This window comes from Trichosurus vulpecula, chromosome 1, assembly GCF_011100635.1.
Source record: "Trichosurus vulpecula isolate mTriVul1 chromosome 1, mTriVul1.pri, whole genome shotgun sequence".
NCBI classification, from domain to species: Eukaryota; Metazoa; Chordata; class Mammalia; order Diprotodontia; family Phalangeridae; genus Trichosurus; species Trichosurus vulpecula.
The window spans coordinates 254606063-254678104 of NC_050573.1; the positions used below are offsets into that span (position 1 = coordinate 254606063).

The 72042-nt window shown below is 39.2% G+C and overlaps 1 protein-coding gene across 1 annotated transcript; it reads left to right on the plus strand.

Moving 5' to 3' along the window:
- Window positions 1–1904: 1904 nt before the first annotated feature.
- RNF125 (ring finger protein 125) lies at window positions 1905–38265 on the plus strand. The gene is made up of 6 exons (XM_036763209.1): window positions 1905–2233; window positions 11302–11455; window positions 18111–18202; window positions 20847–20937; window positions 31960–32067; window positions 35544–38265. The coding sequence occupies exons 1-6, from the start codon at window positions 2067–2069 to the stop codon at window positions 35628–35630; spliced, it is 699 nt and encodes a 232-aa protein (XP_036619104.1). The 5' UTR covers window positions 1905–2066; the 3' UTR covers window positions 35631–38265.
- The last annotated feature ends 33777 nt before the right edge of the window (window positions 38266–72042 follow it).

Genomic DNA, 72042 nt, shown 5'->3' on the forward strand with positions numbered 1-72042 from the left:
GGATTGTGTTCAGTTCTTGGAGCCACATTTTAAGAAGGGCAGTGAAAAACTGGAGATTAGTCCAGAGGAGGATGGCTAGGATCAAGCAAGCAAGAAGCTATGAAGGAAACAATCCTTACTGTCAAAGAGTCTATATTCTAAGGAAATGTTAGTGGGGAGAGAAAGAATAGGAAGTAGATCTCTGAGTTCATGGATCAAGGGAGCTCTAGGTAAGAGACTTCTACCAATGCACTTTCTCAAGCTGCCTAGAGCACTGATCAGGATGGCTCTGGAGGAGAAAGTGAGGTTGGTGACTTTGCACAGCCCTCCCTCACTTAAATCAAATTCACTTGCATGTGTTGGCATCGCCTCTCTGATATAATGGTCCTCTTCAAGAATAAAGGATAAACTACAGCAGCAGAAGAGCACTGACAAGTTGTGGTTTGTTCAGGGTCACTTGGCCAGGTCTTCCTAGTGTCAAAGTTCGGCTCCATACTGTTTTTCCCAATGTAGTCAAGTAATATCAAATAATATTGATGATGATAATGATAAAGAGGAGGAGGAGGAGGAGGAGGAGAAAAAGAAGAAGAAGCACTCATATAATGCTACCTATGTGTAAGGCACTGTGCTAAGTGCTTTACAAATATCACATTATGATCCTCACAACAACCCTAGGAGGTAGGTACTATCATTAACCCCATTTTACAGCTGAGGAAACTGAGGCACGGAGGTTAAGTAATTTGCCCAAGGTCACGGCTAGTGTCTGGGGCTGAGTTTGAACTCCAACATTTCTGACTCCAGGCTTAGAGTCCTAGCCACTGTGATACCTAGCAGCCTCACGTATGTATGTGTGTGTTGTCTGGAGAAAAGAAGAGTAAGGGTAAAATCAGCTAATAGCTAGGCAGCTTTTATGTAACACCCATTATGTGCCAGACACTGTGCCAATTTGACAAATATTATTTCATTTGAATTAGGCCCAATATAAGGGAAAATATCCTAATAGTTGGATTCAAAAGTGAAACAGGATGCCTTGGGAGGTAGTGGATTCTCCCATATTTTCAAATAATGTCAGGTTGTCCATTTGATAGGATGGCCTTTGAGGTTCCTTCAGACTCCAAGAAGGAGCTGCTTCTGTCCCACCCCATTAGACTCCAAGTTCCTTGAGTACATAAGGATTGTCTTATTTAAACTTGTCCATCTTCCTCATTACCAAGTACAGCACTCCTGGAGATTTTATTCAACGAAATTTATAGATCATACAAGTAGGGGTGCTGAGTAGTGAAGCTACACCCCCCACACACACACATCAGCCCTCACCCTCAAGTAAATAACATTTTGCTTTACAGTGGATGCCTTAATAGTTTTTGGTTAATGGGTTTATTAAGAACAATATTATATATGGTTTTTATAGTATAGGCCTTCTCACTTAGTTGCAGTCTATCCTTACAGATCTCATCTAGACTCTAAATTCTTAATGTTTATCACGGTTTTGAACCCTAGTTTCAGGAATATTAGAGCACCTAACTGCTAAATCGCAATTAAATTGTTTGCCTCGACCCCCTTGGCCTACCACAGTGGTTAAGGACTGTATTCCCGGGAAAGGGAAACAGCCTGAACTTTGCTTGAATAGGGTTCCTGATGTAGCGAACAGAGCAATGTCAAGGAGAAACCTGAAGGTTAAAAAAGGTTCACATCCCCGCTTTCTCTTGGTTTGAGGGAGGAAGATCTAACAGTAAGCAGCTGGTATTCCTTTGTGCAGTTTGGGTTTCAGGTTTCAAGCCTCCCGGGAGGGGAGGACACTGCAGTACTCGCCGCTGCCGCCGCTGCCGCTGCCGCCGTCTCCTCCCTATAGTCGAGGATAGCTGGGGGAAGATGATAATTTCTGACTGGCGGAGTTACTGGCGAAACTCTCCGCTTGGAAGGTTAGAAGGGGCGGGGGTTGGCTCGGGAGCGCAGGACTGTGGGGGCAGGGAGGCGGCGATCCCAGCTGGGCTGGGACTTCCTTCCTTAACCTCAGGACAACAAAACAATTGAACCAAAGGCACCCAGCTTAGCAGCAGCTGTCTGGGCGAGAGAGCAGAGAGGCGATGGGTTCCGCGCTGAGTAGTGACAGCGGCCGAACAGCCCCGGCTACCAGGGCCACCCCATCAGCCCTGCCCAGGAGGAGCGAAGTGGAGCTGCCGATCACCTCCTTTGATTGTTCGGTCTGCCTCGAAGTGCTGCATCAGCCCATACGGACCCGCTGCGGCCACGTGTAAGTGAGGGTTAGCGGCCCGGGGTGTGAGGCTCCTGTTGCCGATGCCCGCCGGGCCAGAGAGAAGCTAGGTGGAAGGAAGAAGGGGGCTATTCTAAGTCAGTGGAGAGCATTAAGAGCTTTAACTTAGTAAAGCCGCTTTCAGGGAGTAGGAGCTTCTGCTGGAGGTGTGGCACTGTAAAACTTGGACCTGTCGGGTCTCTGCTGCGGGAAAATGCCTTGTCTGAAGGTGGCACAAAGATTGGGAGAAAGAGGGAGGGACAAAATCGGCCACTTTTTGCGTCTAAGTCAGATCTGAGCACCTGGGTTGGAGGTTAGTGGGTCTGGCCAGTCCAGTCCCGCTAGACGGTGCCCCGGGACTAGCTCGGATGCTCGAGGTAGCTACGCAGCGCCGAGTCCGCGCCCGGTTCTGGGTCCACATGGAATGCCGGTGTCTTCTGGATCGACAGGGGCCACTGTCCCTGTCAAGGGCTAAGCCCAACCAGACCATGCAACTAGGAAGTGGCTGGCTGAGGCCAAGCGCAGTTCTCCAAGTAAACAGAACCGGGCAGGCGCTCTGCCTCCCTCAGCCCGGGAGACCCAGACATGTAGCGTTTTGTTGGGGCTGCGCACGTGTCCTGAAACGCCCACAGCGCTTCCTCCTCTGGCGAAAACATCGGACCGAGCAAACCCCAACCCCGCTTCCTCCTCCCTCCCACCCCCTCTTCGGCTGAAGGTAAAGTTACCGGAGTTGTAACGTCCAACTCTCTTGCGTTGCTACTTTGTTAAAGTTAGGTTGCAGTTTGACTCGGGTTTGGCAGTTTAAACAAAAGACTTCCTGCTGGGAATTAAGTCTTTTTAAATGAAGCAGCAAAGAGACTGGGAAGGTCAAGGTCTTCTAGCATTAAAGAAAAAAAAATGCTTAATAGGAAGTATGGGTGAAATGGTTTCTTTTTCAGGCTAGTTATTCAGACTGAGCTTTCTTCTATGAGTCCATTGTTCTACGTGATTTCTAATTCCTTAATGTGTAATCTAAGTGTATATATACATATGTGTGTGTGTATATATGTATATATGGCTTTAATATTTACAAAGAGCTTTACAAATATCCTCCTTTATCCTCATTACAACCCAGGGACGTTGGTGCTAACCGAGACTAGATTGATGGAGGTTAAGTGACTTGCCAAGGGTCATACAGCTGGTAAGCAAACATCTTAGGTCACTTTTGACCTGTGGTCCCAGGCCGGGCGCTCTCTCCATTGCGCCACCTAGCTACTCAGGCCGGAAATAACAGTTGCTTAGAATTTTCTTGGCCTTTAGGAGGCTGTTTAGTGTAAGGTAGACGGTTAGGTGGTCCAGTGGATAGAGTGCCTGGTCTGGAGTTCAAATTTGACTTCAAACATTTACTAGTAACCCTGGACAGGTAATCCAGGGTTAACCCTATTTCTGCCTCACTTTCCTCATCTGCAAAATGAGCTGGAGAAGGAAATGGCAAAGCACTCAAGTATCTTTGCTTAAAAAAAAAAATCCAAAAAAAAAATCCAAATGGGGTAATGGGTCAGACACCACTGAGCAACAACAGTTAGTGGCAAGCACATTTGGTTTGGAGCCAGAGAATGTGGCTTCAAATCCTGGCCCTCTGCAACCTTGGACAAATCGTTTTATCTCAAATTCTTCATCTGTGAAGTGAGGGGATTGGACTATATGACATTCTAAGGTCATTCTCTTCCAGCTCTAAACCTATGATCCCTACTAAGTGCTTAGATGCACACAGCTCAACAATTGTCCAAACTATATTACATGATTCCATCACCAAAACTCCACTATCACAGTCAATCAGAAAGCATTAATTAAGGGCTTACTTTGTGCCAAGCACTTTGCTAAGCCCTGAGAATACAAGGAAGGATGAAAACATATGCCATCCATGTGTTTTACCTAGAGGGGTATCTGCAACCAACTGATCTTGCCACATAAAGGTCTCCAGATTGGATAAGAACTGTGGGTGGGGAGTGGAGTTGGGCTGTATTCTAGGCCAACCTATGCCTAACAAGAATCCTCTCTTCAACATCCAGGCTTTGCTTGAAAACCTAGTGAAGAAAAGCCCCATTCCATTTTTGGGATAGTTCCAATGGTTAGGAAGTCTTACCTTAGATCAAGTCACAGTGGGTTTCTTTACCACTCCCACCCACTGCTTCAATTAGGATTGTATAAGTTTTCTTTTTTTTAACGGATCTGATCTCTCTTGTTTTGTAATTTACTTTGTTAGCAGAGGCAAACCTAGGTGAAGTCTAGAGGGGAAAGGTGCTTACTAACTACCTAAAGATCAAGGAGGCCTTCATGGAGTAGCTGGCATTTAAATTGGGCTTTAGACTATGGATAGCAGTTCACCTTGGGAAGAAGCAGGAGGGAAAGCATTCTAAGCTTGGGAAATGCAGCCTGAAAAAAGATGTGAAGATGGAAAATTGGAGGAGATTGTAGGGGAAGAGAGATTGATTTAATTTGACCTATTTTTAAGCTGGTAATATCTAAGCAAAGTTATGATATGATCTAGATAAAGATATGATATCCAATTAAACTACTTCTTAGAATATTTTATTCTATAATATATTATAGAATATTTAATTTGTAAACATTGAAGTATTTGAGATCTGAGCTCCCTCTTCCCTTTTCCCTCCTCCCTCCCCCAATTGATAAAAATAGGCTGAAAAGATTCCCAGGGTTTGACCTATAGATGTAGTAAGAATCTTTTTCACCTTTGTATACTGTGTCATGGGCATGTATTCCTGAAATACATACTAGAAATATGATGCTTTCAGCTTGGGGGAGTGGAGGTGGTGGTGGTAGTTAAAAGTTGTATAGTATTATTGAAAGTATGTTTAGAGTGAAATGCCATCTTTAACCACAATTGAAGTATAGCTAAATATTTCCTGATACCAATATTCTATTTGTGATGGGGAATTCTTTATCACTTAGGAGGGTGAAACCCATTTAGAAATCTTAGAGAGTTACCTGAGGCTCTAAGACCCTCAAGTGATTCGCCCAAAGTAACATCACAGGTAGTGTCTAAGGCTTTTAATTATAGTTATAGCTAGCATTTATGTGACCCTTTATGATTTATAAAGAACTTTACTAGTACCTTGTTTTGTCCATACAACAACCCTTAAAGGCAGGTGTTATTCTTATCCCCCTTTTAGAGATGAAAAAAATTGAGACAGAGGTTGAGTGACTTGCCCAGGCTCACACAGCTAATAAATGTCAGAAGCCGGATTTGAACTCGTCTGCCTGACTCCAAATATTGCACTCTATCCACTCACTGTACCACCTGCTAGCCACAGTTCTTACTCTTCTCACATGTTCTTGGGCAAATTTATGTGTAAAAGAATAAGATAATGAGCAATAAAAGATAACTTTTTTACAAGTCTGGATTTGTTTCGGGGAGGTGGTTAATGCTTTAAAATGTATTTATATGCAAATGGGCCATCTAGGCTTAGAAGTTACCTTTTTGGACTAGACTGAGTAACTTGGAACTTCTGTAGATGTTACCAAACTGCCCATTTTTATCCTGGTTTTTTGAATGATTGGATTGTGTAAAGCTCACCTTTGGCAGTATTTCTCTTTTGTTGGTGGTATTTCAGTTGAAAGGTACTTTCAAATTGCAAGGTTCTTGCTGATTCTTTTGTAAAATGTTAATCTTTTTGTTTAGTTTTTCTCTTTGTTCTGTTCTGGTTGGGAGGAAGCCAAGCAACTGGAAAAAGTCATAAAACTGCCCACTACCCCCAGCACGATCTTCCTTCCAATCAGCTTCCCCATTCTTTGTTTTGACAAATCTGTGCTCATTGTTCTGGTTGTGAACAGAATTTCCATATCCCTCCTTTTGGCAAACTTATTTGGTTCCCTTCCACATTGAAAATTTTTTCACCAGAATGAACAACTGCTTGTGCTGCCTAACCGAGGTGGTTTCTCAAACTTAGCGTTAACTTAAACTTAACTTTAACTTAAAACAGAAAGTATAGAAGTACAAATGAGACTTTTCCTCCTTCTTTTGTTAATCTTTTTTGTTATCTATCCAAATCTGGTCAAAATTGGCTGTTACTCACTTAGGGTGCAAAGAGGAAATGGATGATAAATTACTGATGGTAGATCACCAGGGTGGTGTTGAGGCTGTCCATTGTTATGATGAGGCCTGTCCTAGCCTGCAGCTGCATTGTCTTTAGTTGTTTCAGGAGAGGAGTGGAAACCAGCACCCAGCTACCATATAGTTATGCTTCCTCAGGCTCATTCTTTGTCTGGAGAAATTTGTCCCTAATCCCCCTCTGGCTCTATGTGAACCTCAGTTGGCTTTGGATCCCCCACTCAAATTTTCCTGCCTAGGCCCCGATCAAGTTTATTGTTGATTTCTGGCTTTGACCTTTACATTCCTTCCTAGTTCCTCATTTAAACTTCAGAATGGAGCCTTTTGCTTGTTGACTCATCAGGTAATCCCCCAGCACATCCAGGTCTCCTGCTAAAAATAAAACATCTGATACATTTTTGACTTGTTCTCAAAGCAAGCATATAGAATGGCTGTTATGCGCCTGATTCTGCTCAATAAAGAGGAGATTGCTGATAAAGTGAAAGTGATGAGAACATTGAGAGAAAATGAATGTGCTGTGCTAGGGTTATTGCTAATGAGGGGAAAGTTGAAAACAGCCTAAATTTTAGGAGACTCGGTTTCAAAGAGTTTAGAGAAAAGATAGATAGGCTCTCATAGCCTGAGATACTTTAAAAAAAAAAAAGAGTTGAATCAAGGATGACAGACTTTAAGAAAAAAAATTCTGGGAATACAGAGCTGGAAGAATTCTTAGAGGTGCAGCTTATATTTGTATAAGAGCCCTTTTGAAATGCTCCTCCCCTCCCCCAACCCGTTATCTAGCTACTGCTTGTAGACCCTTAGTGACAGGGAATTCATTACCAACTAAAGAAGGACATTCTACTTTGGGAAGCTTCTAATTGTTTGGGTAGTTTTTACTCCTGTTAAGCCTGAATCTGCCTTTCTGCAACTTTGATCCATTGTTCCTAATTCTGCCCTCCTGGGACCAAGCACAGCTAGTTGAATTCCTCCTCTTTCAAGTACTTATTTATAAGCTTCTCTTAAGGCTGAACATCCCCAGGTCATTTAATCTACCGGGACACACTCTTGATCAATATTGCTCTGACAATCCACTAAAATCCTCAAGTCTTTTTAATATGAATTTTTATCTACCCAAACTTCCGTCTCATATTTCTGAAATAGGTTTGTTTAGTTTAGGTTAGGTTTTTTTTGGGCAGGGCAATTGGGATTAAGTGACTTGCCCAAGGTCACACAGCTAGTAAATGTGTCAAGTGTGCGAGGTCGAATTTGAATTCAGGTCCTCCCAACTCCTGGACTGGTGCTCTACTCACTGCGCCACCTAGCTGCCCCTGAAATAGATTTTTTTAAACCCAAATACAGGACTAAATATTCTTCTCTATTAAATTTTCATCATAATGAACTTGTCTCAGAGAAGAGAGATGAGCAGACACCTTCCTCCCTGCCCATCCCTGTGCAAAGGTGGGAACATTACAGATATTGTCAGATTTTTTTCAGTGTGTTGACCTACTTTGGTGATTTTTTTTTTCCCCTTAAATTTTTTTATGTGGAAACATTTATAACCTCATTCAAAAAAATTAACTTTATTTATTTGTTTTTACTTTTCAGCATTCACTTCTATGAAATTTTGAGGTCTAAATTTTCTCCCCCTCCCTTTCTTCCCCTTTCCCCAAGATGGCATGCATGCAATCTGATATAGGCTATACATATACATCTATATTAAACACAATAACCTCATTTTTGGTTCAGCTAGAATTATTAAGATATCAATAATTCTCTGTTCTTGAAACTTTTTCCAGATGTGTCTCCTTAGAAGGAAGTTAAGAACAAAAGGCCATTTCTTAAGGAAATGAATTAGGCGTAGAAATTAATCCAGATATGAGAAAACACCTCTCCTCACCACCTTTTGTAGAGATTGGATATTCAAGGGTGTGGAGCGTTACATGTATTTTCAGATGGCTTTCGTATATTGATCAGCTTTGCAAAAAAAACCATTTTCTTTTAAAAATTGCTTACTTTATAGAATGACTCTCTGGAATAAACGAAGGGGAAGAATTTTGGGGGCAATTTAGGCAATACAGAAACAAAAGATATATCAATAAAATTTATGTTTAAAATATAGAAGATGAAAAAAATTACATTGCCTTCTTAATCCCCCAAAGTGGGCTATTTATTCATCCAAGGAAATTCCCTTCTTCCCTTATTTCCTGAAGCCTATGGCCCATCCTTCACTCAGAAAGGATTATGATGTTGATATTAACTTATATGGAATTAATTACAAAAAGAAGTTCCCTTTCAACTTTTGAGGCTAACAGTCTAGGAAGAACTGTAATAATGGCAACTGGTAGGCAGCTGTTCTTGAAATGGTAACCTCCAAAACTCTCTTTTTAACATTGTGATTTTTCTTCTATAAGATTGCTATAAATGTTACTTACCTCAAACTCTCTTGATAGGAGGGACTTAATCCGAGAGCACAGGACTATTCCAGTTTGGACAGCTCTTCCTCTCCCCCCACTCCCCAAGCTGGAAAGGCTTAGGTATTAGAATAATGATAAATTAAACGAATCCGTTTCTGACAAACTTGTGCCTAAAATGCAAAGTATGATATCAATGTTTTCTTCTTTTGACGATTATAAAATCTGGATCTCTGGAAGGGGAGGGACTCGGGGAAACTTAGGTGATGTTAAAAAAAATTAATAAAATTTTAGTAAAAAGAAAAAATATCACCATAGACTCAATCCATCATTCTAGCGTGTTGAGATACTTTTGGATACCATGTCATCCAATAGGTTAGCCACCCCATTTAGTCTCATGTTGTTCATACATTTTATAAGCACATCATCTGTTTCATCCAAATAATTAATTATGTTGAGTAGCACAGGTCCAAGAAGAAATGCCTAAGGCACTCTGCTAATGTCTGGCTTGAGGCTGATCTATTAGTCATTATTCTTTGGGTTTTGTCATTCCAATCAATTGGCAAGCATTTATTAAATGCCTATTGTGTACCAATTACTATGCTAAGCAGCCTAGACATAAATACAAAAATTGAAACAATTCTTGCCCTCTAGGGAGTTACAGAGAGGCAAGTATACATATGTTTATGTGTGTATATACACATATATGTGGGTATATATGTATGTATGTATATATTTGTGTATGTGTTTACAAAATAGATACCAAGTAATTTGGAGGAATTAGCAAAAACTTAGTATAGAAGGTAGCACTTGAGTTGAGCCTTGAAGCTGAAGCCTTGAAGAAGGGTCAACTGAACTAGAGAGTCTGAAAGGCAGGGATGAGGATGAAGAGCATTGTAGGTATGGGAGATAGCCAATTCAAAGGTACAGAAGTGGAACACAGAATATCATGTGTAAGGATTGATAAAAATGTCAGTTTGGCTAGAAGAGCGTTAGTAAAGGAATGTAATGGGGAATAAGGCTGGAAAAGTAGGATGAGCCCAGATCAGTAAGTGTTTAAATGTCAAGCAGATGAGTATATAAATGATCCTGGAGGTAGTTTAAAAAAAAACAAACAATCACCACCATTAGAGCTTATGCAATAGGGAAGTGATATGGTTTAAAGTGAACAGATAGGAGAGATGTCGTGGAAATAAATAAGACAAGATTTGGCAACCCAGTGGTTATAGGAGTTGGATGGCAACATGGTGTCTGGACTTGGTGAGTTAGAGTAGCAATCATCCCTTCTGTTTCAAAGTGCTTACGAACCATCCCTTTAATAATGTGTTCTAGAATTTTGCCAGGGATTGCATTGTCAAGCTCAGTGGACCAGAGTTTGAAGAATCTACCTTTCTGTTTTTGAAAACCCAGGCATAACAAGGAAAATAAACTTTAAAAATATCTATGTTGGTGTTCCATTGCCAAAGATTAACCCAGTATATAATTCCAAAAACAGTATAGATCTTGTTCGTCTGTACAGGGTAGTTTAAGATGCATCATTCTATGCATTCTAAACTATATATCTGGTATATAATAGAAAAGGCCCTGGACTTTGAGTCAGGAGAGACTAAAGAAATATATAGATAGTACCTACAATCACAATATATATAATATATACTGTAAATTTTATATATATATATGTACTTGTTATATAACTACAGCTATCTACCTTTATCTTTGTCTATCTAAGACACTACAAACCTACCTTTAAAAAGGCTATGCAAATATCAGCTGTTGTTCATACATATATCTAAATCTTATATTCTCTCAATGTTTAGTAATGTGATAAGATTTTCTATTCATTTAGTCCTTGATTTTAAGACTTCAGTAAGGGTTACTATTAAATATTAAATCTAGATAAATAATATTTCTTTAAAGCATTTTTAAGAGATATAATTTTATTAGATTACTTTATGATTGAGGTACAACTAATTAAAAGAATTGTATTATCTATTTCAGTCAGTCTGTCAATAAGCATTTATTGAGCACTTACTATGTGCCAAGCACTCTGCTAAGCGCTGGGCATACAAATAAAAGCAAAAAGATAGGTCCTGCCTTCAAGGAGCTTATGTTCTAATGGAGAAATTTTTATTTATTTGTTGTAGTGTTGCTGGTGTTAGGGGCTTACATTTTCTCATACCTAAAATAAAAACTCACAGAGTAAGGAGACATCTCTCTACCTCATGTCTTGGGTGAAGAGAAGAGAGAGAAAAATTAAGCCACAATGAAATAGCTTTGGTATTAAAGCTCTCCATTTGACTATATTTCTTTTTGATCCTAGTCTATGTCTACTCTTGGCTTTTCATTCAAATTATACTTACAGCACAGTCTAGGAGATGTCAAATGTCTTCCTCAAAATGGCTGTTGGAAGGGGAAATTTTCTGCTTGGGAGTCTAAAATGCTATGTGAAGCTTTTGATTTGTGAGTTTTAAGAGTTTGGAAAAAAAAAATTAAAAGACTGCCGTAATTGTGAGAACTTTGCCAAACCTTTTGAAGAAAGTAATATGTTTTGGTTTGTTTGGGGGTAGATTCTGCCGTTCCTGTATTTCTACAAGCCTAAGGAACAGTAAGTGGACATGTCCTTATTGTCGGGCATATCTTCCTTCTGAAGGAGTCCCTGCAACTGATATAATGAAGAAAATGAAAGCAGTCTACCAGAACTGCACAGAGTGTAACACTCAGGTATGTACCACAGAATAATTCCTAGCTAAGTGCTCCCCATATGACCTTTACATAACACCTGATGTGTCCCCAGATCTCACTTTAACCTCCTTCTTTCTGTTGAAGACACTACCATTCTTCTGCTTTTCCAAGCAGGTCTTACCTCGCCCTTATCACCTATGTCCAATTAATTGGCAAGTCTTAATTCTACCTCCGCAATGATCTGCTTCTCCAGTCACTTGGCCACAACTTCAATCACCACCCTCATCTCTTGCCAGGACTATTGCAGTGGTCTCCTAAATAATATTTCTACTTCTGGTCTCTCCTATCTCCAATCCATCCTCCGCACAGCTGTGAAATCAATATCCTCAAAGCAGAGCTTCAGTAATACCACTGCCCTCATCAAGAAAGGGCAATGGCTTCTTTTCGTCTCTAGGAAATAAGACACACTCCTCTGTGCGTGGCAGCTTAAAACTTTTCACAGTCTGGCTTGATCTTATCTTTCTAGGCTGATTGTACATTACTCCCCTTCATTCGCTCTGCCTTTTAATCAAACTAGCCTATTTGCTCTTTTTCATGCATGAATTCTGTCTCTTGCTCTCATACTTTTACACTGACATCTCAGTCTTGGAATGCTTTCTTTCCTAACCTCTGATGATTAGCCTACCTTCAAAGCTTAGCTCATGTTATCTCCTAACTCTTTTCTGATTCTCCTGTTTGTTAGTGCTTTCCCTATCTCTCCCCCGAAACCATTTTGATAATAATGTATAGTTGTATGTTACACATACATACACATATACAGCATATGTATGTTATATACATATGCACATATTATACACACACACACATTTGTATTTATCAACTTATATGTTATTTATCCAAGTAGAATATAAGGTCCTTGAGGTTATGGACTATTTAGCTTGGTGTCACAGTGTTGGACACGTAGTATTTGTTTAATAAGTGTTAATTGAATTGAACCCTTCTCGATTTCCCCAAGCTGCCTGAATTAAAATTGAAATCACCCAGCCCAGATGAACTACACTCTGCAGTACTGATGTGCCTGCCTAGTCACCATCAGTGCTACTTAAAAAATCTGAGAGAAAGGGAAAAGAACTGTAGGACTAAGATAGAGCAGATGTTCCAATTAAAAAAAAAGATGGAGGACAGAGTGTGCAATCTCTGAGCCAGTAAGTTTGACTGATGGTTTGGGAACACCTGGAAAAGGGAGCAATGACATAAAGAACCAGCATGGCTTCATCAAGAACAAGTCATGCCAGGCTAACTTTATTTCCATTTTTGACAAGGTTATTAATTTGGTAGATCAGGACTATGCTATAGGTATTATTTATCTAGATTTTAGCAAAGCATTTGGTAAGTATCCACATTTTTCTTATGGAAAAGATAGAGGGATGTGAGCTAGACCAGAGGTGTCAAACTTGTGGTCCTCCTGTACCCAGAAACAGATTAAAGTGTAATTGGGAAATTTTTAATAAAATATAAATACAATACAATACAAAATGTGAATTTGTAGCTTTCTAAATTTTAACATGCAACCCACAGGCAGTTGTGTCTATTTGAGTTTGACACCATTGGGCTAGACAATCATGAAATCAAGTAGATTCGGAATTGGTTGAATAGATAAACTCAAAAAGTAGGTATTAATGATTCAGCATCAACTTAGCTGTGGGACTCTGGAAAGCTCCAGAAAGCTGTGCTTTTACCCTTTAGTATTTAACATCTTTATCAGTGGTTTAGAGAAAGGCACAAATAGCATACTTAACAAATTTACGGATGACACAAAGCTGGGAAGAGTAGCTAACACATTGGATGACAGCAAAGATCCCAAAAGATCTTGACAAGCTAGAGCACTGAGCTGGATCTAATAAGATGAAATTCAATAAGATGAATTTAAAATCTTATATTTGGATTCAAAACATAAGGTTTACAAGTATAAAGTGAAAGAAGCATAATTAGGCAACAGTTTGAAGAAGCCCAGGAGGTTTTAGTGGTCTACAAGCTCACTATGAGTCCGCAGTGTGATATTGCAATCAAAAAACCTAATGTGATCTTGGGCTACATTGTAAAAGACATAGCTTCCGGGAATACGAAGGTGTTGGTCTGGCTGTACTTTGTCCTAGTAGACATACCATATGGGCACCATACTTAGGAAGGACATTGATAAGCCGGAGAACAGCTGGAGGAGGGCTGCTAGAATGGCGAAGACCCTTGAGTCCTTGCCATATGACTCTGTGTTGAAGGAACTAGAGTGAAAGGGGGGGATTAGTTAACCAAAAAGAGAAGACTCAGGGCAGAGTGGGATAGCTATCTTCAAGTATATGAAGGACAGTCATATGGAGGAGCTGAGAGATTTGGTAGAAGTTGTAAAGAGGAAAATTGGGGTTTAGTGTTAGAAAAAATTCCATGATGTTGCTAAAGTAATTTTCCTAAGTTACAGGACTGTCCATGTCATTTCCCAACTCAATAAACTCTGAAGGTTTATTGAATCAAGATGAATCTAGAATCAAATATGAATTTTCAGTCTGACTTTTTAAACCCTTTACAACCTAACCCCAGCTTACTTTTCCAGCCTTATGTGTGTGTGCACTCTATGGTCTAGCCAAACTGGCCTTCTTACTGTGCCTCACACATAATACTTCTTCTCTAGTCTCCATGCCTCTGCACTGGCTATCTTCCGTTCTTGAAATTCACTCCTTTGTAAGCTCCACCCCTTGTAATACCTTATTTACTTCAAAACTCAATTCAAGCACCATGTTCTTCATGAGGCCTTTCCTACTTCCTCTACTATCCACATCCACCTAGGAGTGTACTGGAGCCAGCTTGAACTGCTTTAAATTCAACTGATTGTTAAATTATCAGCATGGGCATTTATATTTTGGAAATCAGCAAAATGCTACAAATCAGGGCTTCATTTATTCTTTTGTTGATTATCTAGACTTAAGAAAGTGATGGGGACAATGGTAATAATACAGAATAAACTTAGAAATGTGTCATGAGCAAATTTTCCCCCCAGAGAGCCAATTGTTAAACATTGAACAAAATGCCCTTCCCTCCCTCCCAACAAATGGACTTTCGTTTATTTTGTACATATTCTTCTCTCGTTAGCCTAAAGACCTTAAGGTCTCACTTTTGCCTTTATATCCCTAGCATGTAACAGTGCCTGGCACATAGTAGGTGATTAATAAATGCTTTCACTGATAAAATATTTGGTGTGTGCCTCTATTTTTACATGTTGTCTTGCCAGGTAGAATGTAAGCTTTTTGAGGGCAGGGATGGTTTCATTCTTGTCTTTGTATCCCTGGCATCTAGCACAGTGCTTGGCACACAGTAGTTGCTTAATAAATGCTTGTTGATTAATAACAATTAGCTGTCCCAAATTGGAGTGCTTCTGGAGACAGTGGGTTTGCCTTCATTATGGGTCTTTGAGCAATAAGTGAAATTCTGTGATTCTATGAGCTTCCTCATTCTTTCTCCTCTGCTTTCCAACCATGGGAAGGTTTCCCAATCTTGAAGAAAAACCTTCTTCAGACCATACCATCTATGTATATTTTTCTTCTTCCTTTCACTGCACCTTGAGAAACTATTATAGACTTAAAAATCTTACATGAAGCAGTTAGCATTTAATAAGATAGAGGCAAATGAATTAAAAAACAAACAAGCTTTTGTTATGAGTTCTATTTGTAGGATTATAGATTTATTTTTTTTAAATATTTTTTATTTCATTAAATATTTCCCAATTATATGTAGAAAAAAAATTTTAACTTTGTTTAAAAAAATTTTTTTTGAGCTTCAAATTTTCTCCCTCTCACCCCTCCCCACTCCCTGAGAAAGCAAGCAATTTGATTTTGATTATATAGATCCATGTTAGCCATGTTGCAAAAGAAAACAGAATTTTAAAAAGGAAGAAAAATAAAGTGTTTTTGTTTTTTTAAAGTATGCTTCGATCTGCATTTAGAGTTCATCAGTTCTCTCTCTGGACATGGACAGTATTTTTCATCATGAGTCCTTTAGAATTGTCTTGGATTGTTGTTTTGATCATCATAGATTTAGAAGTAGAAGGGATGTTAGAATCCCAAAGGGCTTAAGTGATTCTTACCCAAGCTCATGCAGTCAATGAGGGTCAGAGCTGAGATTTAAACCCAAATCATCTAATATTACATCCAACATGCTGTCTACTATGCCATTTGCATTCAGGCACCATCTGAAGTGTCCCTTTTCCTCTCTCCCCATCACCCATCTCTTTCTATTTTATTTTTGTCTCTATTCCTGTCTATTTCTCTTTTTATTTTTTTGTATATTTCAGTGAAGCTTTTAATAGCATTGGGCCTCTCCTCTCTGGGCCTTTCTTCCCATTGTCTCTTCCCTTAGTTAGATTCTTTTAGTGCACTTAACCCTAACTATAGCCATCACACTGGACTCAGTCTTTGCTCCTCCCCTTTTCTGCTTTTGCTCCCTGTACCTTGGAAAGTTATCTGTTCTCATGCCTCTAACAGTCAGCTCTATACTGCTGATATTCCATATCATCAAGGCCTCTGGAGCTCTGATTTCATTTTTTCAACTACGGCCTGGACATTTCCAGTTGTGTGTTGTCATTCATTTCATCTCAAATGTAACATGTCTGAAACTAAATTTCTCATCTTCTTCCCCCAAACCATCTGTCTCTTTTAGCACTTCCTTTTCAGGCAGAGACATGAGCATTTCCTCAGCTAAACAGGCTTGAAACCTTTGTCATCTTTTTTTTTTTTTGAGGCAATCAAACTTAAGTGATTTGCCCAGGGTCACACAGCTAGTAAGTGTCTGAGGCCGTATTTGAACTCAGGTCCTTCTGTCTCCAGAACCTGTGCTCTATCCACTGTGCTGCCTAGCTGCCCCAACCTTTATCTTCTTTGACCCTTCCTTTTATTATACTCTTCCTCATTCCTAGTCAGTGATGACTATTTATATCAGTTTGTCCTTGGAAATGATTCTTATACTTTCTTCTCTGTGCTATTCCTTTTTGGGGGTTGGGGTTGAGGTTAGGTTCTTCTTGCTTGGGATTCCCTTCCTTTTCCTCACAGGCTATTCAAACTCTAGCCATCATTCAAAGCCTAGCTCAAGTCACTCCTGCTCCAGGAAACCTTCCATGACTCCCAGCCCTCATTCGATTCTTCCTCCTCTTTTTCCTTTGAACATTGGCATAGCACTCATTTTATATATATATATATCACATAATGTAGCTGTGAATTCATAACAGCTATTGGAGACAATTGTCTCAGGCTGTTGTTGTCGATCTTGTGTCCCCCAACTAGATTGTCAGCCCTTTAGGCATTATTAGCTAGCACAGTTCAGAGCACATAATAGATACTCAATAAATATGATGCTCAAATAAATATTGCGAGTCCTGATTTTAAGTGCACAAGAGAAGTGAAGTTTATCTTGGTGATACAGAGTTTAAATGTAAAAGTCTGGTCTGATTTTATAACAGAAGAATTGTAGGGTATTGAAGTATATGGTTAGATGTTGAATGTTCTAAAAAATATATCTGATTTAAGGCAAGCGGATTCTCCCCTCTGTACTTCTGCTTTTGTGGCTGTCTCTAAGATGGATCTCAGGAAAGCATGAATCTGTTTTGTCTTTGTAATTTTTTTTTAATTCAGCCTTGTCCGGAAACTACAACATCCTTTGACATAATGGATTTGGGGTTTGAGGTTTAAATTCTGTAGCTTTGACGAAAGAAAACACAGAATCAGCCCATCCCTATACCACAGCTTTGTGTACAAAGCTTCCTTTGACACAAGATGTTATCAGTACCTAATGAAATACTCATCCACATTTGTGTTGTGTGGCAACAGGTTCCTTATAGTTAAGATTGCTAAATCGATAGCCATAGTGAAAAATATTCTTTATTGTTGACAGGTGCATGTGTGATGTACTAACCATCTTTTGAGTATAATCTTAATGGAGTTTTTATGGCATGTGTTGTGAATTCATATGATAATGAGCATATTATGAATCCACCATATTTCTGTCTTGACCAGGAGTACACACACAAGGTTTCTGTCCACTTACTGTAGCCCATTTCAAAATTTCCTTAGTTTTAAAAATCCATTCTTGCATAATGAAATCAGAAAAAGCATAAAATAACTACATAATTTAAGCAAAGCTTTCAAAATTTTGATAGTATATTAACTCATATTGTACTATTATCATGAATGCATTCTTCTAAAGACCTGGCCTCATAGTAATTCATAGAATTCAGTCAATTCATGGAGCTCTAAAGAGCCATGGGGCTAATTTAGTCCAGGGGTGGGGAACCTGTGGACTTGAGGCCACCTGTGGCTTCTAGATGCTAAGTGCAGCCTTTTGACTGAATCCAAATTTTTTCTATAAAGGTTGTGGATTCTCCACCTCTGGTTCAATCCAACCCCTCATTTTGCAAAGAAAATTGGGGCTCAGGTAGATAAATGACTCACCCAACATCATGTAGCCAGTCAGCAGCAGAACTGAGACTCAAACCCAGATCTCCTGATGCCAAAAGAATTGTGTTTTCTACTCTATTGGGTATGAGGCAAAATGAAGACAGTCATATATTGGGCAGAAAGAAAATAACTTGTAGGAAATCCCTTGCAACAATGGACTTATTTAAAAATCTATTTCTTTTTTTTTTTTTTTTACATAGGTATGTCTCAGTGAAATGAGAGCCCATATAAGGACTTGTCAGAAATATATAGAGAAATATGGACCTCTTCAAGAGCTTGGAGAAGTAACAAGGTAAAATGTTTCAGTAACGTGAAACTTATTAATGAATGCTATATTTATAAAGATTATGATGAACTTAATTTTAAAAATTTCAAATCTTTATTTTAAAAATGTTATGGCAGTTTGCATTCTGTTAAGTAAGCCTCACTTTCCTCATCCATAAAATGAAGATATTAATGCCTGTAGTATCTTCTTTGGGAAGGTAGATGGCGAAGTGGATAGAGTACCAGGCCTGGAGTCAGGAAGATGTGAGTTCTAATCTGCCCTTGGACACTGATTAGCTCTGTGACCCTGAGCAAGTCACTTAACCCTGTTTGCCTCAGTTTCCTCATCTGTAAAATGGAGGGGGAAATGGCAAACTACTCTAGTATCTTTGCCAAGAAAACCCCAAAAAGGGGTCATGAAGAGTCAGACGTGACTGAAAACACCTGAACAACAATAAAATCTTCGTAGGGTTGTGGAGGGGTTCGTTGAAATTATGCAAAGGAAAAGTTAAGGAGTTATATGAATGTTGGGCATTTTTACTAGCAAGTAACTATAACATTTGCTATTAGTAATCATGTGCTAAGTTTGGTGGGGAAGAGAAAGGAAACAGAATTTATGTAGCACTTACTATGGTATCAGGCACCATGCTAAGTGCTTTATAAATTATTACCTCATCAGATTGTCACAGTAGCCTTAAAAGGCACCTGTTGTTGTTATCCCCATTGAACAGTTGAGGAAACAGGCAACCTAGTCCAGGCTAGGGTTACACAGTAAGTATATAAGGTCCTATTTGAACTCAGATCTTGCTGACTTCAGACCTAGGTCTCTATCCACTGTGGCGCCACCTAGCTGCCAGTGTCCAGCATCTAATACATTTTGTAAACTCCCTTTTAGGGTTGTAGAGATTGGATCTATTCCCTCCTCCCTCAGTTTGTACAAGAGGAAGATGTAACATTGAGGAAGGATCAGAAATAGAATGAAGAACTGAACCTTCTGACCAAATATGTGTTTTGACTATGTATTTTGACCCAGAGTTTCATCTTGCAGATCATAGTTAAAAAATTCTTCTTCTCTTCTCCTAAAGTCCTCATTTCCCTAGTCACTTCTCTTACATTTCGCTTCTTTTTCATAGAAAAGGCTAGGTAGTGGTTGGTATCCTAGATTCCATACAGTACTCTTAATATTAGGCGAGTATTCATTCCTATTGGAGCTTTTTTTCCCTTCAGGCAGTTTTTTGGCAGTTGAGATGGTAATTAGCTTTAGTACCATTTTTCAAAGAAAATCCATCTCTTTACTCTGTGGATTAGAAGAATGGTTTAGAATCTGTCAGAATAACTGAAAACCCTGAACTCTTTCACCATGAAGGAAGTAGTACAAGTCATAAACCTTCCCTGCATATTGTGCTCTGTTGAGAAGTCAGATGCTTGTGGTTATGAAGCAATGAAGTCAGAAAGTTATAGCTCCTTTTCCACCATATTTTGTTTTTGGAAGATCTTATGGAAATTTTTTAAAAAATTCATTTAAAACTCAAATACAAAATGAGAGAGGAAAAAAAGAACATTCCATATACATAGCAGAATATGAGAGGATTCAATATACATAAATTTCCATTTCAAACTGTTTGCTTTTTTAAAAAAATATGTAATACTACACGTTGTTTTCAAAGCTACCCAGCTTTTCTGTGCTTCCTTCTAAGTTTTTTTGTTCCCTGCTCCGCACTTCTTATTTTTCCTCCCTTCTATCTTGGCTCTGGGAATTCTCTCTGGCTATCTTCATTGCCTGGAATACTCTCCCTCCTCTGCTTCCACTATTGCCCGGAGCCAAGAAATGGAGTGTCTTGTTGGTGGAACAGCTAGGAGGCCAGTATCACTGCATTGAAGAGTACCTGTTGGGGAGGGGAGTAAGGTGTGAGAAGACTGGAAAGGTAGGGAACTAGGTTATGAAGGGCTTTGAATGCCAAACAGAGCACTTTACATTTGATCCTGGAGGCAATGGGAAACCACTGGAGTTTATTGAGTAGAGGGATGACATGATCAGACTTTCATTTTCTAAGCAAATAGAGAAAATATATAAAATAAATACAAGCCAGCTAAAATGGCTGCCTGAAAGGAAGGCAGACTTGTGTACCCAGTTAACAGAAAGCTAAAATTTACACCATCCCAAATAATGATCAAAAAATCCAAAGAAAAACTATTTCTTCCACTCCAAAACTGGAGAAGAGGTCAGCTAGAAGCCTGAGAGCAATAGGAAAAGGGGCCCTGCCAGCAAAGTCAGTGCAGGAAAGCCTCTCATTGAGCTGTGCTTCCTAGGGTTTCCAAATTCCAATCCTGAAGACTTCTGACTACCTTGGTGGTTCCGCAAGGGAGCCCTCCACTCTTGCTGTCTCTGGATCCAAAACCTTGCAGTCTACATGTGCCCCTGGCCTGTATTTGGTTGGGCCTTAAAGGAAGCTGGGGAGGTCAGTAGTTGGAGTAGAGGAGGGGTGGGGTCAGAGATGCCTTCTTAATATCCCAGGATGCCACTTAAGCCAGAGCATATTCTGCCCATGGAAGGAATGTCGGCCCTTTTGGTCACATCCCCATCCTAGAATTATACATAGTTATAACTTTGGAAGATTAAAATACTTTGACTATATTTCATTATATTCTGCTCAATATGTATCTTATTCCAGATGCATGTGTCCATTTTGTGAGAAAGAGTTGGATGAAGATAGCTTGCTGAACCACTGTCTCACTTATCACAGATCAGAAAGGAGGCCAGTGGTATGTTGTGTTTTTTGTTGTTGTTGTTGTTTCTTTATATGCTTATACTATGTAAACAGAGGACAACTGTTAGCAGATTTATTAATTAGGGTTGTTTTTGTGGATTTTTAAAAAATTTTTGGTGAGGGGTTGTCTATAACTAATTTCATTGGTGTAGGAAATTCTAGGTGTAAAAACATTATTCACTCATGCAAGTCAGTAGCTGCTGTGTCATTTATAATCTTAGACTCCTTCCTGAGACATTGAAAGTATAAGTAACTTGCCCGTGTTCATAGGGCTAGTACATATATATCAGAGGCGAGATTTGAACCAAGGTCTTTCTGACTCTTTGATAGGCCCTCTGTCCCACTTGGTCATGCTGATTGTCACTTTTAATCTGTTGGCTTAAACAGGATTCTGTATACATGATTTCTATCTGTACAGTTTGTCCTGCATGAGCCTGGGCCTTTATTAGGAGGAGATTCATTCTTATCCTGGCTAAGTAAACTAAGAAAGTCTCAGTGCAAGTGAGTTATTTCAGTTGACAGTTGGCATATAAATGTGACCCTGATTAATTATTTGCTAATAGTTATTCTATTTAATTGAAGACCCGGTTCCTTTCAAGAAACAAGTTTCTTTTTGGTTGAAGATGTAGCTAATCAAAAGGAGTGTCTTTATGTTACCTTGTGAGAGGGCATATAGTGCAGATCTAACTTTCATATGCAAACATTCATCAAACCCTAATTTTTGCAGTCTGTTAACATAGAATCTAACATAGGGGCAGCTAGGTGGCTTGGTGAATAGAGCACTGAGCCTGGAGTCAGGAAGACCGAGTTCAAATCTGGTCTCAGACCTGGGCAAGTCACTTAACCTCTGTCTTAATCTACTGAAGGAGAAAATGGCGAACCACTTCAGTATCTTTTCCAAGAAAGCCCCATGAACAGTAAGGTCCATGGGGTCATAAAGAGTTAGACACAACTAAAGAACAACATAGAGTCTAAAAATGTATTTATATTGTCAAAAGGCCTACAATGCATTTTTTAAAAAAGGAACATATTTCAGCAGTTTTTAACTTGAAGGTGACTTCTCTATATGAAAAATTCACCAGTCACAAATTTGTGCTGTATTGTTGTGACAAGTCATCTCTATGCTTGCTTCATAAAAAGGCTTAATTATGACCTAACATTGTGAAGAAGTTATAGAGCTGGAAAAATAGTTTTTAAATTTCCTTGGATATCATCTTATGTTGCGAGTCCCCGGCCTCGCACGCTACTCGGGGTTCCCCCCAAGCCCCAGGCCTTTGCCTAGCAAAGGGCCTGATCTCGCAGACAATGTATGGGGCGGGAGCCGAAAGGTGGTGAATGACTCCGAATTTTATTTCAGCAAGCAGCATTTTTATATCTTTAGTGACGTAGGTACATTCTTTGGTTATGTGGGGGAGGGACAGGTAAAAATCAAGACACCTGGGTACTAGGACCGCCCCGACTCCACCTACTCTCCTCCCCTTCTCTTCCCACGCTAACCGGAAGTTCCATGTGTTCTGGCAAGCCCAGACAGAGAGCCGGAAGTTCCATGTGCTCAAGCAGGTGCTCAAGCAGGTCCGGGCAAAGACCTGGAACTGCTAGGGAGGCAACAAAGGCGAGACCCCTCCTCCTGGCTCCACCCATAACTCAGAGCCCTGAGTTTATCTCAGCAGGCCCCTGGGCCTGGAGGTCCAAGGAGGGCAGGGCTCAGCTCTAACTCGGCCCGTAACAATCTTATACCTATCAGATTGGCTAAAATGATGGATGCCTTTCAATTGAGAAATGGCCAAACAAGTTATGGCATATGGTTGTGATAGAATACTATTGTGATGTAAGAAATGATGAGTTGACTGATTTTTAGAAAAACATGGAGGGACTTGGACCTATGAAGGAAGATGGTGTCCACCTCCAAAGAAAGAGCTGACTAATATGTATAGTGTAGTGTATGGTCTTGTGTGTGTGTGTGTATATGTGTGTGTGTGTGTGTGTATGTGAGTGTATATGTGTATGTTTATGTGTGTATTCATGTTTAATTGTAGCCTTCTCTCTAGTACAGAGTGGGGAGGAATCACCAAGGTAATCAGAAGTCCTCAGTGTTGGGATTTGGAAACCCTAGGAAGCACAGCTCAAGTGTGTAGCAATCAGTATAGCATGTAATCCAGGACATCTTGGGCACAAGGGGTCTGAGGTCTCTAACACTCTTTCCTGAATTGCCAAAGAGGACCCTGAAAATCTGGCACCATGGAACCTAAAACATTCAGGAAGGCTGACTCTGGGAGGTAGATGTCAGAGTAGGAACCACGTGACCTAAGATGAGTCCAAGCAGGGCTGACCACTACACCCAAAAGGGAAGTAGGAGGCAGAGCCTGGCCCTAGCATAAAAAACTAATTTAGGAACTAAAGCTACAGAGATGAGTAAACTAAAAAGGACACTGACCAGTATAAAAATTGTTTTAGATCTAGAGATCTCTAAACAGAAGAAATAAGTAACCCTAAAACTGTAAGCAGAAATACAAAGGGGAAAAATAAAAGCACAAAGACTGTATGAATACTTAGAAGGAATGAAGTAAGGGAAAAATTTTTTTTAACTAAATGAAAGCTCTGGAGGAAAGAATTGGAAGAATAAATAACTTAAAAGAGGAGATGGTAAACATTAACCAAGAAATGGACTCCCTGAAGAGTAGAATAAATCAAGCAGAAATCAATGACTCCATGAGACAATAAGGAATATTAAAAGAAAATTAAAATATTTAGAAAACGTAAGATGCATGATATCCAAAACAACTGATTATATCAACAATGCTACTAGCAGCTGCTGTGGAGGTGTAAGACCAACAACACCAGCACACAGGAGAGCTGCTGGCACAGATTGTTTGATCTGCTTTTCTAAGGAAAGCAACTTTAAGGGGTTTACAATCTCACTTTAATTAAACATACATATATCATTCACTTAGTTTAGAGAGAAAGTCAGTACCCTGGACTTCAGAGAAAATGCAAACAGAAATTTTAAGCAGAAAGTATATAAACAGAGCAAATAACACAAATCAACAGACAGGCTTCTGTCTGACCATAGTAATATATACATAGTTATCAGAGAGAGAGAGAGATACCAACATCTGAGTTTTCAAAATGGGTGGGGGGGCTCCTTAATGGCTACCCAGAGTCTCCACATGAACACCCTTCCAATGAGTGAGCCCCCAAAGCTAAATGCTAACCTCTGAGTATATATATGTGCTTCTTCAGGTTCAGAGGGCATCATAACCATGTGACTCAAACTCACATGATTTAGGCTTTCTTGTGACTTTGCCATTATACTGATCTAGAAAATAGGTCAAGGAAAAATAATTTAAGTCTCATTGGATTTGTTTGTGGAAAGATGATGACATGGTACTATATAAAAATCCCTTACAAACACTACAGTGGAGCTTAGAAATGGATCAGTCTGAATAAAAATAATCACCTATAAACTCCTCTAACCAGCCCAGGGATCCACAGAAGACCCCTAGGATCTGTTGGAGACCCTTAAATTGACAGGCTGAGGTGGACGGGAAGAAACCTGGAAGGGCAGATAGGGAGAGCAGCTACAGGGAAAGGATGCTGCTAAAAAAACTTAAACAATAAAAACAAACAAACCCCTAACTAAATAATGAAAAATGATAGGAGAGATTAATAAAATCGAAACCTAAAAAGCATTGATTTGATAAATAGAGTTAGGAACTGGTTCTCTGAAAAAAAACAGCCTAATAATAATGGGTAAATATTTAGCTATTGATATTTTTTTAAAAGAGGAATATCAAATTATTTGTATCAAAAATAAAAAAGAATGGGGCAGGTAGGTGATGCAGTAAGTAGAGCACTAGCCCTGGAATGAGAAGGACCTGAGTTCAAATCTGGCCTCAGACACTTGACACACTCACTAGCTGTGTGAACTTAGGCGAGTCACTTAAACCCAATTGCCCTGCCTTCCCCCCTCAAAAGAAAAAAAAATAAAAAAGAACTCATTATAATTAAAGAGTGAATAAATGAAGTTATAAAAAAAATATTCTGCCCGTTTATAGGCTAGCAAAACCAGTAACTTAGAGGAGATGGATGAATACTTACAAATATCTAAAATACCCAGATTTAAAAAAAAAAAAAAGAAACAGACTATTTAAATAACCCAACATCAGAAAAAGAAATTGAACAAAACATAAATGAACTTCCAAAGGGGGAAAAATACTCCAGGAACAGATGGGTTGCAAGTGAATTATACAGTTCCCAAAACAATGAATTCTACTACTTAAACTGTTTGAAATGATTAAGGAAAAAAATATTCTTCCAACCCCTTTCTAGTATACAAATATATTAATATTTAAACCAGAGAGACAAAACAGAAAGAAAAACAACAGACCAATATCATTACCAATGTCATGTCTGATACCAACATTTTATATATAAACATGTAGACTATAGCAGAGATTGGCAAACTGTGACCTGAGGGCCAAATCCAGCCTTCTGCCTGATTTTTCTTACGGCCCATAAGCTAAGAATGATTTTTGTATTTTAAAGAAAATTTCTTATCATATGAACCATACAAAAGTAGATGGTAGGATGAATCTGACCCCAAGGCCATAGTTTGCCAACCCTGGGCTGCAGCAACGTATCAGAAAGATTAGACACAATGACAAGGTTGTGTTTATACCAGGAATGCAGGCTTGATTCCCCATGTGGAAAAGTATAAATATATATATCATGCCACTAATACAAATAATAAAACTATATGATTACATCAATAGATACTGAAAAGGCTCTTGACAAACTTTTCATTCATTAATTGTAAAAACTCTAGAAACCATAGGAATAAATTGATGTTGTTGGGTCATTTTTTCAGTCCTGTCTGATTCTTTGTGACCCCATTTGGGGTTTTCTTGTCAAAGAGATTGGAGTGGTTTGCCACTGAAGATGAAACATGCAAACACCTCCTGCTAGAGAAGTGATGCACTTAAAATGCAAAGGAAGGCATAAATTTTCAAGCATGGCAAATTTGGGAATTTGTTTTGCTAGACTATGCTTGTTTATGCTGAAGATTTCTGTTTTGGTTTTTTGTTCAGTTGCAGGGGGGAAGGACAATAGACTGGGCAGAATATAAATGCATGTAAAAATAAATATTTTTTTAAGAGAACCACTGGATTCCTTGAAAACCATGATTTAAAAAAAAAAGCCTAGATACGGTATTCGAGAAATTATAAATGAAAATTTCCCAGATATTTTAGAACCATAGACAATATGGTCTTTAGAACCATAGACAATATGAAGCTAGAAATAATCCATTGATGACCTCTTAAGAAACCCCCAAATGAAAAGTTCCAGAAATATCATAGCAAAATACAGATGGGCCACATCAAAGAAGAAATACTGCAAGTGTCTAGAAAGAAGCAGTTCAATTAACAGAAGATCACACAAGATCTGGAAGTTTGTATAATAAGTGAGAAGAAAGTATGGAATACAATATTCCAAAAAGCAAACGATACAGACTTACAACCAATAACAAGTTACCTTCCAAAGCTGAGTATAATCCAACAGAGGAAAAAAAAATAGGCTTTTAATGAAATAGGGGACTTGCAAGCATTTCTGATGAAAAATACAAAGTTGAATAGAAACTTTGAAATACCAGCACAAGAGTCAGGAGGAACCTAGAAAGTCAGATTTGTTTAACCAGGTAGGAGATTTATGATGATGTAGGGTTTAATTTTAATAGATGGAGAAGAAACTAATATCCCTTGAGAAATTCAGTGTCTTCAAATGAAATTGAGAAAGTTAAATGGGAAAAAGCAGAGGCCCTGGGGTAGATTGACTCTGTTTCGAGGGCTTGAAAAGGGGAAAGAGAAGGAATGGTAAAAGAATACACTAGTATAGAAAGGAAGAAGGGGGTGGAATTTTCTATTTCTTTAGGGCTATGAGGGAGAGAGAATAAGTGTATAGAGTAGGTATTAGATAAACCTCACTTTTATCTAATATGGACAATGGTGGATATAACACATACAGAGTTTGGTGTAGAACTATTTCAAACTCAACAAGAAAACGTGGGGATGGAGGCAGGTTAAGAGGGAGGATAATACCAGGGATGGAATAGTCACAAACAAAGCAGACTTCTGACTTCACACACACACACACACACACACACACACGCACACATTCACTTTTGTAAGATTTTGAAGGGTGGCATGGTGTAGGGAGGAAGGAGCAAGGTGAAGAAACAGTAGCACCTGGGTGAATCAGGAAAACCTTTCTGTAGGAGGTAGTTCTTGAGCTGGTCTTTAAAAGAATCTAGGAATTCTAAGAGGAGAAAGTGAAGATGGAATGGATTCAAGGCAAAGCATAGTAGTGTACAAGCATGTGTATAAGGGAACATGAGTAGCATGTTTTGCCTGCATCTTGGAGGGCATAAAGAGGACTAATGTGTAATGAGTCTGGATAGGTTGGTTGGAGCTAAATTATACAAATGCCAAAACAGAGGAGCCACGAACCTGAGTGACTGGAGTGATGATGGTGATCTTGACTGATATAGTTAAGTTAGAAAAAGAATATGAGAGTTAAAAAGTGGGGTGCACTTTAGAGGAAAAGATACTGAATTCTGTTTCTGATACATTGAAAACCTCTGGGACGTGAAGTTCAAAATGTCCAACAGACAATATGTTATGGTGGATCTAAAACTAGGGAGTAGATGTATTGGTCTGGAAGTCCTCCACATAGAAATGCTAACTGAATACTTGGGCTCATGAGATCACCCACAGTGAAGGAGGAAAGGGTTAGAGGGAAGATAAAAAGGGGACGAGGATGATCGTGGGGTACAGCCAAAGTTCAGTTGTACTAATCATAGATCACTTCAAATATTCTAATTCCTGCTGAGCCTGTGCAGAGCTACATCAGCACCCTATTTGCAGGATTACAGAGATAGCTTAAGATTCTCCTATAAAGAGGTCCACTTTGAGAGAGTTTACTGTTCAGAATCTTTCAGAGCAAAGCTCATAATTGCTCACCAAGTGATCTTTATTAGTCAAATGACAGCAAAATTCCTCTATTTTGTGATATGAAAACGGTCAATAGAAAGATTCCTCAAGAAACTTCAGCATTTTCAATAGTATTTATACATATATTCCAAGTCCAAGATAAAATTCAGCTCCTGGTGTGGTATGTCAATAATCTGAAACATAGTATCCTCAAGATTTTTTCATAGGATCTGTTACTGAAGTTATTGAGTCTACAATACATTATTAATTATTAAAAACTTAAAAAAAAACTTAAAAAAACCAAAAAACTTAAAACCTAACCCATCCATTGTTTCTTGACAGTGCTTTAAATTTAGCTGTAAATGTTCAAGATGGTTCAAGAACAAGTTTCCATTAATCATTGCATGGAGGTGATTCAGATTTATTCCAAGAGTGACAGGATTAACATCACTAGACACTAGTGTCCAGGGTAATTTATGCCATGCCGTTAGAACAGATCAGCTCTGAGAGGTTGTCAGTAGATTCTCCCAGAGTCAGTGTCATTTCATCATGCCTCGTCAGTGTAACTACACTGATGTATTTTCAGTAAGCAGAATTAATACATTCTTGACCCCGGAACCTTTGTAGGTATCCTAGAATTGCTGTTTTAGAACCCACTGAAGTGTTTGTCAGTCAGGTCTGACAATTTCTTCTCTCCTACTCAGTAGAGTCTAGTGACTGTCAATGTCTGCTAGCCTCAAGCATACATTCTTGTTATTTAAATAATCTGGGCCCTTTCTACCAGTCTAGTTTTCTCATACATTAGTCTCTTTCCATACACTCTACACTCCAGCCGTGTGGCCTCCTTGCTGTTCCTTACCTACTACCCCCATCTCCCATCTGCTTGCCTTTGCACTGTCTATCCCTCATGCCTGGAATCTCCTCTCTCTACTCACCTCTCCTTAGAATCCCCAATTTCCTTTAAAACTTGACTCATGTATCACCTTCTCCTTGAAGCTTTGGATGATTCTACCAGCTTCTAGTGCCCTCCTGCCCCAAACTACCTTGTATTTACTTCGCATGTATTCTGTAATACAGGCAGCTAGGTGGTTCAGTGGATAGAGTACTGCGCCCAGGATCAGGAAGACTCATCTCTATGAGTTCAAACCTAGCCTTTCTTTCTTCTCTCTCCACATAGGGTATCACACCCTTACCTGCTGGTGGTCTGCCCAAAAGGAATATAAATTTTAATCTCTGAAACTTTTTTTTTTGGTTTGGTTTTGTTTTTTTCTCTTAAAGACCAGCCTTAACTCTGAAAGACCAAGCCCTACTGGATCACTGTTTGGGCCCTTAACAATTGTTTCTGTTTTGGCTAGAAACCCTGAGGGTCTTCCCCTCCCAGATCTATTTGTTTTTAAAGAGGCCATTCATTGCCTCAATCAAACTAAGACTTGTTAAAAACCTTAGCTTGAAAAGGCCAAGGCCCCCTACGGCATCCTGGACCATCTCCAGTTGTCCCAATCCACATCTGGCCACTGAACCCAGATGGCTTTTAGAGGAGAAAGTGAGGCTGGTGAATTTGCACAGCCCTCCCTCACTTAAATCCAATTCACCTGCATATACCGGCATCACCTCACTGACGTCATGGTCTTCTTTGAGAACGAAGGACAAACAGCAATCATGCCTTGTCATCCACACCAAATTCACTTGAAAGTGAGATGTGACGTTTGCTCAAAGGGGAAAAAAATTAAAGAACATAAGCTCTTAACCAAACAAGATTTTGGCTGAATCTATTGTATATGGGTTGGACTATACAGATTATAACAACCCTAAAATCTTATTCCTCTACCATCTTCTCTAGAAGATTAGATCTTCAATCATCACCTGTCTTTCTTCCATCTTTGTTGTTTATCTACTGATTCCTCCCCTTTTGCTTTCAAATATAGCCATCATCTCCATGCTTTAAAAAAAAGAAAACAAACCAATTTTTAGTTCTACGATGCCCTCAAGCTATTATACTATATCTCTCCTCCATTTCTTAGCCAAATTCCTTGAAAAAGTTATCTGCTAATTGCCTCCACTTCATCTCCTCTCACTCTCTCCTCAACCATTTGCAACTTGGCTTCCAACCTTATCTCTCAACTGTAACTGCTTTCTCCAAAGTTACTAATTATCTCTTAATTGCCAAATCTGGTAGTTTATTTTCAATTCTGATACTTCCCAATCTATTTAATGTAATATATGTATATACATATATGTTTCTCTCTGTGTGAATTATTTTGTGACCATATGTATGTATGTATGTATATAGATTAAATTATTTTCCAGTTATCAAGGGAAATACTGTATTAGCTCTCCTGTTATTTTGGTCACAATGGAGAAAAACTTTGATGAGCATAAACATCTTTCTATTTTATGCTTCTCCTGACATGTATGATGAGAAAGGATTATTGTAATCTTGGATGATTGTGATGTAAGATCCTTTAAAGCAGTAGCAGCTTGGTATAGTAGCTAGAGAACTGGACTTTGAGTTCAGAAGAACCTGAGTTCAAATCTCAGAGTCCCACCTCAGACCCTTGATAGCTGTGCGAACTCAGACAAATCACTTAACTTCCTTGTCTTGGATTTCTCATTAGTAAAATAGGGGAAATAGTAAGACCCACTTTACAGGGTTGTTGTAATGATCAAAAGAGAAAATATATGAGAAGTACTTAGCAGACTTTATCGTTCTATATAAATATTGGCCAGCTGTTATTTCATTCCACCAAATCACATGCTTTTTTATAGTCAATGAACAATAAGAATAGTGAGATCTTGTATTCTCCATGCCTTTAGGTTAATTGCAAAATCTTAAAAGATGTGGTCCATTGTTGGTATCACTTGCAAAAGCTTGTTTGTTTCCTAAAATCCCTTCGTGGAAGATGCCCTTTTTTCAGATAGCTGACTCACATAGGGATTTTGTATAGGTGGTAGAGAAGACATATGAGTCGGTAGTTATTTATGTTTTCTTATTACCTATTTTTTATATTGGTGATGGTATTAATAACACAGGGGAAGGGGAGAAAGGAGTGTTGCTCCTTCTGAATCTTCCCTCCTTCAGATAACTTATATATCAATCCGTCGGTGCCTCTACAATTGTTTAGGAAAGATCCCTTGTCCCTTGAGAACCTCACTGGAGCCAAAAAGTCAAGAGCAAATGGAGAGCTCAGAACAAGAAATCTAAATTCACCAGAACCTAAAGCAGTCTTAAACCTTTTTTGTGCCATGAACCCCTCTGGTAGTTTGGTGAAGCTTACGTACTCCTAATCGTAATAATGTTTTTAAAGATATCAAATACATAGGATTACAAGGGAAACTAATTATGTTGAAATATAGTTGTCAAAATATTTTTTAAAATAAATTCATGATCCCTAGTTTTTCCTGGCTAACAGGTGTCTTCCTGAAGTGGTCATCTCCCTTAGAGGACCCCTTCCATTAGGGGATTGCCTCCCTTAAGGGACTTTGACCTACCTTAAAGAGGAGCCTGGTTGGTGTGTTACCGAGAATAAATGCCTTTACTTGGGGAAAAAAAAACCCAGGTTCATGGACCCTACATTAAAAATGTGTGACCTAAAGTAAGAGTGGAAAGAAGACAAAACAAGTACGTATATACCCAGTGGAGCAAAAGGAGAAAAAAAATAGCCAAACATAGCTGGATATTCAGGTACCTGAAGGGAAAAAAAGTAATTTTATTATCTCTACCTTATAGGACATCTACCTATTTTTGTTTAGAACCAGAAAGCCTTTCTGTTATAGTATTTTCAGATATGAGCTCTTTACTCTCTACTCTCCATCATCACCTGCTAACTGCCTGTGGTGGGGTAGATTAAGTGTGACATTCATTGAGACATAACTGAAATGGACATGCTGTTCTGATATCAAAAATCATAAATAAAGTGATCCCAAAATAGACTCAGAATTAAAGTACATTTTGTCAGACAGTTTCATGTTTCTCTAGCCTAGCACAAATAGCTATCTCATTTCTCAATATTGCTTTCTATGTTTATTTACAGTTCTGTCCGCTTTGTCATTTTATACCTAATGGAGATTCAAGCAACTCCAGTGATAGTTTGATCCGGCACCTGCAAAACAGACACACAATGTTTTATGATGAATTTCTTGTAAGTATACAACCTCATCCTTTTTTCTTAAATTGTTATGGTAATTAAATCAATTTTTTTTTCCAAGTCAGACAAACAAAATTGAGGAAAGAAAATGAACTGAAGTCTTAGGAGCTAGGATTTACTAGGACCTTGTAAAAACATATTTCATCCATCTCAAATACCCACAAATATTTTAGCTGGGCAAGAGCTCCCTCCGCTTTTTTTTTAAGGTTTGCAAGGAGGTTTACGGGTTGCCTCATATATAAAATGAGAATACTCATAGCATCCAAGGTTGTTGTGGGGATCGAATGAGATGACATGTAAACTACTTTGTATGCTTTAAATCCTAATGTAAATGCTGGTTATTGTTGTAGATATTATTATCTCATCTTATTTTTCTAGTTCCCTCATTTTTTAATTAAAATTAAATAAATGTATTAATTCTTTTTAAAAGATTTTCTTCACTTTCCAATGATTTCCCACTTTTCTTCTCCCAACAGAACTCTCCCTCACAACAAAGTATATCTAAACAAAATAAATCAATCTTGGTCATATCTGACTATATGCTATATACCTCATCTATAGATGGTAAGGGGAGGAAAACCTGTTTCACTAACAATTCACTGAAGTCAGAATTAAACCTTGCATTCCTCAGCTGTTGTTTTCCTTTTACATTGTTGTGGTCATTGTGTAAATAGTTGTTCACTTCACTCTGTATCAGTTCATACAAGTCTTCCCAAGTTTCCCTGAATTCTTTATATTTTTAACTGCATGATAATGTTCCATTAAATTAATATGTATTAGTTCAGCAATTTCCCAGCTTTGTTTCCAACTCTTCACTTATTGTGAAAAATACTGCTACAGGTATTTTTGTATTTGTGAAACTGTGGTTTCTTCTGGTTGGTTACTCCACTAATGCAGATCATAACCTTTCTGAGCTTTATCAAGACTTCATGAGGTACAATGACAAAAAGAATTCATTGTGGTTGAACTTTCTCGTTCTAAGAGGATAAGATGCATACTCCATCACCGAGCTAGCTACGTTGGACAGTGGTTGTTCTCCAAAGTAGGGGGCTAAATCTCTTTCCAACCTAAATAGAATTGGAGGTGAAAATAATTCACCATATGACAGAATCACACACACACACACACACACACACACACACACACACACACACACACGTCATTCTAACCTCTCAATTGGAGACAGATAGGTGGTGTAGTGGATAGAGTGCTGGACCTAAAGTCAGGAAGACCTGACTTCAAATCTGGCCTCCCGACAGTAGCTGTGTGACCCTGAGCAAGTCACATAACCCTATTTGCATCAGTTTCCTCATCTGTAAAATGAGCTTGAGAAAGAAATGGAAAACCACTCCGGTTATCTTTTGCCAAGAAAAAAACAAATGGGATCATGAAGAGTCAGACACAACTGCAAATGACTGAACAACAACCCCACAATATGTATCTTCTTTTTTAATGATAATTCTATTTTCTTGTCAAATTAAAATTGGAGTAGTGGTTATCAAGTCTAGTGAGAAAGCTTATTGTGTTGTTCTAGTCATTTAAAATAGTAAACATAACTTTATCTGCTATGCATTAGCCTAGCATTTTGTTCCTTAATGGAATACAGAATCGGCTTTATTTCATCCCTTATAGTTGCAAACATCCAAAATACTGAGATTTGAGATGACAGAACTGAAACTAGTTATAAATACAATTCCATGCTCTTTAGGTAGCTGGGTATATAGTTTTGTTTTTTTTTTAATCAGTAATGGAAATATAAAGCCCAAAGCAAGTAGGGTCTCTATAATTCTGCTTAGACACATAGTATTGTGTGCAGTTTAGAGATGAAGAAAACATTCATAGCAGAATTAATATATTTAGATAGAAAAACCAGTTTGATTTTCCCTTAAATATAGGGAATAATAATAGCTTGTGTGTGCACTTGTATAGCACCTACTGTGTGCCAGACATTACTAAGTGCTTTACAAATATTAATTCATTTGATTCTCACAACAGCCCAGGGAGAGTAGTCACTATTATTATCACCCCCATTTTGCAGTTGAGGTAACTGAGGCAAACAGAGGTTAAGTGACTTGCCCAGTGTCACACAACTAGTAATTGTCCAAGATTTGAACTCAGGTCTTCCTGACTGTAAATACAGATTTCTCTCCACTATACCACATAGCTGTTAGGAGAATACTAAAAGTACATATACTTTGTACTTTATGTGTAGTTTTTCATATAAATTATGTATTCATGAATAATATATAGTTATATTCATAATAATTTTTCATATGATTTACATATAATTTTTCAAAAGAAAATGTCAATGTAAAATCTATCCTCATATAATCTCTGTTAAAACTTATTTATTATTATAAAATTATATATAAATATATAAAATTATTGCCCTCTCAACATTGTCGTTTTAGAGTTTTATCTTTTTCTAGGCTTTCAAATCTACTTACTATAATTATCTATATATTTTGCAAAAGGAATGGACAAGGATGAGATAGGGAAGTGTAGTATACCTAAATCTTAGGAAGAGATTAAATAGAAAGGCCTGAGATTACTGAAAGAAGTGTGTAATATAAGAGAACTTGAACAAGGCAAATAATTTGTCTCTGTGGGATTGCTGGGTAGAGCATAAGACCCATTTCATTTTGGCGCAGAAGGCTACAAGGCTAGAATGTGGGTGAGCTCCAGTAAGTGTCCTTGGTTCCAAGGTTTAAAACGTGTGTGTGTACACAGGTATGTATGTATTTATGTAAATATACATGTATATTTACATATATTTAATATAAATATATATATATATATATTGATTACACTTACACACATTGTTTTTTGTTTTTTAACTAGAGAGTAGCAATGGTGTAGTGTTTCCAGGACTAGCCTTGGATTCAGAAAGCCCTGGGTTCAAACCCTATACTAGCTTTTCAATCATGAGCACGTCATTTAACCTCTAGTGAAGAGTCAACTGTCTCTAAAACTATGAATTGTAAAGAAGTTGCTGATTCACATGGGTGGGAGGAGCTACCAGACTAGGGAAGCCAAATGTTGAGACCCAAAACATTACTTTGTTTTCATTTGTGGATTTCCATCGAGGTCTTTTAGCTGCTGATGGACCCTAGGCTTCGGTTTGGAGATCACTGACTTAATAGGATTCAGTTCCAGCTCTGACTCATAATGGGGCATATGCAGAGCTTGGGAGATTGTTTTCTTTTGAAAGTGTTGACATTAAGGCAACCCAGCAAATCATATTCCAGCTTCTGCCTGGTGCTATTGATTTGACTTAGCGAATGTTTGTATGTGGAATCTAGTAAGGTCTTGTTGGCTGCTGATTGGCTTGATAATGATTATGCTTATTGTCCTGAGCTGATATTATTCACAGGACAGATTGGATGAATTTAGAATTAAAAGACAAAGCTATTTAAAAAAACCCAGTAACTATCATTTTGCTTATCTAAAAGTATTTTTCTCTATTTCAGGACTTTAATATATTAGAGGAAGCTCTGATCCGAAGAGTCCTAGACCGGTCACTCTTAGAATATATGAGTCATTCAAACAGCATCTAATTCTGCCAGTAGGAGGAAAGATTTTCTATGGATTCCTTTGCACAGTACATTAAGATGCTGCTCTGACAATTAAAGGGGAATCTTTAGCCTTTAAAAAAGAAAAGCACAGATGTAACAAACCTTTAATGTTTGTATGTGTCTGTTATTGTGTTTATCTGAAAATTTAAAAACCGCTATCCCTTTGGTGATTTATATCCATATTCTCCTGTTGAGATTTTCTGATACTTAGTAGTAACAATTATCTACATGAACCAGAAGGTTTAGGGTGGGTAGCAGTAGAAGGCATGCTTGAGGGAGGAGTTCTTGTTGGGAAATCAGACAGATTTTGAGGGGGACATGCCATGGATTAATAACAATCTACAAGACTGCCAGTGATAAACATGAGATTGCTTTATATAAAAAGAGAATATGAAGCAACAACTTGTTGATATTTAAGAAGAACCTGGAAGTAGTTTCCATTCGTAATATTCTAGCTTCTAAAATACTATTATGAATACATAATTTGATGGAATGAGGAAAGGAAAAATTGTGGTAATTGCTAATGTCCCTTTAAGTTGTATGCTGTTACTTAGTACTGTAACAAATATTGTAATAGGAATATATTCTTAATGCTTTCATTTTAAAAATGTATCTACCACAAGCAGAATATTTTTCAAATATTGGCAGTTAATTTTAATTATTATTAAGAGATTTCTATAATGTAAATAAGTTTCAAAGTATTATGGCTTGACATTTTACATGTAAAAATAACCTGTTTGACCATAGAATTTTTTGATGCAAAGCCCTTAAGGGTTGATTTTTCAACTAAAATGGTATATTGAACTATGCAGACAATCTATACAACTCCTGAGGGTAAAATTTTATTCTGTTAAGTTTCAGTTCAGTAATTCTAATCAGGAATGGACCTTTCTGTTTATTCCTTCTATACAAGGGCTATTTATAGTATGGAAACTTAAAGAAAGAAGAAAGGACTATAATTTCTTTAGAGTTCTCCCAGCACTTTTAGACCTAATACATATTTGAAAATATTGGAAGAGTGTGTAGGAACTGAAAAGTACAAAGAAATGAAATCCGAGAAATCCAAAATCTTCATTTTCAAAATTAATTTTTCTTTACTAAAGAGACTAGTTGAGTTTTACAACCTCTGTCATTCCTTTTAGGTAGAAGTCTTATTATGATAGATTGGAGAAGAAAAAGAAAGGATTCTGAGTCATTCAAAACTGGATAATTAGTTTCCATCTAATTGGCTTAGGACAGAACTTGGAGATGATCTGGTTAAACCCCCATTTTTATACAACTGGAAATAGACACAGAAAAATGACATGACCTGCCCAAGGTTATGTAGCTCCTTATCTTTCTATTATACAACTCTAATTAAGAAAGAAGAAAACAGTTTTAGCTAGTATAGACTAGTCTGTTCTCTAAGTTTTAAGTTTTCACATCTGTAAAATGGGGGTAAACAATACCTTCCCTGCCTACCTCATAAACCATTGGGAGGATCAAATGAGAGGATGCATGCGAAGGTGCTATAAACTATAAAGCACTATACCAATGCAAACTGTCATTAATTCAGACTAGTGGTGAGGCATCTTCAGATTTAACAAAATATGTAACAGCTCAAATTTTTAATTGTATGAAAGTTAAAAAAAAGACAACCTTATAATATAAGCAATATATTTAAGCTTAAATACATTGTTTTAAAGCCTCCCACATCTAAATTCTGTCCCCCTTTTGTAATGTTTTTCCACTATGATCACAGATTAGGAATTATTTATCAATGAACTTTCTGTGTTCCAAACTTCTAGAATTTTACACCAAATTAATTACAAATAGGCAATTTGTTAAGTCAGTATTAAGGTGACTTAAAAGATGAGAAGAACAAAAAATGTCCACTTGAATGGGGCAGCTAGGTGGCGCAGTGAGTAGAGCACCCGGCCCTGGAGTCAGGAGTACCAGAGTTCAAATTCGGCCTCAGACATTTGACACATGTACTAGCTATGTGACTTTGGGCAAGTCACTTAATCCCAATTGCCCTGCCAAAAAACAAACAAACAAAAAATGTCCACTTGTTAACTTAGTACTCTTCTAGCTGCCCAATGTGCAATCCAGAAGAGAAAACTCTTCTTATATGTTTCTTTCAAGAATCAAATTGTCCCACCCCTATGTAAAAGCTGGATAAATGCTGTCTGAGATTATGTCAGCCTGATTGTGTTAACCCAGATTCTGGGTTGGAGATATAGGTTGAGTATGAATGAGTGATAGAGACTGGTCTAGAATTTCAGCTTCCCAGGCCTTGCCCAGGTCTACAGAGTCACACTGCTCTGATATGATTGAAGCTTACTATCATAGATTCATGAGGCAAGTAAGCCTATTCTTATTGATGTTATTGAAAGGTGATAACAATGTGGTTTGTGTCCATAAAGATGGAGGTGCTAAGAAGTCTTAAGAAACTCACTCTTGTTTCATTCCTCAACAACAAAATCTGTAATTGTCAGAATTTAAAAGTTAACAATTATTGATTTTCTTTTGTAAAGATGTCTTATTATGAGAAACAAAGGATGGCAGGACCATTGCTTTTGTTTAAAGTGTCTATTCATAAATGCTGACCTTCAATAAATGGTCTTCCTAAACCTAACCTGTTTTTGTGTTCTCATTCAAAAACACCTACAACAGAAGTTCCTATAACTATAATAGCTCTGTGGACAAGGGTGGGATGGAAATGAGGAGTTAGGAAAGAATGATCTCAGTCATCTTACCAAGAAGATTTATTGCTCTATTAAGTTTCTGCTAAGTACCAGGGCCTGTGTTAATGTCCTCTCCCCTCCCCCAGGCACCATTGATTAATTTGTTATAATTATATAACATTCAAGTTTCCAAGCAATTCCTCTTCATTTACATTGCTGACATCATGTATTTATATTTTTTGCTGTTTACTTCACTCTGCATCAGTTAATATGTCTTCTTTTCTCTGAATTCTTCAAATTCATTGCTTCTTATAGCACACAATATTCCATTATATATTCATGTACTAAAATTTGTTTAATCAGTCCCCATTTGATGAGCACCTGCATTATTTCAAGTTCTATGTGCAGTGCGTTCTGCATATATTATCAGATTCCATCTGGCCCAAGAGTCAAAATGCTCAGATTCACTAAGAGTCTATGTAATATGGCAAATCTTTAATAAACTTTGTTTTACTTTGGCTGAAAGGCTTAGGTCTAATTCATTCAGGCAGGACCCAACATATAGGTATTTTGGGGTCCCAGCCTTCCTAAGCCTCAACAGAGTGATCTTGTATTTAACCTGAATCTTGTCTCCTTATTTCTGTTGTTGTAGTCAATATGTAAATTTCCATTTGGGTTCTGTTGTCTCTGCTGTATTATTTTATATACATCTTCCCATGTTCCTTTGAATTCTTTATATTGATAATTTCTTTCGGAGTAGAAATATTCTATTACATTTATATGCCATAATTTGTTCATCTATTCTGTAATTGTATATATATTTAGTTTACACAGTTTTGTCATCATGAGTAATGCTACTGAGAAAAATGATTATTTTTCTCTTATGCTATTAGTATATAATCCTATTAACCAAATTTGAATTGAAGTTGTTTTCCTTTCTATTTTCTTCATTCTGGGACCAGAATGTAGGTCAATCAGTCTCTGAAAGAGTGGGCTGATATGAGATTGGCCTAATCCTCCAGGAACATTCTCCTCAATCTTGGGCAGGACCCCATCCAACTAGGAGAGTTTATTTCTGATTAAAGTGTAAAGAGTATCTAGTCTAGGTGAGTTACATCCTTAAAAGCTTTAGGCTCCTCCCAGGAAAACCCCCATCCCCTCCCCTTCAACCCCATAGTTCCACTTGGGTGGAGATGGATTCTTTTTCTTAGGTGCTTAGAGGTTCTGGGAATGCTAGAGGCCTGAGTCTCAAGATCAAGTCACCATCTCAGCCGAAGTAGCAGAAGACTTTTAGTCCACCCCCTCATTAGAAAAGGCCCACCCATCTATTAATTGTTAACCAATCAGGGTTCATCTCCCCTGTCAAGGGCACCCACTTTTTCCAAAGCTATTTAACCATTTGATAAGCAAGAGAGAACACTGACAATCAGTTTATTATTTGACAGTCTAATGAACTGATTATTAATTACCCAGAAGCTCTGTCTCTCAGGCTTTTCATTTATCTCACTACTGTGAACATTTTTGGTCATATGAGATTTTTCTTGATGTCAGTAACCTTTTAGCAATTGCTTTATTTTAAGGGATTAGAAAATAGGTCCAGATAAAGTCACTAGCCTAAAAGAACATGTCTCGTAAACATGTAATAGGGATTTGAGCTCAGATCTTTTGACTACAGATAACAGAGGCCTTTCTGTACCGGTTCAATTCTTCTGGTTAAGTCAGTACTAATTAATATGTGAACAGGAAGGTCCCTAATAGCTTCAGGGATAAATCTTTCAGTGAAAGTGAATCTTGTTAAACTTTCTGTTTACGAATAGGAAGGATACTCTCCCCCTTAGTATCATCATTCCTCTCAGGTCTGTTTCTGCCTGTCTGGACCAGAATTGAACCCTGAAACTCCATTTAACCTTCGGGCTTCCTCACCCTGCAGTGTCAATCTGCCCTGCCGGCCCCTTTTATCCAGTGAATCTGCTAGATGGTATGGTAAACAGAAGGCTGAACCTGAAATCAGGAAGACCTGAATTCAAATATAACCTCAGATACTTCCTAACTGTATGACCCTGGGCAAATCACTTTGCCTGTATTTGCTTCAGTTTCCTCAACTGTAAAATGGAGTTAATAATAGCACCCACTTCCCAGGGTTGTTGTCAGGATCAAATGAGATAATAAATGTAAAGCACTTAACACAATGCCTGGCACATAGTAGGCACTTCATAAATTCTTGTTGCATTCCTATTACTGGTTCCTCCTAGGGCCCTTGTTGTGGGGAGATGTCCAGGACCTCCAGCCTCTGCTTTTGATTTTTCCAGATCTCAATGTCATTCTGATCCTCTCTCCAAATACTGCTTGTTCAGCTCCTTCTTACGTGTTTGTCTTCCCCTATTAGAACACAAAACTGCTTGAGGAAAGAAATCGACTTTCTTTCCCCTTATATTTGTATGCCTTGCACTTAGAACATAGTAAATGCTTAATAAATGTTTGTTGCCTTGCCACATCTAGTTATTGTTCAGTTGTTTTCAATCGGACTCTGTGATTCCATTTGGGGTTTTCTTGCCAAGGAGTGGTTTACTATGTCCTTCTCCAGCTTATCGTACAGATGAGGAAATAGGGGCAAACAGTTTAAGTGATTTGCTCTGAGTCCCAATCCAGGCAATCATCCTCTCTATTATCCCCACGCTGTAGATGGTCTTTAACCTCTTCCTGTCTACCGGATGTTTGCCTGCTACCTACAAACATATTCATGTTTCCAACATATTTAAAAAAAAAAAACAAAAACCTTACTTGATCCAATCATCCCCTCAAACTATCATCTTATTTCTCTTTTCTTTTATGATTATAATCCCTGAGAAAGCCATCTAAAATCCTGGTCTCTAATGCCTCTCCTCCCATTCTTTTGTAATCCCTCTTAATCTGGCTTCCAATCTCATCATTCCCCTGAAACTGTCTTCCAGCAATGATCTCTCAGTTTTCAAAACTGTGGCCTTTTCTTATTCCTCATCCTTTTTGACCTTTCTTTGACACAGTTGATCAACCTCTTCTGCATACTCTCGCCTCTCCAAATTGTTTTTTGTTTGTTTTTGAGGCCAGATCTCCCTCTCCTAGGCGAGCTAGAAGTATATTAGCCACTCACATAAGTTTCAACCTGCTTTTTTTCCCCCAGCCTGACAGCTGGGGGCTATCTGCTTACCCTGCTGGACTTAGTAGAGACATAATTGACTTTGGTCCTAGTGCAACTCAGAACTCCTCAACTCAATCCATCAACCAGGCCCAGCCTCCTCAGCAACAGAGACTACAGGTAAGGCCCACCATTCCTGGCTCCCTTCTAGGTTTTTCATGATTCTGCTCATTCCTGGTTCTCTTCCTACCAGTAAGACAGCTTTTTTTTTTTTTCTGGTCTCCTTTGCTAGGTCTTTCTCCAGGAGTATGTAGTTAATAGGTCACACCAACTAACTATGGGTGTTCTATCCTAGGTCATCTTCTTTTCTTTTGCTATATTATCACATTCTGATTGGTCATCTTCATACAGATGATTCTCAGATCTATTTTGTAAGTCCTAATTTCTCTCCTGACCCCGAGTATCCCGTCACCAAGTGCTTATTGGATATCTCAAACTGGATGCCCTATAGACGGATGACACAAACTCAATATGTACAAAACAGAATTTGGTCTTTTTTTCCCCAAAATTGTTCCCACTTTTTAGTTTTAAGGATAGCATCATTCTCCCAGTCATGCAGGCTCACAACTTCAGTGTTATCCTTACCTGCTCACTTACACCCAACACATTCAGTCTATTGCCAAGTCTTGTCATTTGCACCTTTACAACATCTCTCCTATATGTCCCCTTCTCTCCACTTACAGCCATATCCTGATACAAGCCCTTATCACCTCTCTTTAGTCTCCCTGCCTCAGCTTTCCACTTCTACCTTATCTGCTCCCACAGCTAGTGTCTAAGGCAGGACTTGAACTCTGTTCTTCCTGAGTTCAATCAGAAAGTGAGTTCACTTTTTAAAAAAATAGTGAATTCACTCAGTCAATTCACTTCTTCCACTCCATTCAGTTGCCAAAGTAATCTAAAAGTGCAGGTCTGACTGAGTCACCCTCTCTACCCAATAAACTCCAATGACTGACTCCCTAATATTTCCAGTATCAAATATAAAATCTTCTATTTGTCTTTTAAAGACTTTTACAGTCTGTCCCCTTCTCACCTTTCTGGTCTCCTTTGTCAGGCTGCCCATGCCAGGACCACCCCTTTCTTTTTGCTCCTCTCTTTTTTACTATTAGGAGACAACCTGTGTTCCAGAACTAAGTCCCAGCAAGCAAGCTGTGCCCTGAGCTTGGCCTAACAACAATCCTTTGCGCTCACCCTCTGGATAAACACTGCTGCAATTGAATAACTGAACTGATGGTTCCTGAGCTTGGGCAAGCACCAACCCAGACAGGAAGCCCTGCCATGAATGGACTTTTTGTCACTAGACAACCTTACCTTGCTGTTGCTGTTACACCTCACTACTGTTGTTACATGATACTGTTTGATTCTTTGTCTAGCCACAAATATAATAAATTAAGGTTTGGCTCCACTACCCTGGGGTTTCATACTAGAGGAGGCCCCAACTCATGTGTCTGATTTCTTTCCCCCAATGGAATAAAGAAAGCTTGTTGCTTATGTATGAACTCTTTGGCATTTTTGGAGTTAACAGTGGCTGAAAAATTGCTGTGACTCTGTTTATTTGTTACCAGAGTTGATGCCTTACATTTTATTCCCCTCTACTCAGCACAGGCCTCCTTCCTATTCTTCACTGGACATTCCACATCCCACTTCTTTTCCTTTTTGCTGGCTAATCCCCTCATCTGGAATGCTCACCTTTCTCACTTCTGCCTCCTGATTTCCCAGGCTTCCTTCAGGACTCAGCTCAAATCCTACCTTCAGCAAGTAGCCTTTTCTTTTAACTGCTAGTGCCTTCCCTTTGTACTATATATACCTTGTATCTAACGTAGAAGTGAAGTTGTGCTTGAACTCTCCAATTATACAGGTAACCAGGAAGGGCAGTATAAAGACTGGCTAGATTAGCTAAGATAAGGGGTAGCTTGACATACCAACAATCCTTTGCAGTGACCAAGAGTAAACCCAGCTGGAAGGTGCTATCAGCTTTGAAGCAGACCCTCAACTGAGGACACATTCTCTTATCTTATTGTCTGTACACAAGCCTTGAACTACGAGCTGCTTATCTCCAAGAATGCATTCTGATTTTTGTATCAAAGGGCCACTGCTCAGACACCTGGAATTCCTCCTGGATCCTTCTGACCCTCCCCTTGGACATGGGGCTGACTCATTCCTTTCTAGGATTTCCTGCCTTTCTCCTTAAATTTTCTGCCTGCCTTTGTTTAAAAAGTAGTGAGTAGAGCACCGGCCCTGGAGTCAGGAGGACCCGAGTTCAAATACGGCCTGATACTTGACAAGTGTACTAGCTATGTGACCTTGGGCAAGTCACTTAACCCCAATTGCCCTGCCAACTCTCCCCATCTGTTACCTGGCATTCAGCTTGGCATAGGCAGGACAATTCCTGTGCTCATGTTTTTTCTTCCCTGATTAATAAAAACCCTCCTTTAATTTCAAAGGCAGCATCTTCCTCTGGCTTCCTTCCCATTAAGGGGGATTTAGATCTGGAGAAAAGGCATTTGAGTACTCTGTATCATCTTCTTTGGGGAAAGGGATCTAAGTTCCTTAGAGTATCTGCCTCAGTTTATACTACAAAGTTGTTTGCATGTCGTCCCATCCGTTAGAATGTGAGCTTCTTGAGGGCAGGGATTGGGTTTTTGCCTCCCTGGGCATTAGCTTTCTCATTCCTAAAATAAGGGCTTTGAACAAGATTGCTTGAAAGGAAAATTCTTCATTTGGGCTTTCACTCTCATTAACTAGGCAAAATTCAGGACAAAGAGAATTAAAAAGATTTTATTATAAGTACCTCTCAGAAGCAACACATAGACTGGTTGATCACTGAAGATCAGCAATGGCTTTGAGGTAGGGACAACTTTAATAGAAATAACTTTAAGATAGTGCAGATTGGTCCACTTCTGCAAAAGAGGCAGGGACCTTGAATTCTCAATTCCTCCCCAAGGTCCCAAGAACTCAACCGTTTGCTGGTCTGGGTTACTGACAAAGAGCAGATGGTATAAAAACTAGACCTGGTGTATCCTTCTCCACCAGAGTCTTCCCCAGCACTGATAAGCAGGGCTGAGAACAATGGGGAACTGAGTCAACATAACTTTCAACAAAGATGATTTTTCTAAGGCCCTTTTGACTAAGATGCATGATTCGCCTACCTCGTAAAGGTAGTTTGTAGCAGAGCCAGATCTTGGACCCAAGTCTTCTGATTCCAAAGCTAGTATTCTTTCCATTATAACATGCAAACATCAATTTTCTTCCTTACAAAACAAAACAACAATCTTCTGTTTGTTCCCAAATCTTACAAAGCACTAAGTCTTAGAGGCAAAAGCAAAAATAAAACCATTCCAATTACCATCACTGATTTGTAGCTCGGCTGGGCCTGATGCCCAGAAAGGGAGAATTTAGCAGTGGTCATTTTCATAGTCTAAAAATGCTCATTTGGTTTCTGCCTCCTAGAGCCAGAAGAGCTCCTTTCCTGAAATCTTTCTTTTTAAAATTTTTCTAAAGCACATAATTATTATTCTCTAACCAATATAGAAGCATCTTAAGAAGGGATGCAAATCACTAAATTATATAGTATTGTTGAGGTTTCAGGGGTGCTCAGGACCTCAAAATACCAGCAGGCCGGGTCCTGCCCAAATGAATTCAACTCAAGCTTTCTTACAGCCAAAGAAAAAAAATAAAGTTTATTAAAGATGCACCACATTGGCCACACTCTTAAGGAATCTGAGTGCTAGCAGGCCAGATTGAACCTTGAGCCTTTGTAAACAGGCTAGATAGAATCTGAGCACCTTCATGGAGGCAAGATGGATCTTATATATAGAAAGATTGTGCGAGGGATCTAGGCGTGGTTCTGGGGTGATGGGAGGAGGGATTTAGGGAGAGTCTTGAGGAGAAGTCTAAGAAGGATCTTGATAGGACTGGGGTGACTAGAGGTCAGACTCCAGGAACCAAGAGAATGGGATTTTGATGGGATCAAAGGTGGGAAGTAGCCAGAGGCAATTGGGAGGTAACAGACTTGTAGACTCTGGATCCCTAATATAGGTCTTATTGTTAAGCCTCTTTATGATTCCACTCAAGGCCCTGACTCACTCCCTCTAGAGTGGGGCCCCGACCAGGCTAAAGCTTTGGAGACTGAAAGCTAAATTGACCACCACTCCAGCGTTGGGTTCTATCCAATCTAGAGAAATCTTTCACTCTCAATGTTGATGAAAGGAGAGGACAGGCTTTGGGAGACCTAACCCAGTCCTTAGGACCTGACACCAGGCCTGTTGCCTATTTTTCAAAACAATTAGACTCTGTGGCTGCTGGATGGTCTGCATGCCTCTGGGCAGTAGCTGCTACAGCCATTCTAACAGAGGAAGCTTCTAAACTTATAGTTTGCCAGACCCTAGAAGTTCTAATTCCCCACCCAATTCAGAGCATCCTGGAAGTAGAGGGCCACCAGTGGCTGGCTAGCCACAGGCTCACCAAATATCATGCCTTGGTCTTACATACCCCTGACCTAATTCTTCGGGTGTGCCACACAGTCTTGAACCCTGAAGGAGTGTGATACACAGAACAAGGGATTAGGAGAGCTAGGTACACAGTAGCATTCTCCACCACACCATAGAGGTCAAATCCCTGCCCCCTGGGACCCCTGCCTAAAAGGCAGAGTTAATAGCACCCACTAGAGCCCTAGAGCTACAGGAAAATAAAAGAGGAAAAGTTTTTACTGACTCAAAATGTGCTTTCCATGTTCTACGTGCCCATGGAGCAATTTGGAAAGAAATATCTGACAGCAAAAAACTCCCCTATCAAACATGCCCTTTTCTTTTTATGTTTTTGGCCTTGCCATAGTCATCATTAATTCCCTCCAGGGAAATTGTCCTTTCTCTATACTCCTTTGCTGCCTGTTTGGTCCTTGTTTGCTTAAACTCCTTGTTGGGTTTGTGTCCTCCAGGGTTCAAGCCACCAGCTTCCAGATGACTGGTCAGGCTATGTACCCCTTGAACAGGACCCAGTAAGGCAGGACAGCTCTACACCCGTTGCCAGCAGGAAGCAGTTTCAGAAGCTGAGACCTGCACCCCTTAGCCAAAAGAATTTGGGTCCCATTTGTCTGAGGGGGGAATGACTCTGAGAACCCCTTTGCACTCTCCTTGAATGTTTCCACTGGATCTGGCATTCACTTGAGGCCATAAACTTTCCATTATTACTATGCCAAATCTCTGTTACCCTTAACCTAGCCAAACCCTCCATTGTCTGTTACCTCCCAATTGCCTCTGGCTACTTCCCACCCTTGATCCCATCAAAATCCCATTCTCTTGGTTCCTGGAGTCTGACCTCTAGTCACCCCAGTCCTATCAAGATCCTCCTTAGACTTCTCCTCAAGACACTCCCTATCCTCTCTTCCCATCACTCCAGAACCACCCCTAGATCCCTCATGCAGTCCTTCTGTATATAAGATCCATCTTGCCTCCATGAAGGTGCTCAGATTCTTTTTTTTTTAATTTTACTTTTTTTTTTTTTACTTTTCTTTTTTTTTTTATTTATTTTTAGTTTACCACACACGGTTCTACATAATTTTGAGTTCCAGATTTTCTCCCCTCCCTCCCCCCTCCCTCCCCAAGACGGCATGGAATCTCATTTAACTACCATGTATAACTTCACATTGAATTAATTTATACACTAGTCAAGTTGTGGAGAAAAATTATGACCAATGGAATGAATCATGAGAAAGAAGAAACAGAACCAAAAAAAAAACCCCAAAAACAAAAACAAAAGAGAAGCAAAAAAGGCGAGCATGTAGTGCGCCTCAATCTGTATTCAAACTTCACAGTTCTTTCTCTGGATGAAGATAGCATTCTCCATCCTCCATCGTGAGTCCCCTGGAGTTGTCCTTGCACCTTACGTTGCTGATAAGAGCAAAGTATGTCAGGGTTGGTCCTCACGGAATCCATATATCTGTGGCTGTGTACAATGTTCTCCTGGCTCTGCTCCGCTCACTCAGCATTATGTCATGTAGGTTTTTCCAGGTTGTTATGAAGTCCGTATCATCCCCATTTCTTATGGCACAATAGTATTCCATTACCTTCATATACCACAGCTTGTTCAGCCATTCCCCAATTGATGCGCATCCCTTTGATTTCCAATTCTTGGCTACCACAAAAAGAGCTGCTATAAATATCCTTGTACATATATCCTTGTACAATATCCTTTTCCCACTTGTGTGATTTCTTTGGGATACAACCCTAGAAGTGGTATTTCTGGGTCAAAGGGTATGAACATTTTTATAGCCCTTTGGGCATAGTTCCAAATTGCTCCCCAAAATGGCTGGATCAGCTCACAACTCCACGAGCAATGTAACAATGTTCCAATTTCCCCACATCCTTTCCAGCATTTATCATTTTCCTGTTTTGTTATTTTAGCCAATCTGACAGGAGAGATGTGGTATCTAAGAGTTGTTTTGATTTGCATTTCTCTAATCAGTAGTGATCCAGAGCATTTTTTCATATGCCTATAGATAGCTTTAATTTCTTCCTCTGAGAACTGCCTGTTCATATCCTTTGACCATTTCTCAATTGGGGAATGGCTTGTATTCCTATATATTTGGTTCAGTTCCCTGTATATTTTAGAAATGAGGCCTTTATCAGAGATACTAGTTGCAAAGATTTTCTCCAGATTTTCTGCTTCCCTCCTAATTTTTGTTGCATTGGCTTTTTTTGTACAAAAACGTTTCAATTTGACATAATCAAAATTATCCATTTTGCATTTTGTAATGCTCTCTGTCTCTTGTTGGGTCATGAATTCTTTACTTTTCCATAAATCTGATATGTAAACTATTCCTTGCTTTCCCAAATTACTTATAGTATCAGCTTTTACTCCTAAATCATGAACCTATTTTGACTTTATTTTGGTATATGGTGTAAGATATTGGTCTATGCCCAGTTTCTGCCCTACCATTTTCCAATTTTCCCAACAGTTTTTGTGAAATAGTGAATTATTAGCCCAGAAGCTGGAAGGTGCTCAGATTCTATCTAGCCTGCTTACAAAGGTTCAAGGTTCAATCTGACCTGCTGGCATTAGTGATACAAATGCTCAGATTCCTTAAGAGTCTTGCCAATATGGTGGATCTTTAATAAATTTTGTTTTTTTTTCCTTTGGCTATAAAAAGGCTTGGGTTGAAATTCATTTGGGCAGTACCCAGTGTGTTGGTATTTTGGAGTCCTGTGCACCCCTAAAACCTCAACAGAATGTGTGGTCTAGTGTATAGTAACTAGAAGATGGGAAATTTAGATTTTATTTGCAACTCCATTTATAGTTTGTTCTGTGATCTTGATTAACTTAATGAGTGTATTAGTACCTCCATGAATTGAGGGGATGATTCTTCACACCTGCTTGTGGCTCAGTCATACTCTGCCCATCCATGCTTAAAGGGGGCCAGCCTAATGGAGGGATGTAAACCCCAGAATAAGGAGGCCCCTAAACCAGAGGGGAGTTCCAGGATGAGACAACAGATGGTACATGGTTTTGAAGTCCAGGAAAGTAGGGGACATGTTGTTCAGTCATGTTCTACTCTTTTGACCCCATTTGGGGTTTTCTTGCAAAGATACTGGAATGGTTTGCCATTTCTTTCTTCAGCTCATTTTACAGATAAGGAACTGAGGCAAATAGGGTTAAGCGGCTTATCCAGGGTCACACAGCTAGTAAGGTCTGAGATTTGAAATCAGGAAAATGAGTCTTCTTGACTCCAGGCCTGGCACTCTATCCACTGTACCACCTTGCTGCCCCTTTGTTGTTCGGTCATTGTTCAGTAGTGTCCAACTCTTCATGACCTCTTGGCAAACATAACTGGAGTAGTATGTCATTTCCTTCTCCAGCTCATTTTACAGAAAATGGAGGTGTATTACAGGAGTAGAAGTGCTATTTTACATTCAAATAGCAGTATTAATCTAGTGTTAATACATGGGGCAGACTGTTCACCATAGCTGCTAGGGAGCGGGTAGTGTGGTACAGGGTATGTGTAGCTTCAAATCCTAGCTCTACCACTTAATAGCTCTTTGACTTTGGGCAAATCCCTTAATGTCTCCAAGCCTCAGCTTCCTCACATACAAAATGAGAGGTTTAGAATAAATCCCTTCCAACTCCAAATCTATGATTTTGCTAAGATTCGTTCTATTAGCTTAACTGACCCAGTAAAAAATAGATGAGCTTCTGAAGCCTTTGTGCACTACAATGATGGGACATACAGTCTATGTGCAGCCGTTTTTCATGTTACTTGAGTGGGGTACAGTGCGCGGAGCACTGGATCTGAAGTCAAATGACCCTGGTTACTGGTTCCTTATAGATTTTGTTTTGTGACATTCATGTACTGAAGTGTCATTTTTTTCTTGCTTTGAAGTTTCTGAAACTTTAAAGAAAAATACCATTTAACTGCTTGTGTGAAATTATTCAAATCATTTAACTTCCTGGGCTTCAGTCATCTAGAAATAAGAGGGATTGACAAAATAGCCTCAGAGTTCCTTTCTCTCTCTAGATCTATTTTCAATAGATGCAGTCTACAAAAGCTAGAAGGGAAGTTTTTGTACGTTGTATTTTTTCACATATATTATTTGATGGATATGTTCGCCATGAAAGTTTAACGTCCTAAATCATTTTAAAGATGCTTCAAACCTTTTGAAACAACATATTTAGCAGAGAATCAACAGTAACTCTCTAATAAAACAGTAATAACAAGAATTGACCTCCTTTTAGTAGAAAAATTTAGACCTCCTTTAGCAGTCCTCCCTCACTCAAATCAAAGTCAACTGCAAGTCATGTCATCATTTCCCTGATGTCATGGTCCTCTTTGGGAATGAAGGACAAACATACAAAAAGAAAGGTAGGAGACCAGTACTGTATGTTGAATAGGCTTCTGCCAATCAGATTCAGTTCCTGTGTGAGTTGGTAGTAGTCTGGGCCAAGCATTTCTCAGGTCAGTCCCCTCAGGCTGTAACAGTGAACACAATGGGACATTTGTGGACCATAAAACATTTTCAAAAGAAAAATTCATTCGACCATAAAAAGGATTATTATGGCTACAGCATTGACTCGGGTGGATGAGGCTCCCCTTTACTTCCACATTAGCATGAGCCACAGCAACAGCCTTGGGTCAGAAAGATTGTCCCACCAAGTCAGCCTAACCTCTAGGATCTCAGCTCCTCATAGGCTGGGTTCCCACAGACAAGAAGGAACCCCAGCAATCGTTCAAATCTTAGTCCTTCAGACCAACCAAATATTATGAACAACCTCCTTGCCTCCAAAAGTAAAACCAGCCTAGCCTACATAAAACAGATGCAGTTCCTACACCACTGGTTTTGCTTAACTTTTTTTTTCCTTTGTTACCCCACCCTGTAGCTTTTTTCAAAATCAGGAATGTCATCCAGGGGCCTGATGAGACTGTGTCTGTTTTACAATCACCTAAAAGAGGCCTTTAATGCCAACTCCGGCCTAGTCCATGATCAGGAAGGACAGAGACAGACCCAGTTCTTCTCCTGCTTTGTTAAAAAACTGCAACCTTCCCTGTCATGGAATATTAAAATCACCCAGTCAGAGTGGCAGTCTAAACACTCATAGTTTGTAGCCAAAGTTGCCTCCCAGCTTGCCCAAAACTTAGTGGCCCAGGCTGAGGAGGACCTTAGAGCAAAAAGACAGCCCTGAGCTTAAAAGGATCAAATTTACACAATGCAGCTTAAACAGCTAACAGCTCCCCTCCCAAATCTACCTCCTACTCCTGGTTCCAGCAGGGACTGGAAGCCTAGCACCTGTCACTATTGCAAAAAGCTGAGGCACTGGAAATTTGAATGTACAAACTGCCTCACAGTTATGCAGAATGAAGGATACCAGGGGCGCCATTGACAGTAGAAACTGAACTTAGAATATGTCCCTAGATGTTTAGGGGGAGGAAAATGTTTACATGTTTATTTTTGTCATATTTTTAAAGTAAATGCCCTTTTGTAAAAGCTAATTAATGATAAATGGTTAAAAGGAACCACTAGTTAGTCACCAGTCCGTGAAGCCTAATATATTTGGTCTGGATGCCAGAAAATTGCAGTAGAGAAGAGATATTCCCACCCCCACCCCCACCCCAACCCCATCCCCTAGAACCTTGTGGAGGAGGTGTTTGTTTGTTTTCCAGTTGTATTATTTTTCATTTGACACTTTACAAAATATAGCTAAGGAAATTATATTGTAAGAGAACTGTTGCCTTATTTAAAAAAAGTAATCAAACTTTTAGACATAGACTTTCAGTTATAAAACATAGTTTAGAAAGGCCTAGCTATAGCTTTTTGAGAAAATAACAGAAAGGCCATTAACTATTCATACAGACTAATTTGTATTCCAAAAATTACATATAACTCATTAATTATATGTAGTTTTTTATTAGTCACACTAAGAGTCTGAAAGCTTCTATAGAGGAGACAGGCAGTCATATGCATGATATGATTCTTTTTCTTTGTGGCAAATAAGTCCTATACATTTATTAACTATAGTGCCAAGAAGTAGTAATATTGTTTTTCTCAGTTATATAGTAAATAACTTTCACTAACAGTTGTAGATATTTCACACACATCAAAATATAGCAGGGCAAATTTTAGCTGATCTGCTATATACAACCACTGATGATAAATGGACTTTGAAAAATTAGATGACATTTGACAGACCTACTTAAATATACTTACGTAGTTAAAGAGAAACATTTCTATAAAAATTAAGAATTTCTATGAACAAAAGACTTTGTTGTTTCACTGAAGGCTTAAAGATTACAACAGGACTTGAAATTCCTGCCTGAAAAAAAGTTACTCCAGCAATTCAAATGTCTATTTTATTGGCAACTTAGAATGCCTAAAACTAAAAAAAGCAAGATATCCTCGGTGAAATAGTTTTCCAAAGCTGTGCTGTATATGCTTTTGGAACTGAACTTATTTGCATGTAATACAAGAGAATTTAATAAAAACATGAAGGGTGGTAATGTTTCAGTGAACTGGGTGGAATTCAGTGAACTGATCATTCTCAGCTGATGACATTCCTTTTTCCCTAGGTGAGGGCTTAAAAAATTCTAATATAGAAGGTCTTGCACTGAAGATTTCCTTCCAACATTTCCTGAGAGGCATATACCGTGTGCAAGAATCCAGCTTTATCTTCTTTCTTTTATGTACTGAGGAAATAGATATTGAAATGTTCGTTATGCTGTGTCTATTAACCAATAGGAAGAAAGCTTGATTAGCAGCCAGTCATAGGAACTTTTTAATCATTCTGATTAGCTTATTTATGTTGACATGATGTGGTATGAGGAATTTAGTTTTATGCAGTATAGGGAGTTGTTTCTCATCCTTGTAGCTTTGTTATCACTAGCACTTGGTAGGATGTCACTCTCAAATAAGTTTCATATCTGCAGATCTTCTCTGAAGGCATCTTACAGGAAAAGGGAACCAGGGATGGGGAAGATATACATCCAAGATAACAGGCCTGGGGTCTGCTGGACCTCTGGCAGTGACTGAGATGGAGAAGGTGGCTGAATGTGATATGCTTTTAAAGTTACTGAAAAGTTTCCCTGACAAAAACAATTAATTCCTACAAGCTGCCCGGCTCATGAACGTCTTCCATTAAATATTTATTTCTTTGGGGTATAGCATTTTTATTCTAGTGGATCCCGCAATCAAAATGAAAATAGTCCTGGAAGAATAAATTATCAGGCCAACTTCAACCACTAACTCCTTAGCATTAATTTACCAGAGAGTTATGAAGACTAGGAACCTAAGGAAATAGGACTTGAGACACCAAGGTTTGATGGAAGGAATGGACTAGAGAAAGGTCCTGGGAATTACTGCTTGAGAGGACAGACGTCAGGTGAGGGTCTGAGGGAGGACTAGTAGGTTTATTGAAAGAGTGACTGAAAATATTACTTAAAGGTATGAAGGTCAAAATCTGTGCATTCCACAACTTTGATTCAGAATGGAACTAACATGAAACATATTCAAGTAGCTTTTCCTCTACCAAGTTGGTGAGAAAATAAATGTCTAATTATGCTCAGAATTTTCTTTCATACTGCATCTAAAATAATCTCAGCTGAAATTATCCTACCAGAGAAAAGACAAGAGTCTTGAGTGTATACAAGAGATGTTATAAAGGTAGAATCTACAGGACTTGGAAATAAATTGAATTGTGGCAATGGGGGAATGAGAGAGAGTGAGGAGTTGAAGATGATACCTAGGTTGTGAATCTGAATGCTAGGAAGATGATGGTACCCCCAATAACAACAGGAATGAGTTCAACTTTGGACATGTTGATTTTAAGCTATCCAGAGGACATTCATTTCTAGATATCCAATAGGCAGTTGGAGATATGAGATTGGAAGTAAGTATAGAGGTTATGGCTTACAAGTAGATCTGATAATCCTCAGCATAGAGATAATTATTGAATCAGAGACCAAGCGAAATCACCAAGTGAAATAGTATAGAAGAAGAAAAGAAGAGGGCCAAGACAGAGGCCTAAACCAAGATTAGTGGGTGTCACCTGAATGAGGATTTGGAAAGGAGACAGAGGAGTGGTTAGAATGTGTATGTATATAATATTTACGTGTAAATATTATATACACACATTACATTGTATAAATGTATGTATAGATATAAATATGTTAGTATATATGTGTACATATACTATATATGCCATATGTCAATATGAAGAGGTTTTTGTAAATGATGATTGTAGGGAACCATATGTTTCTAGGGGTGACCGCCGCAGCCCCAAAATACCTACATGCCGGGTCCTGCCGAAAGAATTCGACTCAAGCCTTCTCAGCCAAGGGAAAAGACAAAGTTTATTAGGGATTCACCACAATGGGCTGTCTTAAGAAATCCCCCCTTCCCCCCTTGTGACGCCTGTTTCCACAAGCGGGCCAGATTCAACCTACTGAATTAGATTGAATCTGAGCCCCTTCATGAAGGCAAGATGGAGATTGTATACACAAAGATTGTAGGAGGGATTGAGGGGTGGTCTGGGGTGACTAGAGGAGGGGTTTAGGGAGGGTCTTGAGGGGAAGTCTAAGGAAGATAAGGTGGAGCCAGAGTCCAGGATCCAAGATATCAAGGTTGGGAAGTAACTGAAGGCATGCATATCTAAAGTAACAATAGAGGGAGAGATCTGGGCCCAAAGACAATGTGAGGCTTGTGGCCCTAGGGGAAGGCCAGATCCAGCCGGAAGACTCAGGGACAGCTCAAGGGGGCTCCCAGAGACCGCACTCCAGACTCAAGGGGGTTCCCAGAGACTGTGCCCTCATCAAATATAATATACATATATGTATTTGTGGATACTTTATTGTATCCTTTGGAAAACTTATTATTATACTGTTTAATCTATGTAGAGATTGTTTGAACCTAGAATGCTGTCTTGACCTCAGTAACTCTCCAGGAATGCCAGAGGTGCTACAAGAAATTTTGGGTTCCCTCAGTTCTTAAATCCATCCAAACAAAACATTTTTGTTTTCAGTCCACTGAAGTCTATGTTTTGGGTTCCCTTTGTATTTTGGCTGAACCCACATTTTATTGAATGTTCATATTTACTGATTTCCACCTCAATCTATCTTGCTTTTAAGCTGTCCTCTTGGCAAAATTATTTAACTATATATGTGTGGTTCATGTTGGGGGAAAGGAGAAGAGGGGAAACAACCTAATAAATTTCTTTCTAAAAATATTTTAGATTTTTGGGGTTTCTTCTCAGGAACAATAATATGGTGTCAAAGGATTCTCTGGTGGTCACCCTGAGTTAAACCAAAGGCTCTCTGAGACCACAGAAGCTGAGTAAGTCTCCGTGATTTTAGGACTGAGCAGGAGCAGCACATGACCAACACAGGACATCAAACACAGCAAGAACCTGGTGAGTCCCCTTACCAGGTTCAGGTTGGACACAGTCTGGTCCTGAGTGTCCAGAAAATTAAAGTGCTGTGCTTGACTTTACTCCTGGGAAAAGACTCATTTGGGGTTAGAATTCACCCAGGCTAATCTTCCAGATAAATAATCCCTTTGACTTGATCGTTCAAGGACTTGGTAAGCAGTTGTGAAAATTTTTTTTTGGTTAAAATTAGCTCCTTTAGTAGAGCTTTGTCCTTTGCTCTTTCTCTTTCTGTCTTTCTTTTCAACTCACTCTAGATACCTGGTCTATCACTGGTAGGTAGCAGGATATTGGTTCTATACTCACTCATTTACAATGAACTTAGGTTAGTGAGGGAAACTTGTATTCAGGGGCATCCACTTCAGAAGTTCTCTTATTTACCTTGGAGAAGACATCTCCTGGAATTTTTTATTTAAAAGAAACATTTAGGGCAAAATTTTAATTTAAAATTAAAAATTTACTTTTCTGGTGAACTTGACTTTCCTCTCTTCTTTCTTCTCTAGGTAGCTTTTAAAACACTTTGAATCTGGCTCCAACCTACCTTTTTATACTTATTACACATTAATCTTCTTTACATACTTGATGTTTCAGCCAACTGTCCTCCTTGTTGTTTCCTGAACTAGGCATTCTCATTTCCTGCCTCCATGCCTTTGCACAGACTCTGCACCTCCTTCTTCACCTCTGCTTTCCTGAATCCCTAGCTTCCTTCAAAGGTCAGCTCAAATGTAACCTCCTGGAAAGCTGGGTAACCTGATCCTTGACATTGCTTGGTGTTCTCACCCAAGGAACTACTTGGTATGCATTTTGTATTTCTTTGGTATATGTTTTCTTGCCCCTCCTCCCCAATGGGATGTAAGGTCCTAGATGGCAGGAGTTGTTTTTGTTTTTGTTTTCCAATCTCAGCACACGTGCCTACAGTCACTTAATAAATACTTGCTGAATTAAATGGTCAGAAAATGCCTTTTTCTCTGTAAAGAGGAAGAATCTATTTTGCTGTCATCTCAGATTGTTTTTCCTTCATTGAGACAAAGGAGAATTAGCTAGTCACTCCTCATCTGTTTTTGGGATGAATATCCTCTGTCATTATACAATGCCTCCTTTGTATGTATATATTTAGTGCATATAGGAAAAAGTTCTTCTTGGGCACTGGGAGCCCTAGGATATGCTTGGAAGAATCCCATGGAGCATATTCTTTTGGGTCAGCTCCCATTGGAACCATTCCTACTTTTAGGTCTGTAGGCCAGAGGTTTTACATAAATACTGTGCTGCCAGCCCCAGCTCACATCTACAATCATTTGCATAACTATGGCTTCCATAGAGCCTTTAAACACAAGAAGCAAAAACTGATATCCAGAAGAACAATTATCCTGGCAGTCCCCCAATATCACTCTCAGGACTGATGTTCAGAAAGCTGCAGATACACTGCTTGTTTATGTTGAATTATCTGTTCCTCACATTGGAATAATAAGGTAAAATGATCCGTGAGTCCCCCTACCAGTAGACACAATCAATCTTTTGAGAGACACAATTCCAAGCTTTGTTAGATATCTAGAAATTCTGTTTATACCACTATACTAAGTCTTTCCCTCATTTTCTATAACCTCTTACTGCCTACAGAAGAAAACTGGGGATGGGGACAATTTTTTTTTTAATGTTGACATAGGTCTCCTTTAATAGCTCTGCGACATTTTATCACAACATATACATATGCATACACACGCATGGCTATGCGTATATATAAATGTATGTAATAGGCATATTATAGATCCCATAAACTTGTTTGACTGATGCAACTTCCCTACATGGAGAGGCCTAAAGCCTGCTTCTGGGTAAATCATGATGAAACATAAGAGGAAGGTCTTGGAGAGACTGTGGATCGTGCTTGGATACCCTATAACTGCTTCTAGTTGGCTAATCACGTAGTTAAAAGGACTTTAAAAAAAACACCTTATTTATTTATTTTTAGTTTTCAACATTCACTTTCATAAGATTTTGAGTTCTGAAATTTTTCCTCCTCCTCCCCTCTGCCCTCCCCAAGACTGCGTACGATCTGATATAGGCTATGCATGTACCATCACATTAAACATATTTCTACATTAGTCATGTTGTCAAAGAAGAATTAACTTTTTTTCCATTGGTTGTCTACTCAGAACTGTTGGCTTCTTCAAAAAAGATTCTGAGTCAGCTTCAGCCTTTTCATGGCTTCATTCAAGTCGGGGAAATCTGGGGCCTTCATGGGAATCTGATGAGAGATCCTTTTGAGTGGGAGATATTCTCGTGAAGACTTCACAGAGGGAGAATATAGGAATTATTTTCTTTTCCTATTGATAAAATAAGTAGGATATAGGAGGATAGAATAAACTTGAGATTTAACTCTATATGAATTTGATTACCTAACTTTTAGGTATTCAGGGCTTGGGGCAATAAATGCCCTCCTCCCTTCTCTCTCTCTCTTGGTGCTAGCACAAAGTTTTTACCAAATAAGGATATAATGAACTACATACAGTTGTTTGTTCCCTGCTCTAGGAAGCACCCCCCCCTTTCCCTCATTCCTCTCTTTTACTGTAGCCATATTACTGCCACCTCAGCAGCTAGCTGCGATTGGCTGTGCCTGATTTCCTGGTTCTTTGTCTAGTTTTTCATGCCTAGATTGTAAGCCCGCCTCCCAGCCAATGGAGAGGAGGGATAGTGGTGGGTGGGAGTTTTCTCGCATTAGGATATATATTGGTATCTTGCCTTTTGTAATTCACCTCCTTCCACTGGTCCCTCCTAGTGGAAGTGACACCCCTTTCTTGCGAGAATTGAATAAATACTTTCTGTTCTTCCTTGAGACTCCTCTTTATTTGATGAATTTTTATATTATATTGGTAAGGGTCTTGTACTTGTACCCCACACACTTTGGTAAGTAGAAAGGCCTTAGGGCCTTCCTACCTGCTCTGAGGACTTTTGACCCAAGGGAAATAGGCCTCATTCTTGTCCTTATTCCTTTTGTCTGTTCTTTTCTGTTCTACGTACAGGGAATCATCCTGATTTATATCTTGCCACTGGACCCAGATGGCCCTGGAGAGGAGAATGAGGCTGATGACTTTGTACAGCCTCCTCTCTTAAATCCAATTCACTTGCAAGTCACTGAAGTCATGGTCCTCTTCAGGAAGGAAGGACAAACAACAACAAAGTACATGGAGTGGAACCTTGGGTGGGAGACTAAGTCACGAGATCTGAGAGGCTGTATCTAAGCTGGGTCTTACAGAGAGTCCAGCAAAATTGGAAGCAAGGTGCAGTCTTTGGGAGCATCTTTCTAGATTTCTAGATTCATGCCAGCAAAAGCTCATTTAACAGTAGTGCTGCCATTGGATATGAATTTGATGGGACTGATGCTATGTCTGAACTGAACTAAGTTTTGAGCCTACTGTTCAAGAGACTGAAGTAGAATAGAGAAGAGTATATCATCCCGAGGATGTATTGGAGGTTTGGGGAGGAGGTGGAGAGATGTTTGTACATATGTTCTTACAATATATCTTTTAATTGAAAAATCCTTCAGTAAAAGCCGGTTGATGTAAAGTGGTTAAATGAAATTAGAGTGCTACTCATTGCTCCCTAACAAATGAGGAAACAAGACCAGTGGAAGCTTGATCTTATGGTCAGTAGAGAAAGAGACTCCCTAACCCCACAGGATCATCTCAGGACATCTGAAAGGAGCTTACTTGGTTCTTTGAGAGAGAGCCAGAGCACACATTTTATACACATAAACATACATGTACAAATGCACGCATATCTATATCTATATATGTATACATTTGTTAGTTTTTAAAAAGTCAACCTTGTTCAGTAATATTTCTTATGAATTCCGTCGGATGACTCTAACTAAACAGAGCTTTAAGTGTTCCATTCCATAGCTAAATTGGAAGATTAAATTGTAGAAAATAAGAAAATACACAGGAATAAAATCTCAAAGATCATTTTCTTTAAGATAATCTTGAATCTATGGGCATTTCCCCCCAAATACTTCCAAAATAACATGTAGAACATTTTAAAAATTTCTTTTATCAATAATAATATTTGGCTACCTTTTTGAAAGATATTTCATGGAAGGAAGGATTTAATAGTTTTGTCTGTAAGGATATTTAAATGAAATACTTTATAAGAAATATTTGCAAAAAAAAAGGCAATATTTGTTGACAGAAAATGATTGATTGATTCCAATCAATCAATCAAGAAACATTTATTGTACTTTTACTTAATAATTTTAAATTAGTACAAATTAGGATTATTTGTTTTGACTTCTCTGTTATTTACTTATCATTAAAGACTGTTCCCACATAAAAGTCAAATATAAATCCTGTTGAGCATATGAACCATATAAAAGAATTAGATACAACTTCATTCTTAATCTGATTTTTAGTGTAAGGAGTGAGAGAGTGATATGGAGGTCTAAGACAGGCAGAATAGATATCTCTAGGCTCTTCCTCCCTCATGCTTCCCCCCTGCCAAGAGAGGAAGTAAGAGGCTAGGGACAGAGGCTACTATTCTGCTCTACTTGGGGATGGGGGAGGTACTGGGTTAGAAGTATATCTCTCTGCTCTCTTAAATATTGTTAGCCTAGGGAATATGATTGTGTTCCATATAATTTTTGGTCTGTTATTTTGGGAGGAAGAAGGACCCCAAGCTCTATATCTAAGGTTCCTTCCCCACTTAATACTAGTTCCACAATGAACATACATAGCAAATAGCAAAGAAGCCCATTTATTCAAATCATAGCAAAACAGAAATCAGAGAAGGTATATATAGGAGAATATGTACCAGACAATATAGGATGACAGAGCCCTCTGATTGGGATCAAAGATAACTCAATTCAACTCAACTGAGAGAGAATCCTGGATTTCACTCCAAAGTCTTTCCAGTAGCAAGCTGGATAGGGAAATAATGGGGACTGCCAGTTCCTCTTCTGTCTTTTCAATGCCTTCTTTAACAATCTAGAATGGGGATGGTTTTTTCCATTTTCTTTCTCGAAGTTGGAAGTCATTTTGAGGCTATGCTTGAAGAAGACTCTCAGAGAGTTCCAAAGGGGGACTCCCACTTGAAGAATCTCCAAAGTGGGGACTGGCTGAGACCTAAAGTTCTTGCCTTTCATAAATTCTGCTCCACCCTTTATATAGGGTAGGGTCCTCATCTCTACCAATAAGGAGAGAGCTACATACCAATGGGCCTTGGAACAAGAGTTTTATTTTATTTATATGAATTATATTTGTATTATATATTATGTTATATTATATTTATATAGAATAAATATGTTATATTTATACAAATGTACTTGCAATTGATACTTACTGTTACCAGCTAATCCCTGTAAGTCAGATGAAATCTCAATTTTCTTCTATTTTAATTATATTCTTTAAATGGTAACGTTGTGATTAAATTGCTACTCTTACTACTAATGTGATTATATAGCCACGTAAGGTTTGAAAAAATTTAAAAAGCTGACAGTTTTGTAATTTAAAAAATGATCCAGTTAAGTCTTTTATTTGTGCTGTAATCAGAGATCAAAAGTCTTAAATATAAAACACAAGAATGAGAAGTTTTATTTTAGATTAATATTGAGGAAGTGAAAAATATTATGCTTTGGTAAATTCTTCTTTCACTTTTAGATTTGTGGCAGGTAACATTTGTATTAGAGTTAGAAGATGTGTTTGAAATCTGGCTTTATCATTTATTAGTTATATTAACAGGTAATTTATTTATCTTCCCTGAACTCCCATTTCCTTATCTGTAAAATGAGCCTCATAACACTTGTATGACTTTCCTTATACATTCTTGGGAGGATTGTAGCATTTAGAGGTGAATCAAATGAAATTCTGTGCTTTTTTCATAATCAATCCAGCAATCTAATCTTTTAAATGTGTTATCAGTATTGGGGCAGCTAAATTATAATTCAGATTATTCACTGGAAGGTGAAGTCCTGCTATACTCTGTCCCGGTCAGACCACATCAAGATGACCATAGTTAATTGTGGGCTGGTTGGTTGGTTGTTGTCCTTTATTCCTGAAGAGGACCAACATGACATCACTATATTGGGTTCAAGGTACAGTACGTCCAACTGTGGCTGATCAGACCAATATGAGGCTCTACCACAGGCCAGGCACAAATACTCCAAATGAACATTTACAGTGGAGATGTCTCTAAATTTGCACATCTCACATTTCTTTTGAGCTACTGCAATTCTACTTTGCTTGTAGAGCATAGTGCCTTCTTTGATGTAGGCACGCCATGCTGGCATGTCTTCTATGTCAAGCAATCAATTCCAAACTTCTCCAGAGAGAACTTGAGAATGTCCAAGGTAAAATGGTATGGGTGATGTCTTTTGATTCATGCATAAATTGGATTTAAGTGAGGCAGAGTTGGGCTAGGTTGTTGGCCTCATTCTTTCTTCCAGAGTCATCAAAGTCCAGTAAAAGCAAGACAAAGTCAAGACAACTGGTGATGGCTTGGGATGCAGTAGATGACCTTGGTGTCTCTAATGTCTAACCAAGTTCTAAGTACTCCACAGTGCCTGCTTCAGCCACCTTCATGGCTGTTGGAACAAATTGTTCTCATCTGCCCATTCTACCAGGAGAAGTTTTTCCGTGCTTGGGTAGGCACCCCACTAACTCACTGAAGAATTTGAGATTCCTAGATTGCCCTCAACCTGGTTTAGCCTGTCTGCTGAAAAGTATACCTGGGGCGTAGCCACTGTAGCTACTTGGAGCCACAGGTGAGACTTAGGTGAATCAGGTAAACACCAACAGTGGATAGCAGCCCTGAAAAGGCAGTCCTCAGACCAGAGGTACTAGTCTTCCCTGAATACATCCTACACCCCAGTTAGTTGTGGATACCACAGTTTATAAGGAAGGATATTGATAAGCTGCTAAAGGCCTGTAATAACAATGTTGCTAGCAGCTGTTGTGGCTGTATAAGACCAACAACAAGAACACCCAGAAGGGTACCTAGCACAGGTTCTTTGATCTGCTTTTCTAAGGAAAGCAACTTTAAGGGGTTAACAATCTTACTTTAATTAAACATACATATACCATTCACTTCGTTCAGGGGGAAAAGCCAGCACCCTGAACTTCATGGAGAATACAAACAGAAATTGCAAGCATACATTATATAAACAGAGCAAACACACACAGAAATCAACAGACAGGCCTCTATCTGTCTGACCAGGGAATTATATAGTTACCAGAGAGAGAAGCACCAACATCTGGGTTTTCAAACCAGGGGGGCGGGCTCCAACAGCTACCCAGAGTCTCATATGGCCAAATCACCAACAGTCTCCCGAAGAGTGTGCCCCCAAAGGCAAAACGCTAACCTCTGAGTATATATACACTTCTTCAGGGTCAGAGGGTGTCACAACCATGCAACTCGAACCCATGTGACCTAAGCCTTCTGAGCCTTAAGCAGGTCATCAAAGACTCTTGATCCAATTGAAGACTTTTGATTGAAACAAAGGCAAGCGTCATCAAAGGTACTCAATTGCTTTAGTGCTGAGAAGCACTCAAACAAAAGACAACAAAAAGCCCATTTTGCTTGCCATTACATTTGAAAGGCAGGACTCATCAAACGTACTTGACTGCTTTAGTGCTGAGAAGCACTCCTAAAGAAAACACAAAGGCAAAAAATCCCACCCTGATTACCATCACAAGGCCTCTGGCTCTGCCAGTTGAAGATCTGTTGAAGGCTCTGGGGATGTTTACCCTGAAGAAGAGAAGACTGAGGGAGGACATGATACATGTCTTAAAGTATTTGAAGTGCTGGCATATCAAAAAGTAGTTACACTTGTTCTATTAGGCCCCACAAAGAAGAACCAAGAAGAATGAGAATTTGGAAAGATAGTATTTTAGGCTTGATGTCAGGAAAACAAACTAACAAACTTGGTAACAATTAGACCTGTCTGAAAGTGAAAGGGGTTGCTTCAGGATGTACTGGGTTTCCTTTCACTGGAGCTCTTTAAGAACAGATTGAATGAACATTTATTTGTAGGATATATTAAAGTGAGAATTCCCTTTGGGGTATGGATGTGATAATGTGGCTGTAAAGTCTCCTCTAATTTTAAAATTCTGTGATTCTATTAAGAACCTGTTATATGTTAGGGACTATTCTAGGCAATGAATATATAGCGAAAAAACAAAAACAAACAAACACAAAAATGTTAAAAGGGGTGGGGTTGTTAAAGGTTTTACATGCCAAGGGCTTTTATATTTGATCCTAGAGGTAATCAGGGAGCCACTGGGGTTTATTGAAGGGAGAGGGATGACATGGTCATATCTCCACTTTAGGGAAATCATTTTGACAGGTGAATGAAAGATGTGTTAAGAGTAGAGAGAGACCTGAAGCAAGGAGACCAACCATAAAACTCTTGTAATAGTCCAAGTGTGAGACAATGAGAGCCTGGGGATGTATTTGAAAAATGTTGTGAAACTAGAAAGGCAAAACATGACTACAGATAGAATATGTGAAAGCATATTAAAAAACTTCATTTTTTGGTGTAATTGAAAATTGTAAAGAGATAATATTTTCTCCAGCTTAAAATTCTTTCAGACTTTTCCCTTTAGGAAGATGTATGGAAGGTCAAGAAAAAGAACTAAAATTCCAGGACATGGATCAAGGGTGAATACCAAATTTAACTCTTTATAGTTAAACTCATTACCTCCCTACCCCTCTGAGGTGAAGAAACATTTATTAAGCACCTACTATGTGGCATTGGGCATACAAAGAAAGGGGAAAAAAGTCCCTGAAGTGATTAGTACCAAGGCCTGTTCTATTTTCTATTTGAGACTGAAGATACTGATCACAAGAAAGAAGCCAGTCCCTTAAGGCAAATGGTCAAGGAAAGAATCAACGTAAAAGAACATTCTCAGCTCTCTGACTTTTCAAATACAGCTGAAAAGTGGGGTGCTGTTGAAAGGTAGGGGGGCGGGGGGGTAAGGGGTGCAGGGGGGAAGGGGAACAAAGATGAAAGTATCTGGATAAAGTCATGCTGTTTTAGTCTATAAAGTCTGAAGCATAGATGGGAATGAAGGTTGGCCTGTAAGAGCTTCTCTCCAAAATGGAGGCCCAGAGAAGAATTCACCAAAAAAGGGGATTGGCATGGTGGATTGATGTTCCATAGTGAGAAAGCCCCAGGAGCTGAGGGACATATTAAAGTGAGGTTTTAATAGAGGCATGGTGTTGAAGTTATCAGAAATAGCTGGACCAAGTGAGGGTTTTTTTAAGGATGAAGGAGATGAGGATATTTGTAGGCATCATAGAAGCGCCTAGGAGATAAGGTAAGATTGAAGATGTGAGTGGGGATGAGAAAGAGTGAGTAATCTGTTGGACAAGATAAAGGATCAAATGTGTATGGTGAGGCGTTTGCTTGGCAAGAAGGGCCATCCCTTTCTGCGAGACAGGGATGAAGGAGAAAATGGGGGAAGATGTATGACCCATGTGAGATTGTAGTATTAATTAAAGATCAAACCTCTTCCCCACTGGGATTCAATAGACCTCAGGTGGGTCTAGGTGGGAAAGCTTGCTTATATCTTTGTTTGTAAGTAGACCTAAAGACCCTACTTACTAGATACTAAGCTGATTTGGGTGTGAAGCCCTCAGGACCCTAAGGGGAGTTGCTAAGACCAGAGTCAATGGTATGTGCACTGAGTTCTAGTCAATCATGAATCCAGCCTATCAGAGACCTGAATTTGAGTCAATCAGATGCCATTAGGACCGCATAAAAGGAGAGCCCAGAATTGAAGGGGTGCAGGAAAGAACTGAGAGGAGAACTAAGAGCAGCAGAACTGAGAGTAGCAGGACTGAGAGCAGCAGAACTGAGAGGAAGACACTGAGACAGCAGACATTGAGAGAACCAGCAGATGGCAGAGCTGCAGAAGAGAGTGCTGAGTGGAGAGTTAGAATTCCTGAGTGATTGTTTACAGGAAGGCCCTAGCAGGGGGAAGGTTACAGGATGACTTGGTTCCTTACTATAATACTGTGTTATAATTTCCTTGTTACTATATTGAGGTGGACTTACTGGTTTTGGAATATAATTGCTACCATATCAAATTGGGGGTATTGGTTCTTGGATTTGGTCTTCTGGCATCTAAATAAATGTTATACTTCCTCTGCCTTCTACGTAGAGAGTTTTTCATACTTTGCAATTCTGAACCATTCAGGCATGTTCATGGTCATTCTTGAGGTCGTAAATCTTGCCTTACTGATATAGAGATGAAGAGGAGAAAAGAAGGACCTCTTAGTGAATGACACCTCTGGTTTTTTTTTGGGTGGGGGGTGAAGAATAAGGCAGGGTCTTTACTTGGGAGGGAAGAGGGAAAAAGCATTGGGGTGGGGCCTGAGAAGAGATGAGAACTTTTGGAACAGCCTCTGACTTGGGAGGTAAAAAAAAATTACCTTGCTGTAGTGAGAGCCCAGTTGAGATTACATAACATAAATTTGTAGTGGATTCACTCAGCAGTTTATTTTTTCCATCCTCATTCGGCAGCATGAGAAAAGACTGATAACAGGTATAATACAAGGTTGAAATTTTTAGAAAAGGGTAGTTAGCAATAGGACCAGGAGGAAAAGCATTGTGTAGATTTTAGCTAATTTACTAAGTGTTTGAGATAGGGAAGGGAGGACAGTGTAGCCAGAGCAAGGGGAATAATCTATGAAAGGACAATGGGTAGAAGGATGTCATGGTGTGGGTAAAGAAAAAAGTTAGGAGTCATAAGACACAGGGAAAGTTAGAAGATAAAAGATAATTATCAGATAAAGGAATTTTGGAGTTCTTGAACATGTATGTGAAAAACTACAGATGACGGTAAGGTCAAGGGTATGGTAGGACAAAGGGAGCCAGCATTTATTGTGTTTTCTATGTGCCAGGCACCATGCTAAGTACTTTACAAATATATCTCATTTGTTCATCTCTATGTGTAGCTGAGCTGGAGTGGAGGAGTAGGTCATGAGAACTGAGGAACTAGGAGGCTAGCATATTTGAGAGAGCATCAATATATTATGCTGAAATACCCTAGTTGTGGCAAACAGAAAGACTGTGAGCCAAGGACTGAATTCCTTGTGAAAGAAAGGGCAATGTCTTGAGAACTGATAGATAAATGATCACCAGGATCTGGATTGGGTAATAAATTTGAATAGTATTGACCTCAAAGGAGGAGGTTATTGAATGGTGGTGGTAAAGGGAGAGTCTGGAAGTGGGGAGATATTTTCCAATTCTCCTACCATTACCTGTGAGGGGTGAGTGGAATGAGGAAATATGCAACTAGTACTGGATAGGGTAGTCCAGGAGTTTCATCAGCCATGTCTCAGGGAATTCCAGAATGAAGACATTTAAGATGAAAACAAATTTATTAATTACAAAGCAGGCATTCCAGAAAATATAGTGGAAGAAGGCAGATTTGAACTGAGATGTTGTAGGGGTAGGGTTGAGGGAAATGGGAGTAAAGGAGTTGGTAAAGGATGAAGAATGGATTTTGTATACTGAGTGTTCAGAATCACTGGGATGGGGGTAGTGTGAAGGCATGAGAATATGCTAACCATTGAGGAAAGGCAAATGTATTTATGGCTGGCGAGATGTCAATTTAGAAAAGCAGGTGATTACCCTGTTCAAGGCCCTCTAACAAGAACCCACCTTAGGTGATGGGTGTGTCCTGGGCAGGAGCAGGTGAAATTATGACCTGGAGGACAAGGCTGGGTACATAGTAAATGCTGTTTCATTCATTTTCATTCATTCATTCATTGCTTTATTGAACACTGATCTCCTTCTTACCAAATTAAGTGGCTTTTTCTTCTGATCTTATTCTTTAAAAAAAAAAAAGCAATTTTATTTTTAGCTCCAAATACTATCCCACCCACCTCTTGAGAAAGCAAGAAAAATAAAACCCATTACGAACATGTGTAGTCAAGCAAAAAAAAAAAATTCTTATATTAGCCATGTTCAAACAAAAAATATGACTCAATCTGCATTCTGAGTCCATCACTGTCACGAGCTTCCGAAGCCTCGTGACTACGCTCGGGGTTCCCCCCAAGCCCCAGGCCTCTGCCTAAGCAAAGGGCCTGATCTCGCGGACAATGTACGGGGCGGGAGCCGAACAAGATGGTGAATGACTCCGTTTATTATTTCAGCAAGCAGCACATTTATACCTTTAGTGACGTAGGTACACTCTTTGGTTACGTGGGTGAAAGACAGGTAAAGCTAATACACCTGGGTCCTAGGACCGCCCTGACTCCGCCTACTCTCCTCCCCCACTACCCAAAGCTCCCTGCGGGCAGGCAGTCCAGGCAAAGACTGGAAACTCCACGTGGTCAGGCAGCCGGAAGTTCCACATGCTCTGCCAGAGAGCTGGAAGTTCCACGTGGTCAGGCAGGTCCGACCTGGAATCTCTAGGGAGGCAACAAAGGCGAGACCCCTCCTCCTGGCTCCACCCACATCCCAAAGCCCTGAGTTTATCTCAGCAGGCCCCTGGGCCTGGAGGTCTGAGGAGAGCAGGGCTCAGCTCTAACTCAGCCTGTAACACATCACCTTCATCTGGAGGTGGGTAGCATATTTTATCATTCATCCTCTGGAACTGTGATTGGTCACTGTGTTCATCAGAATTCCTAAGACTTTCAAAGTTGCACATCTTTAGAAATTGTGATTGTACAAATTGTTCTCCTGGTTTTGCTTACTTCACTCTTTAACCTGTTCTCAGGTTTTTCTGAAACCATCCCTTTCATTATTTCGTATGATATAATAGTATTTCATTACATTCATATGTCATGATTCCTTCAGCTTGCACTATTTTTTCAACTGCTTGATCTCTGTCTCTTCTCACCATTCCCAGACTTTATGTTTCACCTGAAATGTATTTCTTTGCTCTTGGTTTCTCTCTCTTTGTGTTGGTAAGCAAAATGGCCTTTGTTCTTTTTTTTTTTTTTGAGTAATTCAGTGTATTTCATTGAGCCTTACTAAGTGCTAAGCCCCAGGTGCTAATCCCCATTAGGTGTTAACCTAACCTATGTGCATGTGAACCTCCCAGGGTCCTAAGGGGAGGGGCCAACTCAAGAACCAATCACCAGAGCCCAAGCTCTGGTCATTCAGACAGACGCTTGATGACATCAAAAACTCTGTAAGAGGAGAGAAGACAGCTTGAAGATTGATTTTTGTTGGAGCCAGAGACAGCTACAGCTGAAGCTGAAGATAAAGCTGAAGGAGGAGGGGCCAGTAGCAGAACCGACCCACGTGTGGACTGAGGAGTGCTGAGCTAGGACTTGAGGCCAGTGGGTAATCTTCTTACCAGAGAGGGGAAGCATGAACATGATTTGGTTTAATGCCATCATGTTTTTCTGTGGCCTCCTGGCTACTCTTGTGAGGCGGACCTATTGGGCCTGGAAGCTCTTGACCAAGATACCAAAATGGGGATGCTGGTTCATGGGTCTGCTACTTTGGAGCTTGAATAAATGCTTTAATTCTTCTGCCTTCTACTTAGGGAATTCCTTATATCCTGCGGTTCTGAACCGTTCAGACATGTATGTGATTCTCTTGGAAATCATAAATTCAGCCTTCCTAATATACCCTTCCATGCAGAACAGGCATGCTTTAACCTGTGATGTTAGTAATTTCTGGAGGCTATGTGACTTTGGATCAATGATTTCACTTCTTCAGGTTTCAACTTCCTCATCTACAAAATGAGGGGCTAGAACAGAGCAGGGATACTTTACCTTTTTTGTGTCATGGACCCCTTTGGTAGTTTGGTGGAGCCTTTAAACCATTTCTCAGAAAAAAATGTTTTTAAATGCATAAACTAAAATATCTAAGATTAAAAAAGAAACCAATTATATTGAAATTGTTAATAAAATATTTTTTGTTTATAAAAAAGTTCACGAACACCATGTTAATTGTTCTGGTTTCGTGGTGTATAGTGGCAAAATTCAGAGTCAGACTACCTTTAATCCAAGTACAGGCATTTATTGAGGATTGACCGCCCTCAGAGGTGGGCTAGGTTCAAGAGGACCTGGCAATTTGGTAAAGACAACACAGTCAAATTTATAGTGTAAATACAATTGAAATTATGAATATTTAAAAGGCAGGAGGGATTTGTTAAGGGATTAGGTAATGGGGAGAGGTCTCTTCTATGGTTCAATGGTCAAACATCCTGGTCGTGCTTACCTCCGATTGGCTAGTTATTGTGGCCCTGTCTGGTCAAGATGGATAGTCAGGTATTGTGGTCCTGTCTTGGGCTAACTGGATGATGTGATTGTGGTTAAGAACACACCTGTTCAAATATGTGAATTGGATTTGGGGGCAGTGGCTGTATTGAGTCTGGGGGTTCGTGGTGTGGTTAAAGTCAGATTATGTGGACATGCCTGCTGTTCAGTGAGGTCCGTAAGGAAATTAGAATATTGGGGCAGAAGGCAGCTTTATTAGGATTCCATCAGAATTCTCTGTACTAGAAGGTCTTTGAAGTCCCTTCTAGCTCTATATTTTATGATTTTGAGATGCCAAATCTCTAATCCTGATCTCCTACCGAGAATCCACTCCCCCCCATCTCTAATTGCTTTCGGGGAATTTCTGCGTAGATGTACCACTGTCATCCACTATTCGATCCATCCACATGGTATAGTAGAGTGGGAAGAACAATGGTCCTTCAGGAAATCGAGGTTTGAATTGCTCTGCCTCTAACTAACTAGATCACCTCAGGAAAATCATTCCATACCTGTGGACCTCAAGCTCCTCACTCAAAACATGAGAGAGTCAGGCTGGATGATTTCCAAGTTCCTTCCCCTGATAAAGTTATATGTTCTTCGCTCCGTTATTGTTACACTTCTGGAGATGGTCTCTATTTGCTGCCATAGAGGCAGTTACTTTCCATATTTCAGAGAAATAATTGTGACCTGTAACAATCATATATCCTCTTAGGCCATAAAAGTTGAACAAACTTAAACAGAAACATAATCTCATACATCCCATAAGGAAACAGACTCTATAGGTAAACTAAGTAAGGTTACAGATTAAACTACATTTAGAGGGTTCACAATGGGGTGGATAGAGAGGGGAAATTTACATGCCTCAAAGATAGTTAATTAAGCCTGTTTACATAATTACATAATTGTGCTAAGCAAGAGAGAATACTGGGGAAGTTTAAATTACTTTATGCATCTTTAATGCCTCTTCCACCTCCAGGGTTCCATATTTTTCAAGGAGTATCCCTCACACTTTCATGACATCATTCGGAATTTTGAAAATTTAGCATAAGAAGATTCCTTAGAGCTGAGGTGTCAAACAGGAGGCTTGTGGCCCTGCCATGCTCCAGGGTGCAGCCTGAATCAGATTAAAATGTAATTGGGAAATGTTTAACAAAATAAAAAAATACAGTACAGAAGACATCACATTTTAAACTCATCAATATGTAGTCCACAGGGATCCTTATGTATGGATTAGTGACCCTCATTTCTGAGTTTGACACTACTATCTAAGGATATCTAATTTCAGTGCTTTCTCTCTTTTAATTTTCTATTTATCGTGTATATATCTTGCTTTGTATGTATTTACGTTGTCTCCCTAATTAGATTGTAAGCTTGCCACAAGGCAAGGACTGTCTTTTCCCTCTTTTTGTATTGCCAGCTTAGAATAGTGCCTGGAACACAGCAGGTGTTTAAAAATGTTTATTGATTGATTAATCTGTTCTAAACCTTTCTTACTTGCAGATAATGCATTCAAATAAAGAAGCTTTCTTTGGCTGTATCCTACTCTCACTATTCCTCCCCTCTCCTCCCACCAGATTCCTGGTTGTCCTCTTCAGCCCGACAGACCAAAGAGCAACATAACCGAGGTACAGAAAAATTAAGTGATTTTCTTAGTCACACCGAGTTAGTGACAGATTAGAATCTGGATCAGAATTCCAAGTCCTTGAGTTGTAGGACTGTCACCTACACAAAAGCTGCTCCTATATACATCATTAGCAACATCCTTCGGTAGAGTGGAGGTGAGGTGCATAACTTCAGCTCCAATCAAAGGGCTTTGGAATCCTCAGAGCTAAATAAAGGAGCCCTGGATTTAGAGCCCAAAGACCTCTTCCTGGCTCTGCCACTTAGTGTGTCACCTTGGGGAAAGTGATAGTACCTCTCCGGTCTCATTTGGCTCCTCTGTAAAATGTAGGGGTTGGGCTAGGTGATCTCTCTCTTTTCGCTCTTAACTGTGATGCTCAATCTAAAGAGGGGATTTTAAAGTGAAGGTTTTTCCCTTCTGATTCAGAGGTGGGGGAAGTCAAGTCAGCAGCCTCAGTAGTGTTCATACCCTTTCTTGGGGGTTGTAATTTAGTGAAGAAACAGGGAGGTTAAAAAGGAGCTCATGAGTGTATGTTTTGCCGCAGCTTACTATGTCATAACCTGCTCCAAAGCCAACCAAGGTGGTTGCTATGGAAGCCCCGCCGGTTGTCTCCCACTCTCACGCCCCCCTTCCCATCCCCTGCTTTCTTTCTCGTCCTTGTCCTCTGGACAGCGGACCCAAAGGCAAGCAGCAAGGGGCAGTGCCAAGGGAGAGCTGCCGGTGGGGGGCGGGGGGAACCGTGTGCATCATGAGCTTGGGAACGTCCCTCCTGCAGGGTCGGTGAGCAGTGGAGACGCAGCCCTCCCTGCTTTCGCCTCTTTCCTC

Excerpts from the sequence above, each read along its gene's own strand:
- RNF125 (XM_036763209.1), top strand. The coding sequence starts at position 2,067 with ATGGGTTCCGCGCTGAGTAGTGACAGCGGCCGAACAGCCCCGGCTACC. Across the intron at positions 18,203-20,846 it reads GAGCTTGGAGAAGTAACAAG|ATGCATGTGTCCATTTTGTG; the intron begins GTAAAATGTTTC and ends ATCTTATTCCAG. Across the intron at positions 20,938-31,959 it reads GATCAGAAAGGAGGCCAGTG|TTCTGTCCGCTTTGTCATTT; the intron begins GTATGTTGTGTT and ends GTTTATTTACAG.